This window comes from Xyrauchen texanus, chromosome 39 (assembly GCF_025860055.1).
Source record: "Xyrauchen texanus isolate HMW12.3.18 chromosome 39, RBS_HiC_50CHRs, whole genome shotgun sequence".
Lineage (NCBI taxonomy): Eukaryota > Metazoa > Chordata > Actinopteri > Cypriniformes > Catostomidae > Xyrauchen > Xyrauchen texanus.
The window spans coordinates 9,710,797-9,767,697 of NC_068314.1; the positions used below are offsets into that span (position 1 = coordinate 9,710,797).

Sequence of the window (56,901 nt, forward strand, 5' to 3'; positions counted from 1 at the left end):
GGAAACGAAATGATGGCGCGAAAAGAGAAACAGGAAGTGTGTTATAACTTCTGCATACATTAATTGATCTCCATGAAACCGCAGCAGCGTGATCGCTGGAAGAAGCCGATCGCATGGATGTGACTATTGTCAGTCAAAGTTATAGCGCCTCCAAGTGGCAGAAGGAAGTGTGTCACTTTTAAAATGCTTTGAAATCACCCACTTATTTTTACCCGATTTACTTAAAACTTTAGGTGTATAATGTAAACACACGGCAGATGTAGACATGTGAAAGGATTATTGATATCTTTGATACTGTCGCCGCGGCAACGCTTCAAACTCGAATATTCTTTTTTGATGCTTTTGAGACTCTTAGCATACTTGAAATTGCATGAAACTCGACAGACTCATCACATTTATTAGCCAGTACACATGTGCAAAGTTTCAGAAACGGTTGTGGTGCAGGGGCTCAGTAGCGCCACCTTTTGACAAAAGTGGGGGGGTTGCTTTACACTTTGACCCACAGTCACAAAACTCAGGAATTATATTGTTCTCATCGAGCCGGACAACTTTCTAATTTACAGTCATTAGCTCAGACCAACAGAAAGTCAGATATCGTGGTTTGAATGTGGATGTTTTGGAGAATTTTCTCTCCTCTCTCACTGACCCTACGTCTCTCTGTGTCTGGGGGAGGGTGCTGATTTTGCTGAGGAGTGAAAATGCTTTTATTTTTGTTTTTCAAGGTTTTGGGGCCCTTAACGTGCTCGAAAACTCTTGAAACTTTGCACACGGGTCGGAACCCGCGGCCATCAGGGTCGGACCGAAGATGGTACCCGGGCGTGGCAGGGGGCTCGACAGCGCCCCTGGAATGGGATTCGAACACTTGTCCATATATCAAACATGCTTGCATGTAATGATATGAAACTCGGTACACTTGTAGGTCTCGTCGGGCCGAACAACTTTCGTGCTCTAAGTTTTACGCCAGCCCAACAGGAAGTCGGCTATTATGGGTTGTTTGGAAACACGTGCTCTGGAATTATATATATTCCTCCTAGAGAATGAATCCAATCGCCACCAAACTCGGTCGGCATGAAGTCAAGACATTGAGGATGCTACATTCCGGATGGATTTTTGATATCTCGAACGGTTTGGCCGTGGCGAGGAAATTGATTTATGACTAAAAATGGACACATGAAGTGTGTTATAACTTAGTTAGTTCTATCTACAGTTACAAAACTCGGCGTGTATATTGTTCTCGTCGAGCCGAACAACTTTCTAATTTACAGTCATTAGCTCCGACCAACAGAAAGTCAGATATTGTGGTTTGAATGTGGATTTCTTAAAATTTTTCTCTTTCTGAGTGACCCCTCCTCCTCCCTTTCTGTGTTTTTTCTCTCAGTGTCTCTCTGTCTGACAGACAGAATGGGCCTGCCAAATTTTTTTTTGTGTGTGTGTGTGTGTGTGTGTGGGGAGGGGGGGGGGTTCTCTGTTGGGTTTACATTTGCTTTTTGATTGTTTGATTGTTTTTCAAGGTTTCTGGGACTTTTGGGGCCCTTAACATGCTCGAAAACTCTTGAAACTTTGCACACAGGTCAGAACCCGCGGCCATCAGGGCCGGGCTGAATCTGGTACCCGGGCGTGGCAGGGGGCTCGACAGCGACACCTGGAATGGGATTCAAACACTTGTCCATATATCAAACATGCTTGCATGTAATAATATGAAACTCGGAACACTTCTAGATCTCGTCGGGCCGAACAACTTTCTAATTTACAGTCATTAGCTCAGACCAACAGAAAGTCAGATATTTTGGTTTGAATGTGGAACACATTTCAAATTAACTTTGAAGCTCCAAAAAGCACATCAAAAGTAACATAAAAGAAGGGAGTGTGTTATAACTTCTGCATACATTAACTGATCTCGATGAAACTTCAGCAGTGTGTTTGCTGGAAGAGGCCGGTCGCATGGATGTGACTACTGTGAGTCAAAGTTATAGCGCCACCAACTGGCAGAAGGAAGTGTGTCACTTTCAAAATGCTTTGAAATCACCCTCTTATGTCTCAAGTGAACAAACAGACCAACAGAAAATCAGATATTTTGGTTTGAATGTGGAACACATTGCAAATGAACTTTGAAGCTCCAAAAAGCACATAAAGGCAGCATAAAAGCAAGGAAGTGTGTTATAACTTCTGCATACATTAACTGATCTCGATGAAACTTCAGCAGTGTGTCACATGGATGTGACTATTGTGAGACAAAGTTATAGCGCCACCAACTGGCAGAAGGGAGTGTGTCACTTTCAAAATGCTTTTAAATCACCCTCTTATGTCTCAAGTGAACAAACAGACCAACAGAAAGTCAGATATTTTGGTTTGAATGTGGAACACATTGCAAATGAACTTTGAAGCTCCAAAAAGCACATAAAGGCAGCTTAAAAGCAAGGAAGTGTGTTATAACTTCTGCATACATTAACTGATCTCGATGAAACTTCAGCAGTGCGTAAATTATAATTACATTAATAAACCTGAACAGAGACCTCCGGATAAATACTGGCCTTCTGGATTAACACGTTTAAGTGCTGCAAAAGATATTGACCTATGACATCAAAAATTAATCTACATTTGAATTACCTCATAGATGTGACTATTGTGGTTCACGGTCCTAGGCACTGTCCCTGTCTCAAATGGCACACTTCATATGAATTTTCAGTCTTGTGTACTTATTTCGTGTGTCCATTAACTCCATGAGACCGTAGGGTGTCTCATTTTTCATTTTAGGTATCGGAAGGGTGCTCACGCATACTTTGTGGTTGATATGTGCCCTCCATGCGAACTTTTGCAGAGCCCACGCTGATGCGAGCTCTACAGCACACGTCTTCTCGACGGTCAAAGCGAGGTTACGTTATTGCCCATCGTGCACAGCGACCCTAAAGGCACGGGGGTGGCGGTGCCACCGGCTTGGGCCCGCCATCGCTGCTCGCAGCTATATTTACATTTGAAACTAGTTTTAAATACAAAAAAGACAAAATATATGATTTTTAGTCGTGTTCACTCTAAAATAGAAGATCTGCCAATCTCAACTTTAGAAGGTTTAATATAGAAAGAGTTAGTTCTTATAAATATTTAGCTTTTGATGTACATATTGATTACTTTGAAAAAGCTTGGGATTCTTTTATCGATTAAAAAAATGCTTCACTTATGGGGCTAGAAAGAAAATATTAGATAGTTCTTTTCTATCTGTAATGGACGATGGTGATCTATTATACATGCATTCAGCTGCATCCTTCCTTAAGAACCTGTGCCCGGTTGCATAAAGCACCTTAAGTTTTTCCGTTAAGTGTGGAACTTAAGGCGTGATTTCCCCTTAACTAAGGGAATGTTTTAAAGGTGTTGCATATAATCCCTTAAACAGTTCTCTTAGGTAAGGGAAACCGTTAAGTGTTTCACGGCAGCGATCCAGGTTTGCCGTTATAAAAATCTATTGTTGCCATAGATACGCTACTATACACATTAACCTAGGAGCTTTAAAACAACGAATAATACAATAGATAAAGAAATGGATAAGGAAAACAAAAAAAGAAAGCCAAATTGGACAGAGGATGAGAAGTGTATTCTTCTTGATGAATATGGGAAAAGAAAACAATTTTAAGAAGCAATCCCGTTATAACTGCTGGCAAAAAAAGAAACAGTGGGAGGAAATAACCGAGTGCATTTTGTTACCATATCACAGAGAGCTAACGATAACAAAACTGCAGGTGGAGGACCACCGCCAACAGAATTGTCAGACACTACTAAACTGGTCCAAGACATCCTTGGGGCGGACTCACCTGTTCTGGCTGGCATCCCTGGCGGCTTAGAGAGTGAAGCGACTCAACCAGAGGAATATAACACGGAGTGAGAGAACATTATTGTCTTAAATCAAATAAAATGTATCACTATGAGGATAAACGATATGAAGATCACAACAGGCGTAATAAAATATTTTTTTATTTGTAAATAAATATCAATTTTGATTGGTATTTCTTTGTTTCACACGTTAGACCTTTCCAGCAATCAAAGCAGCTTCAACACCGACAGAGCGCCAGCAGTACGCCAATCCAGGCAGCAAAGTGAGTTATTGCTTATTTGTTAACAATTATTTTAGTTTTGTTAATTTGACAGAACAGCCCCAATATTATTTATTATATTATATTTCATAATTCCTCCAAAACACTTGTGAATTGCAGAAAGACGCAAATACCCTCTCCAGCCTCTACAAGAGAAGTAGTGCTGGAACTGCAGAGAGACGTCCTACAGCTACAAAAGACAAAACTGCAATTAGAGATCGAAAAAATTAAAAAGGAGAAGGAAAATCAAGACCTTTACAACATCATTCTTAATAACAAACTTTTGCAGCTACAAAGTGAAGGGAAAATAACAATCACATCAATTGACGAATAAATACATTTTATGACAGATCTGAAAAGTTTTGTATTTATTTATGTAATTACAAGGACAGATATATTAACAAAATACCAATAATAATAGCAAAATACAATATAGCTAATACATTCATATATAATATTAATATTAAATAGCACTAGCCTATAAATTACATTATATTGCAACTGCTAGCCTACTATACATATTGTATCATTTAGAACCAAAGTGCTATAAGCAACTGAAGCACAGAGGGTAGTGAGTGGTTGCGCTGGGTAACATGGTCAAGGTCGCCTTCTAGTTTGTCAGCAATTTCATAAATTCCGCGGTGATCAAATAGATATTCTCAAAGCAGTTTTTCATCGCTAAGATGGTCCAAAGGGTTCTCCCTATCCCTAAAAATTCTTCTTGGCACATAATGATCTTCAGCTGGTTCCATAAATTCAGCCATGTCGTCTTATTTTTGTCTGCGTTACTCTTAAGGTAAAGTTTTCCTAACCTTAAACTGTACTTAGGAAAATGACAGTTAAGGGGCTTTATGCAACACTTAACGGTTTTTAAGGGATTACTTAAGTAAAAGATAGACACCTAAGGGTAATTCTAAGGGTGTATGATGTTTCAGTAAAAAGAAACTTAAGTAACACTTAAGGGTTTTTCTGCAACACCCTTAGGTTTAAGGGAAACATAAGGGCGGACTTAAGGGAAAATTACACTTAAGGTGCTTTATGCAACCGGGCACTGGACTTGTTTATAATGCTGCACTACACTTTGTTTGTGGTGCAGAGTCACTTACTCATCATTGTATTTTGTATGAATCGTTAGCTTGTATTTAGTGTGATTCGTTAGCTTGGTCATCCCTATATCACAGGAGAAAATTGCATATGTTTTTATTTATTGCCAAGGCACTTTTAGGTAAATTACCACCTTATGTTTCTAATCTTTTAACCTATTGTACAAATAGCTACTGCACAATATCTTCAACTCAAATTCAGCTGAAAGTCCGAAAGGTACATTCTGAATTTGGTAAAAAAAAAATGTTATGCTCCTTGGGCATGGAATGAATTGCAAAATGTAATCAATTTTAATATACTTCCCCCTTTGAGCACTTTTAAAGATCTTTTAAAAACTGTTTTAAAGGAAACTTGCAATTGCTTTTATTGATCTGATTGTATATATTGACTATATGTTTTGTTTTTTGTGTATTTGCAGTATTTATCTTTTGAACTGTCTTGTGAAAATTATATGTGCTGCCATCTTGACCAGGACTTGACCAGAAGAGATTGTATTATCTCAATGGGACCTTCCTGGTTAAATAAAGGATATACATGAATAAATAAACAGGTTATGTAAGGGCGTGCAGCAGAAAAGTGTAGTTTATAACAACTTCCAACTCTAGTTAATCTGGCCAAAATGCCACTATAACCAATTTCAGGATTACAAATTAAAGTCAAGTCTAGTCAAGTGGTTTTTATTGTCGTTCAACCATATACAGTTAGTACAGTACACAGTGAAACGAGACAATGTTCCTCCAGGACCATGGTGCTACATAAAACAACACAGTGCAAACACAGAACCACATGAGACTACACAGACTAAATAACATACCTATATAAAGAAAAAATGCCAAATGTAAACATAACATACTATGAGATAGTGTTCTATGGACATAGCAGTTACTGAGGTAACAGCCAGATATAAAGTGACAATAATTAAAGTGCAACTCAGGACACGTGTGTGTGTGTGTCAGTCCAGTCTCTGAGTATTGAGGAGTCTGATGGCTTGGGGGAAGAAGCTGTTACACAGTCTGGCCGTGAGGGCCCGAATGTTTCAGTACCTCTTGCCAGATGGCAGGAGGGTGAAGAGATTGTGTGAGGGGTGTGTGGGGTCATCCACAATGCTGGTTGCTTTGCGGATGCAGTGTTTTGTGTAAATGTCTTTGATGGAGGGAAGAGAGATGATCCCCAATGATCTTCTCAGCTGTCCTCACTATCCTCTGCAGGGCTTTGCGGTCCGAAACGGTGCAAGTTGCACAGGATGCTCTCAATAGTCCCTCAATAGAATGTACCAAGGAATTTGGTGCTCTTGACGATCTCCACAGAGGAGCTGTCGATGTTCAGCAGAGCGGTCACTCTGTAATCTCCTAAAGTCAACAACCATCTCTTTTGTTTTGTCCACATTCAGAGACACGTTGTTTGCTCTACACCAGTCCGTTAGTTGATGCACCTCCTCTCTGTATGCCGACTCGGCATTCTTGCTAATGAGACCCACCACGGTCATGTCATCGGCGAACTTAATGATGTGGTTCGAGCTGTGCATTGCTGCACAGTCTTGATTCAGCAGAGTGAACAGCAGTGGACTGAGCACACAGCCCTGGGGGGCCCCAGTGCTCAATGTGGTGGTGGTGGAGATGCTATTCCCAATCCGGACTGACATAGGTCTCCCAGTCAGGAAGTCCAGGATCCAGTTGCAGAGGGAGGTGTCCAGGCCCAGTAGGTTCAGCTTTCCAATCAGGTGCTGAGGAATGATTGTGTTGAATGCTGAGCTGAAGTCTATGAACAGCATTCGAACGTATGAGTCCTTTTTATCTAGGGGAGTGAGGGCCCGATGAAAAGTGGTGGCAATGGCGTCGTCTGTTGAACAGTTGGGATGATACGCAAACTGCATTGGGTCTTGTGAGTGGGGCAGCTGGGTCATAATGTGCCTCATGACGAGCCTCTCAAAGCACTTCATGATGATTGGTGTGAGTGCGACGGGATGGTAGTCATTGAGGCAGGACACTGAAGACTTCTTTGGCATGGGGACAATGGTGGTGGCGGCCTTGAAGCACGTTGGAATGACAGCGCTGCTCAAAGAGATGTTGAAGATGTCAGTAAGAACATCTGCCAGCTGGTCTGCACATCCTCTGAGCACTCTGCCAGGAATGTTGTCTGGTCCAGCAGCCTTTGTCAGGTTGACTCTACGTAGAGTTTTCCTCACATCAGCCGTGGTAAGACAGAGCACCTGGTCGTTGGGAGGAGGGGTGGACTTCCTCGCCATCACGTCGATCTGTGCTTCAAACCTAGCGTAGGAGTCATTCAGCGCATCTGGAAGGGAGTCATCTTTGTCACAGGCAACTGATGTTGTTCTGTAGTTGGTGATGGCCTGGATGCCCTGCCACATGCACCACGTGTCGCCGCTGTCCTGGAAGTGACTGTGGATTCTCTGGGCGTTTGTGCGCTTTGCCTCTCTGATGGCCCAGGTCATTTTGGCCCCCGCTGTTATTAGGGCAGCCTTGTCACCTGCTCTGAAGGTGGAGTCTTGGGTCCTCAGCAGCTCACGCACCTCAGCAGCGCACGCACCTCCGCTGTCATCCACGGCTTCTGGTTGGAGCATGGAGTGCTGGTCTTGGAGAAGGTGACATCATCAATGCACTTGCTGATGTAGCTGGTCACCGATGCTGTGTATTCCTCCAAGCTGATATAGTTGCCATATGTTGCAGCCTCCCTGAACATGTGCAAGTCAGTACACTCAAAACAGTCCTGAAGAGCAGAGATGGCTCCTGCTGGCCAGGTTTTCACCTGCTTCTTTTGGTTTCGTGCATCTGACGAGCGGTCTGTATGCTGGAATTAGCATAACAGAGATGTGGTCTGAGTAGGTGAGGTGGGGATGGGGCTCCGGCCGGTACGTGCCTGAGATGTTTGTGTAAACAAGATCAAGCATGTTCTCCCCTCTCGCTGCAAAGTTCACAGACTGATGGAATTTATGGAGCACTGTCTTGAGATTAGCATGTTGAAATCTCCGGCGACAATAAACAGTCCGTCAGGGTGAGCATTCTGCAGTTCACTAATAGCCCCATATAGTTCACCGAGTGCATCCTTAGCGTTAGCGATGGGGGGAATGTAAACTCCGGTTATAATAACAGTGGTGAATTCCCGTGGTAAATAAAAAGGTCTGCATCTAACAGTCACAAGCTCCACCAGCGATGAGCAGTAACTAGAGACTAGCATAGAGTTATTGTACCATTCCGTGTTGATGTAAACACACAAGCCACCACTGCGAGTCTTACCGCACAGAGCTGCATTTCTGTCGGCACGAAACAAGGCCGTCTAGCTCGTTTATATGCATGTATGCCCCGGTTGAGTTGTAGGATGGGACCGTGGGCCCATCTCAGCTGCAAGTGTCAAGCTGGAGTGTAACCCTCGCGGCTCAACGATTGGTTCCTGGGGCCAGAGCTCTGTTCTATTCCTTTCTTCCCGGAGGTGCATGAGGAGATTACGCAATCGTGGGCTTTCACATCTCGATGACGCCGTTGATCCGGAAGAACAACACAGCGATGATTGCGTACATCAACCATCAAGGCGGCCTACACTCTCTTTGAATGTCGCAACTCGCCCGCCGTCTCCTCTGCTGGAGTCAGCAGAGACTCAAGTCGTTGCGAGCCACTCATATCCCAGGCCACCTCAACTGCACAGCGGACACGCTCTCATGGCAGGTCATGTTCAGAGGAGAGTGGAGACCCCACCCTCAGGTGGTAAAGCTGATTTGTAGATGATTCAGTAAACACAGGTAGACCTGTCCTCTTCCAGGGAATCCTCCCACTGCCCGATCTGGTATTTTCTGACCGAGGCTCCCCTCGGCACAGACGCTCCACGCGATAGCCCCCCGGTGAATTCCCCTGAGGAAGGACCTTCTTTGACAGGGACAGGGCACCATCTGGCACCCACAACCAGACCTCTGGAATCTCCACGTCTGGCCCTTGGATGGGACGTGGAAGACTTAAGTGGCCTACCACCTGCAGTGGTAGACACAAAGACTCAGGGAAGGACATCAGCATTTCCATTGCTCCAATTCCACTCCATCACGAGCATAGGCTAACATTTACAAGAAAGATGGATTTTGTCAAATGACCTATAATAAGATAGCTTGATCACAAATACAGAAAATTACAGATGTTGAGAATGAACGTGAGTGTGGGAGGTAGCCTACAGTAATAATGAACTACCACAAGCAAATATCCATTGTGGAAATTAAAAGCCCAAAATTACAAACTTCACCATTCACATTGGGGAAAACAAAAAAAGGTGGGTATGTCTTTCTCCACTTTTTGATTAGTATACTATCGGCCACGCAAAATTTTTAAAATTCATAAAGGCTGATAATATATCACACTTGCAAATTCCCTATAAATGATGCACAAACATGACATAGATTTCTATAATTGTACCAAACGGTATTTGCTGATTTGGATTAAAACGTCCCATAAATACTTACCAGTATAAATTGTTCAATCTTTCTATTTTATTTGCATTTATTTATTTATTTATAAATAAAATGTAAGTGGCATGAATCTTATCTAAAGAAGTTTACAGACATTTAAAGTAAATGTATTAAAAGTAAAATAGTAATTAAAACAACATTGTACAGAAAATGCATGATAAATGCAAAGAAAAAAAATGGGAAAATGCACTCATTTATTTATTTTCATTTTGTAAGCTCTGTATTTATTTAATTCAGAGAATAATGCTTTCATGTTGCTGAGGTTTTATACTTTTCTCCAAGTATTTTCTGTTTTTTTATTTAAACATTTTATATAAAATGAAAAGAAGAAAAAACATTGAAAGTGCTTGAGTAGAGTGATAACTGGGCTCAAATGTTGCTATGTGTCAGGAGTCAATCAGGCTCACTCACATCCACAAAACAGAGATCACACTCACCCGAATACTAATCACCTGCACCTGTCATAAATCCAGCAATCACCAGCACTACACCTCACCCCCAGTCTCTGTCGAACCTTAAACAAGGACAGACCCACTAACTTGCTCTCTGTGCATTTCAGACTATTGTTCCTGAACTGTTCCAGTCCGTTTCCTCAGTACACCCTTGTGTTACTTACCTGTTTCCCTCGTCCAGAGACTCCACCATCTCCCTGGTGTTCATCCTCAGCGTCCTTTGGATGGTGTTTCATACCACATTCAAGCCTGCCGTTATCTGCAAGAGTAAAGACGGTCATTCATCAGTATTATACTCACAGCGCCCGTTAATGCATCTGAACTTCCCTACTGTCCTACGAAAGCTGAATTAAAAGTTATTCTGAATCCTTCTAACCTTGATGTCCTAGTGTATATCCTGACACTATGGTGGTGCAAACACGGAGCAGGTTTCTTTCCAAGTGAATTAGGGTGCTAGAGGTGTGGAATATCTCATCTGGCCATCGTAATAGCAGTAATACTATACGGCTACGATTTCAGACACTGCCCAAATTTCGTCGGAGGCTGAAGATCATCGCAAAGTCTATTATTCGGCCATCTGTGAACACGTCACACAGAACGTTGTAAGATTGCCGATTTTGCCCTGCGATGAGTGAAATCATCAAAGATTCCAGAAATTGGTTTCAGATGGCAGAATTGTGGCCAAAATCATACAGTGTGCACCCACCTTTAGAGTGCCTCTCCTCCATTCATAACAAATGTGACCTGGCAAGCAAATTTCTCTCTCTCCAGAAACTAATGAACTGGTGGGTTTACAACATGCATTGTATGCCAATGCAGCTAAAAATAGCCATGGCTCATGAGGATGTCCGTGCACACAGGAGAACAGCCGAGAAAGTGAATACAAGGCAAAACAACTGCATAGTGGCATCTTGACAAATGAGATCTGTCAATGTTCTGTTCTTCAAAGCTACACACATGCTTTTGTTGTCATGGAGGTGTGACATGGGATACTGATGTTTGCATGTAATCACTGTAATCACTGAGGTATGCTGGTTGCAATGTGGCTGAGAAAAAAAGCTCTGCAGGGAGTCATCATTTCAGCACAGAAAATCACTGGCGCACAGTTGCCTTCACTTGAGGACATTTACAAAACCAGATGTTTAAAATCGGGCCAGAAACATAATAAAGGACTCTTCTCACCCCGGCAACCACCTCTTCACTTTGCTGCCATCTGGAAGGTGCTATCGATCTCTTAAGATGCACACCTCCAGACTCCTGAACAGTTTATATCCAAGCGCCATCAAAGAATTGAACTCTAATTAATAAGGAGACTACACATTATAAGTTACAGGGTTGTCCAATAATAATAATACTGCTTTTAACTGATCCCCATTTATATTTTAAAATGTTTGTATATTTTTAAGCCCTTTTGTCTTTATTTGTTGTATGTATGTTTTCATGTATGTGTGTGCCACTGAAGAGAAGCACTACATTTCGTTGTACAGTTGTGCTATTACAATAAAAGGTATTCTATTGCACCAGCAATGGTCTGTTATTTTTCTCACATTTCATGAAAACAATTTATTCCTGCAGCTCTGAAAACAGGTGATCTTTAGTATTTTTTGACATCTACTGTTCCATATGATGCCTTCTAAAACAGTTGTTCTTAACTAATGGACAGCAGTGGAAACAAATGCTAAAATCAATTAATAAAATGCAACAAACTATATAATCAAATATAATAAGGATAGCAAAATAAAAAGGCTTAATTTTAATCATAATCTAGGATGAAGATAACATTTTGTATGCCAACCAATTGGCTGAGAGCATGAAACCATATAAATTCAAGAGACATTTACAAATGTCTCGGTTACTAACGTAAGATTTGTTCCCCGTCTGCCACTCACTCGACGTTTTGTTGATGAGTTGACATTAGGGGTCCCAATGGAAAACGCCACAAGAGCTGAACCGAGTTACGCAGACTGGCGGTGAGAGACGGGTAGACCTCTGTGTGCCTCTTAGCCAGCACAGCAAGCCATCGCATAACTACCCCCAACACACTGGCAGGCACGAAGCGGTCCAGTTTGAGTTTATTTAATCAGAAAATACCAAATGAACAAAAGAACAACCCACGATGGGGAAAAGAAACATAAACTAGTTAAGGTAACCACGGTAGAGACAAACAGGGAACAAGGGAGAGAAGCACACATCAGGCTAAAATCAAACAACGATCGACGAAGACTGAACAAAGACACGGGGTATAAATACACAAACATGGGAAAAGGGGCCAATGAAAGAACAGAACTCAAACAAGATAACAAGGTGATTAACAGAAACCAAAGGCAAATTAACAAGGGCAGGTGCAAACAATGAACAGTGAACACAAGACGCTAACAGAGGGCTATGGAGTTAAATAAGGGACTAAAGTGAAAACTAAGGGATACCAAAAGTGACAGAATACAAACAAAGGGCAACAGAGGGACAAGACGGTAACCGTTACACACACACATCCAGCACTCAAATCCTGGAAACCCTTTTGCACCCTCTGCTCAGGTAGACCCCAGGAACACAGACTAATAGATTACGGAACAGCTTTTCCCTCAGAGCTGTGGACAGCTAGGCTGCAGAAGCCATAGCTACATCAATCCAGCTTCCCTCATACACATGTACACACATACATACACGTATGCCCAAACGGTCACTGTGATTTTGCCAAGTAAGACATGTTCCTGGATCAGCATCCCTGTCCCAAAATGTAGTCCTTACCCAATCCCTTCCCCTAAACCTAACCCCATAACTTTTCCCTAAAATCAGAGGGTAATGATATAAATAAAACTGATGTTTTAGTAGGCTACCTTACCCTGGTTCTAAGCGTAAAATTGACATAAACTGTAAACTTGTCCCTCAAATCTGATTGGTTGATTGGAAGTTGTTCCAGGATCAATGTTGATCCAGGAACATGTGGTATGGTGCAATCACATTCACCTTGCAGAAACACACACATAATATACATATATTACATGTATGATAATGCTGTAAACACAGGGTTTATGTAATAACAGAGTCTGTGCAATAATGATTTTTAATCTATGGTAATGTAATGCATTGTAACATATTTGTTATGTGCTTCACATTGGATTGCTTCCACAGAATTTCGTGGTGCAAACATATGCAATGAAAAAACACCTAACCTAACTTTACATAATTTTCTATCAAATTATTTATTGCATAACTTTGTAGGGTTCAAATATTTTTTTGTTTTAGTTTTGTTATTTTACATTACTGTGACCTAAACCAAGACTTACATAATGAACATAGTATTCTTAGCTAATTTTTGAAAAGTGAGATTTGACTAAAAAAAAAAACAGAATAGTAGAAATACTTTCAGTCTGCATTTCAGGCCATGCATTTAGCATGCGTTTCACCCATAGACAGTTCACCCCGTCATGGTTTCACCCCAATACGTTACGTCATTGCCTAATGCCTATCTTTATGCGCGCCAAAATTCAAACGCAGTCAAAAGACCGCCAAATTGCGCGCATTCATTCAGGATAGACCATAGACTGGGATAGACGGTAGACCAACGGATGAAGAATGTTCGCCCTTGTTGAGTGGAAAGATGAGACTGAAAAGGAAAGTTGGAGCATTGTTCCAACGTCACATATAAAAAATTTCAATTTTAATAATTTCTTAGACGGACTGGATGAAAGTTCTGTATATTTAATTGAGTGGAGAGGTGGACTGAAAAAAAACCTAAAAGCGGATGGCCTTTGTACGAGGCAACGGTGCATAAAGTTGCAGGTAAGTTAATTTCTGACCTTTTATTATAATTCACACATTGTTATTGCACAGATAATACATAATTTAAATAATCGCAGAACTGCATGAGCTATTTACAGATCGAACTTCGAAGCTAGATATAATTGAGCAGATATTCACCGTGTTTAACTGTAGGTTTTTTATTAGTAGTATTTAAGTATATATTTTTTACTATCATGTAACGTTACTATTAATACTGCTTTATTGCATTTTAATGTTTAAGAGCTAACTACGAGTTACGTTACGACCAGAATATTACAGTGCATAATTTCAATATCTTTAAATGTTTGTTATGTGAGAATAATATCTTAAAAAAGTAAGATTTCAGCTGTCAGACACATTTAGTGGATTTTTTTTTTGTGTGCAATATTTGTCTTTAGAGTCTAGAACTAACAAAATGATACTCTAGTAAAGTTACAAATATTTCACATGTATGCCAATATAAACTTGCAGGATATTAAATCCCTGTCAGAATGTGTTCTAATATTTTGAACACTGTCCCCCGATTATGACATCAATACTTATTGTGGGTGCATACATGTGGTCAGCCTATGTTGTTGTTATTGTCATAGCCCTAGTTGTATCTTTTGTTTTAGATTCTACAATTTGTATTCCCCTTTTTTCCCCACAGAGAGACAGTCCACTCTAGAAAAAATACAACACCAGTCCAGTTCAAAACCTTTGAGCAAACGAAAATGCAAGCCAAACCCTAAGTTTGTCGAAGAGACCAGTAATGATGGACCATCTAGCCCCAAAAAGGTAACAAGATATACTTTTTTACTGAGACCCACAACTAGCATCTGCATTGCAAATGTAAAAAAAAATGGCTGCCCACTATAAAGTTGCTTAAGGATAAAATAAAACAAAATCATTATTACTTATAACTTTGCAACTGAATTACTAAATTTAGAAATTAAATACTTAAAATGAATCATCCAAAGTTAGGAGTACCTAATAATCGAAACTTTTCCCTATATCTTGACAGGAGTAGTCCTTTTTCACAGCCAAGTCTGTCAGAGTTGTTTATGTTGCTTTGCCTATATATAGCTTATACTTATATCCCATAATTTAAAAAAAAGCCTTTCTGTCTTTTTACACCATTAATACAAAAAAGGTCCAGTGTATGTTCTGCCTCTCAAACGTTAGATTGTTGTCTATCATAATAGTAAAATTTCCCCTTAATTTTAAAATACTTACAGTAAATAATTAGTTCCTGGTTGTTACCCCTTTATTCTAGGGATGGGCATTTAAAAAAAATATTATATTCGAATATTCTGCTTCATAAAAATCTAATATTTGTTTATGTTAATGTCATTTAATGAGAAGTTTTTTTTTTTTTTCACCATTTCTGAACAAGCTTATATTAGGCAATACACAACAAGCTTACTATATATCTTAAGGTTTTCTTTTAGTTGAAAACATTTAACAATGTGTAAACAAAAAATATAAAGAACAAAAGCATTTAAGCTAAAGCAGCGCGAACGAAAAAAAACTCCCTAATAAAGTAGACTGCACAGTTATTGTACAGAATGTACATACAGTCGAGTCAGCATTATCGTCTTTATATTGTTTCACGTTCATGTTGAGAAAAATAATAATATCCACATGTTCGTGGTGATCGCTGCGCTGACAGACGTTGCAGAGACAGAATGTGCAAAGGGAAGTTACTAATAGCACTTTGCTTTTTCTGTTCTTAAACCTGTCTCCCTCAACCAAAATTAAAGGAAGCATATGTCTCAAAGTCATTTTGCTGTCTGATAAGTTATCATCTCGGATCACTCCGGGTTCATCTGCGCTTACCGTGCGCTTTGTGAATGCAGTGATGGACAGCTGCTTCCTCAGTCGACTGCTGTTTGGATTTTATGTGATTTCTCATTGTGGATGGTAATATATAGCTCAGTTTAATTAATAATTGATTAAAAGTAATTCCATTTTTTAATATCATTTTCATCTAAGTAAATCCAAACTTCGCAATGCAGACGACAACATTACGTGATCAAATACAATCCACTTGTTAAACACGCTCCACAGCACCACCCATTGCATTTAATTATAATTGTGGGTGAAAAAATTAAAGAGAAAAAAAAATAGTATTTTATATTTCGAATAATAATTACAGATCGAATATTCGTCCACATCCCTACTTTATTCGTAAAACTTTACATATTGTTTACCTATACTTACATGTGCATACTTTATAGAGGTACACTGTAATTACCGAAAGTTACACTGTAAATTCGTTTTAATTACTTTGTATTTTCCGGGCCGTAATCTAAAGTGTTACAGAAATCTCATCATTCAACAAATATGGCTGAAGCTGCTGGTCTTATTCCCTGTATGCTGTCTGGTTCAGTCTGTAATTGACCCTTCACTAAGCCCCGCCCTCCATAGTTACTTCAAGCTTTCGCGCCTGGCACGTCTATTACATTGGCCTGTGGTGGTTTTTGGGCGTTGCTTAGCAGGGTAAATTCCTCAAATAAAGGTGAATAATTATACAGCTTGAAATTCCCCGAACTGTAGTACGTACTCTGCCCCTGTTAATTTGGAAAAGAGGCCCGAGGAGTGATGTCACATGGTTCTTGTCTGTAGAGGCATCTTATCATGTAGAGGTTCTTATCCTTGTTCTTGGTTATGAAGAGCAGCTGATCTATCTTGGTAATGGAGGCAATTAAGAGAGAGTGTGATATCGTTATTTTATTTTTTCAGCTCTTTTTTAATGTTTTGTACTGATATTTTTGTCATGTTTTATAGAGGCAAACTAGTGATGGAAATTTGGACAGGGAGATTTTAGAGAAAATCACATTACACCATGGACCTCGATTCCCTTCTGCTACAACTTCAGTTGCTCCATCTTCACCAACCTCACCATCTTCTGCCTCTCCTTCATCTGCACCACCGGTTCCTACCTCTCCACCTGCACCACCCTCAGCTCCACCTTCACCTGCCTCATCATCGTCTGCTTCACCTTCACCTACCTCACCTTCTCTTGATCCTCCTTTGCCAGACATCATAAAACAATTAAAGGCAGAAAATGAAGCCCTCAAATTGGAATTAGAGGAACTAAAAACAAATGTTGTCAGTCGTAAGTGTTAATTAAGAAAAATCCAAATATTTTATAAACTAGTTGATGATAAATATTATCATTTAGAAGTACAAGTACATCTCTTTTTTCTTTACTGTTTTGCTTCCTAGAAATGCCAAAACTCCTTTGTACGATGGGCAAGCTGGGGAAATGGCTTGACGCAAAAGAGCAGAGCCCACAGGAACAACTGGTATCACCTTCCAGCATACAGGAAACTGTAAGTATGCTGTTTTTCAAACCACTACTGTAGTAACAGCTATAACAGCAAGGTACGGCACTAAAGACTTAAAAACCAATTCAAATACCAATAAAACACAAAAAAGAACCGCATACATGCACAAAATGGCGGCTAGCACAACACAAGATTCTGAAACCTTTGTTTTTATAATGGGTTGTCTAAAAATAATAATAGGAAAAAAAACAAGGGTGGCGTGTGTGGAGCACCTGGCTCTCCAACATGTTCCCTGTCTGGCTCTCCAACATGTTGTTCTGTTGTTGTCATCGTTGCTGTAATTGTGTCATCTAGTTCTGTGCTCCTATAAGCGTTAAGCTCCACACTGCAGGACAGTGGCTCAAAATTTCGGACACTGCCAGAATTTTATTGAAGGACAAATTTTATCGTAATGATCATTAATTGGCTGTTGGCGAATCTGTCAAACTAGTGTTAAAGGATTAGTTCACTTCAGAATTAAAATTTCCTGATAATTTATTCATCCCCATGTCTTTCAAGATGTTCATGTCTTTCTTTCTTCAATCGAAAATAAATCACGTTTATTTCTCTCTATATAATGGACTTCAATTGCAACCAATGGGTTGAAGGTCCAAATCAATGCAGTTTCATAGGGCTTCAAAGGGTCTACACGATCCCAACCGAGGAATAAGGGTCAAACCATCTAATTTTCTAAAATAAAGACATTTATATACTTTTTAACCACAAATGGTTTACTTTGGGGTTCTGTTTCTGCACAACGTATTACGTTATCACATTGGAAAAGTACCGACCCAGTGTTAAAACTAACGTGGAAAGACTAAATCAAACGCCGAGAATGCACGCTTTGACGATAATGCATAAACTGACGTTGCATGAAAATGTGAAAACAAAGATGTTAAGATGTATTATTAAATGTATAAATATATATTTTTTGCACGTTGCATCAATGCATTGTTACACCACCTATAGAATGTATGTGATGCAAAGCTACATTGTATCAGGCCCCCTAAAAACTTTTTGTTAAAGCAATGTATTATTTTGTAATATATCTCTAATATTAATGCATGTTTGTCCTCTCCCCACAGCTTGAAATTCACCCGGGCTCAGGAGTTTATGCTCCAAAAAATGTGTTGTGGTCAGCTAGCCATGCAAACAGCCCGACTACCATGGCACGGATGCTTCTCATTGGAGTTTTTGATATTGAGACACTACTAAAGAGCAATCTCAGAGGTACGTAATTGGTCATAGTGTGTGCAAGTGTCTGTATAATTATTATAATTTTTTGGTAATTATGTAGATTGAACATCATATCTGAAGTCTTTGGGTAAGGGGTCAAAGTCAAAAAATAAGACTGCTCTATTATAGTAATTCTTGCATATGTACAGATATATGTACACTCATTCACATTTACATTGAAATATGATGCTTTATAAATAATTTGAGTTGGACTATTTACATTATCCCCATTTTATTGAAGCAGAATGAAAAATGTAATGTATGGTTGAGTAGTTAGATAGGAGTGGAGTGAATTCTGATTTTGTTCTAATCTCTATTATGTTGCTCTTTCTTAGGGGGGAAGTCCAAAAATGCAAGCCCTGGGGAAACAAAAGAGCCATTGGACAGAATAAAAATTGATGCGATAATGAGTATGTATATTACTTGGTTAATTGGGCTTGAATTGTGTAAAACCAAATGTGACAGTAAAACCCATCAGAATTGATCAGTTTCAGCTTGTTGTTTCCATGTGATGACACTTACACTGGGTTCTGAATAATGCTTAAATTTTGAGATGGTCCTCACTGCAGAACCCTAAATCCTAACCCTTACATATACCTAATCCTACCCATCTCCACCCCTGATCCCTAAACCCACCCCTAATCCTACCCATCTCCACCCCTGATCCCTAAACCCACCCCTAATCCTACCCATCTCCACCCCTGATCCCTAAACCCACCCCTAATCCTACCAATCTCCACCCCTTAGATCTGGATCCAACTCCGCCCCCTGGATCTCGTGTACTGCAATGAGGTGCTACTGTAAATTTCAGTAACATTAAGTTTGTTATCTACCAAACAATGTATGTACTGTGTTAATTTAGTGTTTTGGGTGATTATAATTTGTCTGTCTTTAGATAAATGTTATAAAACTAAAATGCTTTTCTTTGTCTTTTATACAGATGCAGTGATCCAGAAATTTCCAGGAACTACCAGGGGCCAATTAGGGGTGGCAATTAATCAGAAGGTCACTGAGCTGCGGTCATCCAAAAAGACTCAAAATTAAAAAATGAACAGGCTGTATCGTACCTGTTGGTTGATTTTCCTGTTCTTGTCTTGTTTTATGTTTTGTTCTAATATTGTATTTGTATAATACAGTTGTGTGTTGAGTGTTCAGTAGTTTTCAAATTTTGAACAATGTTTCTTTTTAAATTAAAATTTTAATAAAATTTTTATGTTTTAAATGTTTTACTGTATTACTTATTTTTTGCTAACTGCACTGTTTAACATTTAAGGCTTAGGCATGCCATGTTCATTGCATTGCAAGTGTGTAAGTACACATCCATACCATATATTTAAAAATATGTACAAAATTAATGAAAGCATGTTTTTTACATTTGTTTAGTTTACATCATACATTAATTTAAAATATTTTGCAATTAATATATATAATATAAGAACATAACATATATGTTTTATATATGCCATTTATATATTCCATATACATTTATCAAACATATTTTATATATATATTTCATTTTAAATGTAAAATATATACTAAGACTATATAAAAACATATATAAGGGACATATATATGTCACATGTATGTAAGCAATATGCTATGCATATATGTGTAGTTGTATATTGAACATATATACAAAGAAATATATGTCATGTATATTTATAATTATATATGTGACATATATATAAAAAACCACTATAATACATACATAAAATATATGGGCTAGTTTTATATGTCAATATATGAAATTGTTCCATTTTCTAATAGGTTTTATATATGGGCAGATATATATGTATATATATGTTTTCACTTACTATGTGGATATATTTAATATATGTATATTTCATATGTTTACATATATTACATTTCCGTATGGGCCTCTCCTCCATTCATAACAAATGTGACCTGGCAAGCAAATTTCTCTCTCTCCAGGAACTAATGAACTGGTGGGTTTACAACATGCATTGTATGCCAATGCAGCTAAAAATAGCCATGGCTCATGAGGATGTCCGTGCACACAGGAGAACAGCCGAGAAAGTGAATACAAGGCAAAACAACTGCATAGTGGCATCTTGACAAATGAGATCTGTCAATGTTCTATTCTTCAAAGCTACACACATGCTTTTGTTGTCATGGAGGTGTGACATGGGATACTGATGTTTGCATGTAATCACTGTAATCACTGAGGTATGCTGGTTGCAATGTGGCTGAGAAAAAAGCTCTGCAGGGAGTCATCATTTCAGCACAGAAAATCACTGGCGCACAGTTGCCTTCACTTGAGGACATTTACAAAACCAGATGTTTAAAATCGGGCCAGAAACATAATAAAGGACTCTTCTCACCCCGGCAACCACCTCTTCACTTTGCTGCCATCTGGAAGGTGCTATCGGTCTCTTAAGATGCACACCTCCAGACTCCTGAACAGTTTATATCCAAGCGCCATCAAAGAATTGAACTCTAATTAATAAGGAGACTACACATTATAAGTTACAGGGTTGTCCAATAATAATAATACTGCTTTTAACTGATCCCCATTTATATTTTAAAATGTTTGTATATTTTTAAGCCCTTTTGTCTTTATTTGTTGTATGTATGTTTTCATGTATGTGTGTGCCACTGAAGAGAAGCACTACATTTCGTTGTACAGTTGTGCTATTACAATAAAAGGTATTCTATTGCACCAGCAATGGTCTGTTATTTTCTCACATTTCATGAAAACAATTTATTCCTGCAGCACTGAAAACAGGTGATCTTTAGTATTTTTTGACATCTACTGTTCCATATGATGCCTTCTAAAACAGTTGTTCTTAACTAATGGACAGCAGTGGAAACAAATGCTAAAATCAATTAATAAAATGCAACAAACTATATAATCAAATATAATAAGGATAGCAAAATAAAAAGGCTTAATTTTAATCATAATCTAGGATGAAGATAACATTTTGTATGCCAACCAATTGGCTGAGAGCATGAAACCATATAAATTCAAGAGACATTTACAAATGTCTCGGTTACTAACGTAAGATTTGTTCCCCGTCTGCCACTCACTCGACGTTTTGTTGATGAGTTGACATTAGGGGTCCCAATGGAAAACGCCACAAGAGCTGAACCGAGTTACGCAGACTGGCGGTGAGAGACGGGCAGACCTCTGTGTGCCTCTTAGCCAGCACAGCAAGCCATCGCATAACTACCCCCAACACACTGGCAGGCACGAAGCGGTCCCCTGCACCTAGGAGAATGGCTAACTGCTCAGAAGTATAAGGACTGGCTGGCCCAGCCGGGGCCTTCTCTCTATTTTTCTCCCCTGTAAAAGGAACGAAATCGTTCGGCTGGGGGCCAAATATATGGTCCAAGCTGGGGGGTGTCCCTCCAAAGAGGAGGACACCGCGGAGACCACACTTCCCCGAGAGGGGGAGGGGGGATTTTAGGTGGAATATACACACGGTCTTACCGGTTAGGAGCGGAAGCACATCGTGTGGAGTGGCATCGTGGTAGATCCTACCCAAGGAGGGAGGAGTTACTACAAAAATGGCCACCCAGGGCAGAGGGCCCTCTGTCCAAGGAAGACGCAGTTTACCGGCAGGGAAACCATTTTGCGGGATATAATTCACACAGGGTTGCTGAAGGGGACAACCAGCACATGTGGAGCACTTACCTCAGTACGGGGGCCTAGTGACGTCCGAAGACTTGACGGCCACTAGGCAAGGGAGGAAGAACATCCAGGGATCACACTTCCTGCGAACGCAACTGGGGAAAGAGCGCACGTCTTCGCCTCAAGGGAGGGGAAAGGCGATATGCACAAACTTACCTGTTTGTGTCACCTGATAACACACGGGACGAAACTGGCTCAACCCTGAGGTTATAGAACTTCGCAAAGGTGTTAGGTGTTGCCCAACCCGTGGCTCTACATATGTCTGCTAGAGAGGCGCCGTGGGACAATGCCCAAGAAGCCGCAAAGCCCCTGGTAGAATGGGCTCGTAGGCCAGCACGTGCTGGGCGTGGTATGCCATTGTGATGGCATCGACGACCCAGTGGGTGATCCTCTGTTTGGAGACAGCACTTCCCTTCCGCTGTCCGCTGAAGCAAACAAAGAGCTGCTCGGAGCTTCTAAAGCTCTGCGTGCGGTCCAAGTAGATGTGAGGAGCACGCACCGGACACAGCAACGTCAAGGCTGGGTCTGCCTCCTCCTGGGGCAGCGCTTGCAGGTTCACCACTTGATCTCTAAAAGGGGTCATGGTAACCTTGCACACGTAGCCCGGTCAGGGTTCAGGATGATGTGAGAGTAAGCCGGACTGAACTCTACGCACAGTTCGCTAACAGAGAACGCCTGCAGGTCCCCTACCCTCTTGATGGAGATAAGTGCTGTCAGCTTCAGAGAGAGCGCCTTTAACTCTGCTGACTCAAGGGGCTTGAAGGGAGCTCCCCGAAGGACCACGGAGATCCCACGAGGGAACGAGGCACGGCCTGGGGGGGTTTAACCTCCTCGCACCTCTCAGGAACCTGATGACCAAATCGTGCTTCCCTAAATACTTACCTTCCACTGCATCGTGATGTACCAAATATAGCGGCTACATACACCTTCAAGGTGGAGGGTCCTCCAACTTTTCCTGCAGAAAGGAAAGCATTGATCCAACTGCGCATCTCTGGGGGTCTTCACCACGGGAAGAACACCGCTGAGTGAACAGACGCCACTTCAGGCCGTAAAGGCGCCTCGTTGAGGGGGCTCTCGCCTGAGTGATCATGAAACAATTTTGGTACTGTGTTGGGTTAGTGTAAAAACTGGGTGTTGAAGCAAAACCAGATGAGAACTAATGACCTGTTTAACCTTTAACCGGCTAGCTTTATTTGGTGGTGGGGTATTGGTAGCTTTAGCTTACTGATGGAAGAACTGTGCTGGTAATCCTAAATTTTCCATTTAAACCCTAAAAGTGGTAAATCATGAACTTGAGTATTAATGGATTTGTTGTCACTGTTAGGCCCTTGAAAAATGCCCTTTTGCCCCAGTGGGTCTGTCCCATTCATTAATGCACTTTAAGAAATTTTTGACAAGAAAGTATCTGCTAAATCAGGGGTTTTAAATTCCCCAAATATGATGATCCCCTTGCAAAGGACGCCTTTTTTAAAATATAAAGACAGCTATATATTTTCATATATAAAGTCTAGGGCTGTATATTTAAAGGTGTCATGAATTGGAGTTTTATTTTATAATGTTCCTTGGGGTCCACTTATTATGTTAGTGTGATTTTTTTCATTAAATGTAGGAATAATTAGTCAATTTCTATCAAGTTTTTGTGCCTCTGATTGAAATGCTCCGTATTTTGGGGAGTGTGTTCTTGAAGACTTCAGTTTAAACGCCCACTGCTGTGATTGGGTAACATCTTTGCATGTGGATAAGTCTAAATGCCCCCACAATTGTTTGAGTTAGAGTCTGATCCTGAATTAACCCCCTCCACACACACCACTGATACTGCAGTCTGTGACAGCGTGGTAAGTGTTCATTGTAATTTACTTGTCTATTTGTGTAATAGGTATTACTTTTATTGTTGTTTAAACCAAGATGTGACACAACAGTGTGTATCTTGTTACATAGTTGGGGCATTTTCCAACGGTAAACATTTCCGTGTTTTACAAATGCTGAGTAATGCATGACAGTACCAAATAAACTGTAAATACTGTATATGGTGCTATCACATTTATAACTGTGGAAGGATACACTTACCATGCAAAATGTAAATGTATACAGGATACATTCCTGCATGTTTGTTGCACTTCATCATATAATTGTCTTTTAATATATATTAGTGTAGTGACAAATGCATACGTTATTCTTTACAATGAGTCATGTTTTCATTAAAAAGGAAAGAGATTGTCTAAATATATAGATATTAATGCTATATGACTAATATTTTATGATTTATCATGTATTGCATAACTAAGTGCACTTATGAAGTCGGATCCCAATTGAAAAAACATCAGAAATCAACACTGTAAATAATAAAACAGCATAAACAAACACTTGCTCTACACAAAAAATGTATTTTGCACTTCTCAATACCAAGTGTTGCACCCTCACTTTCCTCTTCCTCTTGTGTTCCTGTATTTGTATCATGATACTCTTATTAAAACACTGCTTTCCACACACTGGGTGACAACATGAGGGTGGTTCTCTTACCCTTAAAGTGCTGATAAATCCATTGGTGGACCACTCCGCATACAGGGAGCAGATGTCCCCTATATGGAGGAAACTAGACATTTTGCTCCACTTTATGGTGTGCCTGCAGACAAGATATGAGACAGATTAAGGTACAATAAAAAAAAACAGTGTAAATCTCACCCATATGCATGCACTTTTTCCATTTCAGTTCAGTTAGAGATTGTATGTGGGTTATCGTTAGGCATGAAGCAGCTGTAGACAATAATAGCATGAAATTTTGAATTTGCCATTTTGAGATGCCCTCATTTTTGAGAGTATGGACATGGAATTCAAGGTATTTTGTTATATTGGTGAATGATGTAGAACAATCAAAAAAATACAGCTGTATTACAAGATGAAACTACATTAATGATTGGGAAAACCCCCAAAATTCAGTCAGCATTTGCTCACCCTTATGATATACAAAACCCATTTGACATTCTTTCTACCGTGGAGCAAAAAAGGATGGTTAGGCAGAATGCTCAATCTCAGTCACCATTCACTTTCATTGTATGGACAAAAACAATTCAATGACAGTTAAAGGTTACTGAGACTATCAGCCCCTTGCATTCTTTCCAATTATTCCTTTTGTGTTCCATGGTAGAAGGAAAATCAAACTGGTTTTGGACCAATATGAGGGTAAGTATCTGATGACTTTTTTCTTTATCACTTAATCACTATCACTTAAATTTTGTCTATATTTTCACTCAATGTCAACATTCTCTTTCCAATGCCTTGTTTACACTTTTTCGAAAAGTCTAAACCTTTTGGGCCTAAAAGCTAACTAAGTGAAAGCAATAAGGAACAAATTATGTTCAGGCTAGCAGATCTCAGCACTCAGATCTTTTTCACATGTATTTAATTGGGTCAAAACCATTGAACACTTCTCTTCTGTGCTAGTACATGGAGTCCATGCTACAAATCAGTTTGAGGACAAGCCTTCAACTGAATCAATGCAGAAAGGACTAGGGAACATCAACAAGGAATATACAGCAATGAGTTCACAGATGCTCAATATATCAAAGGAACACAAATAAATATAGTTTTGGCAGTTTTCATTTCTCGCTTTATCTTATCTTACAGTTTATGCATCATTTGAAACAAATATACTTTTGTTTGCTTTCTCTGCCTGAACACAAATACACTACTTTGTACTGTATTTGAACAGTAAACGTGCTTTACCTGTGAAATCTTCTATGATACACTGTAAAAAATTTACCGTAAAATTTACAGTAACTTACTGGCAACAATTAGCCAGTAAGTTACTGTGAATATGTTTTACAGTAAGGGTACTGTACTTCCATTTACAGTATTTTATGTATACACTGTGAAATCAAAAACAATTAAATACTGTGATTTTAGTTGTATTTACAGTAACTTACTGGCTAATTGTTGCCAGTAAGTTACTGTGAATACGTTTTACAGTAAGGGTACTGTACTTCCATTTACAGTATTTTGTGTATTCACTGTAAAATAAAAAACAATTAAACACTGTGATTTTAGTCGTATTTACAGTATTGAATGTTTTACTGTAGAAGAAAAAAAATACTGTGATTTCAATTGCATTTACATACAAAAAAACAGTTAAGCACTGTTTTTTTTTAGTATTGTATGCAATACAGTACTATAAACAGTAGATAACAGTTAATCACTGTAAATTCAAATTCTCACTGTACAATTTAAATACTGTATCACTGTGATTTAATATTAGCCATCATTAAAAGAAATCACCCATTTTCTAAAACATTGCAATCAACTGCAGACAATAAGAAAATTGTTAAGTTATTTATTTAAAAACATTTGGTGAACAGGAATGACAAAACAGGTACAACATAAAGGGATAATGGACATAGGACAACATGCCATTATACCATCAAAGGTTAACGCCCGTTCTATGTTTGTAATGTGGCCACAACGCCTCAGCGGAGATCAAACAATAGTTCATTCAATAGTTCCACATGACTGGTTGCTATGATGGAACAATAATACAAATTGATAGAAACGAGGACAAGTTTTGTTAAGTTACAGAGCAAACTGTTACTAGTTCGTTCAGTAGTTTGAAGCTGTGCAAATAACTGATTATTACCACATTCTAAAGAGCAATAAATAACACTATGGCAATATTGAAATAAAATAAAATATTTAACATTTGCACGAACATTTAAAACAAAGGAAAATAAACTTCCCCTGCCACTTGACAAAGGTCTATGGCCTCTTGCATGCCCTGACCTTGGAGACCTAGAATCCTAGTTGGAGCCCTGAAATTAAAGAAGAAAACACATTAGATCGGCTGAATAGTTTCGAAACGGTAAAACTCAACTGTTTAACTCTGGGGAGTTGTAAAATGAGCCTATTTCCAAAAAAGTGGAGTGTTCCTTTAACAAATACAACTTTTTATTTAAATAATGTAGGCTACTAGTAAATGGTGAAATTAACATTTAGAAAGATTAATAAATGCTGTAGAAGTGCAGTTTACTAATAGTTAATGTTAACTAATGTAGTTAACTAGAGTTTAATAAATGGAACCATATTGTAAAGTGTTACCAATTTGTTATACACCGATTCAGATGTCTCGTGAGTTCAGTGTTGGACAGATCAGTTGTTTTAACCATTCATTAAATGTAATCGGTTCAAAGGAGTAAGTAGTTCGAGAATCGGACGTGTCATTAGCGGACTACGGCACGCGTTTTATTATCCCGGCAGCTATAGTTTTTAATGGTTTTACCTCAAATATATTATTATTATTATTATTATTATTATTATTATCTTTGGAAGCCAAAATCTAAAATAAAATCAGACTAAATCACAGATCTGAAGTGTAACCAGGCTATATTTGAATGTTTAGTTCTGTCCTCCGTCGTCACTCATTAGGGCTGTCATGTTGTGCGCGCTGTGGAGATCTCTCTCTCTCTCTCTCTTGGACTGCGAATAGCAAAAATGCATCACAGACAAATGGTTTAATATTATGGTATATAGAAATGGCTGGCGAGATAAAACGTCTTTATAGCAATAATAACAGTACGTGTATTTTTCCAAGTACCGACAGCAGAACCGATAACGTCCGAGCTTATCGATACAGCGGTCTTTAAAAATTCAGCCCCGGGGCCCATTTAATACCGGCTTTCGGTACCCATCCCTACCCATGTTAATGGAATATTTTTATGAATGAAGGCGTGTATCACTGATATTAGTAATATAGCTACTGATGTCTCGATGAAAATGTTTTTTCCCCCAAATTTTAAACATTTGTTAGGCTTAAAAAAAACAACTTTAATTTAAGAAAACTTAAAAAAAAAAAATCCTCATTTAAACCCAAAATTAATGTCATATTTACCTGTACCTTTACTGTCTATCAGGTATGAAATTGAAATACGGAAATGTATTATATAATTATAATTGATTGGTTATAAAACACTGGACTGCATAAATTATAAATGAAATATAGATTCATCCTTATTGTCATTAAACCTAAAGCTACAAGCGTTCCTTAGTCAAGACCAGTGAGTGATTTTCTGTTCCCTTTGTTCTTTGATTAACTTTACTGACAGAGACAATTAGAGGCTGCTGTCACTTTAAGACCTGCATCTGCTGACAGGATCTCACGCATCTCACTCTCTCACTACTCTTAGATTTTATATAACTAATTTATGTCTGTTCTTGAGGATACTCGAAAAAAATGACATTTTAGCATAAATGTGTGCGTTATTGTTTGTTCAAGTGCGAAAGAGAACGCGATACTGGTGCACTTGTCTTTGTGCGTCGTGTGTGTGTGTCAGGAAAACATTCACTGAGTGCGTTCTCTTATGTCTTGTCGCACATGAATGGTTTAAAAGCATTTTCGTGAATAAGAGCGTGATCATATAGAAAGAACAGATGCTGCGTTAATTGCGTTAAATATTTTAACACATTAAAGCTGGACAAAAATTAAAAATCGCATGCGTTAACGTTAACAGCACTACTTGTCATACATTGATGACAGAAAATGCTGCGGTTAAAAGTGGACTCGTTTTCATTGTAGGTTTCATGGAACCAGAATGAGTCGTTATAATTATTAGGGATGCACCGATACCAATCAAATTGCCAGGGCGGGCTTTATACGATGATGGACAGATGATCTACAGTTACGTATTCATCACGTCATCAAAGAGCGCTTGGTTTGAACTGGTTTACAACAAAGATGACTGCAGCTGGAGAATTGAGATGTATAGATTCCACTATCGTGTCTGTTGTAAAATAAATCGACAGCGCATTAATTTTAAAAGACGAACAGAGAACTGCAATCAAGATATTTGTTGATCGTAAAGATGTGTTTGCCGTCCTTCCTTGCCGTTTGCTTGCTCTGATTGGTTGTAGGTTTATCCAATTGAGTGCAGAGTTTTTTTTTCCTGGTTCGGTTAAGACACGCCTCAATCAAAGCCCTATGGAGCAGTATCAGACTCACATTCTGACTAGAATATGAGTATGACGAAGTCAGGCTAATAAATATTGAATAACATTAACAATTATAATGAATATGTAATATGGTTCATATATCTAGCAAAATGCTCCTCTCTAGAGTTAATTTTTCTAGCTGACTAATGAGTTTATGGTCACTGGATATGTTTTTTCTGAGGTAAATGTGACATTACATGACATCGTTTACAAGCTGATTTACTTACGTCTTTCCATGGTTGAAACACTGATTGAGCGATTCCATGTGACATGATACGGATTTCGATAAGTTGTAGGCCTACTCTTATCTTTTAACACACTTTCAGATGCTTATTCATATTTATTTCGCGCTGTAACTGGTATTATTAAGGCGGAAGAGAAGATCATGTGAGCTCCGCGCTGCTGCTTATCTATTCTTGAGCTGCGCCAGAGCAATCTCACGCCACAGCGCCAAAACTGTATTTATGTTTTTGAATATCGTAAGAAAATGGACGTAAATTGAAATCTGAGACAGTTTCATATCAATAGTAACAAAACACAAAGATTATTGCGAGTTATTGGATGGGAGGCGTGCTACAATGCTCCATTCATTCATCAACTGAAAACAGGATGACTAATCGATTCTTGAAATTTAAGAATCGATATCGGTTTTGTAAAAATGAGAATCGATTAAAATCGAAAAATCTATATTTTTTTACCCAGCCCTAATAAATAAGGTAACAGTTTATGTTTTACTTACATATATGATTTAGTCAAGAGCAATCAACAAGTCTCTCTCTCGTCAGTTAACGTTGATAAGCTACATAATGTCTTATTTGACTTTCTTTGCCATTTGCATCTGACTGAACTACAAAATTTCCAATGACGTCTGGTTAAAGGGATGTACTCGACCAGCTCACGCGTCTGTCCCGCTGCACGCTCAATCCACGGCACCAAAGCAATGTTGTTACTATATTTCAGGGTTCATACACATTTTAACCAATACTTTTCCATGACTTTTCCATGACATTTCAATGACTTTTCGGCACATTTCCATGACTATGTATTCCTCAAAATGTCAGTCAACATTATAAGAATAAAAATATGTGTTTAAGTTTACCCTCAGAGGTTTAACAATAAAATGGATGACAATGTATGTGGTTCAATACAAAATACACATTTACTTAAACGCAAACATAGTGCAAGATCTTTGAAGGACACAGGATAAAATACATAAGTAAAATGTACATAAGTGTCCTGATAAAACACAGCAACTGCAAATTAACAACTAATTGGGCAGTAGTGGAGATTGAACAGTGAATGCACAACTAGAGTTTAATCTTTTTTTCACCCTACTTAAGTTTACAACACATATGGAGGACATAACCTTCCATTTTTAAACACACACACACACACACACACACACACACACACACACACACACACACACACACACACACACACACACACACACACACACACACACACACACACACTTCACTTTTTCATTTCTGCAAGCTTTTCATCAATTTGCTTCTCAATGTTGAACAGAGCAGCTCTTTTTTCCTTTGCTGTCCGACGGAAACTGTTTGATTTGGAAATTAACGTTAGACAACTTGTTTTTTCAGCTTTCTCTGACAATTCATCAGCAGATTTTTCGAGGGCAAACACATCTGTCTCAATGGTGGCCCTCTTCTTTTTCAGACCTTGGAGTTCGTCACTAAGCTTCTTCCGCTTTAAGTCTACTGCATCCTGTTTTGACACTCTTTTTTGTTCATCAAGGTAGCCATGATATCTTTGCCTGGCTCCTCCTGCTGACAGAAGCAAATCTTTTGTGATGGCTACATTTGATACACCTCCAACAGACCTGACATGGTCAACAATGAGCCTTTGAGCTACCAAAGACAATTCCTTCTGATTTTCCACAATTAGCTCTTTATTTATTGAGAATCCTCTCTCTACACTTGCCTGTCCATGAGACAGCACAAGTACAACCTTCACTACATCCCACAGTCTGGAAAAAGAGGGGTTGGTCCCCATTGTCTCATACAGCAGTGTGTCCACACGCTCTGCTTTGGGGTCAAAATCCCTGAATTTAGTCTGTAATTTAGCCAAATCGCAAAACTCCCGGAACTCTCTCATCACATCATCACATACAGTGCTGTTTACATGTTTAGCCTCCACAATACTGCGTAGTACTATCATCATTTGTCTAACACACTGTTCCTTAGATTTGGCCATGTGTCTCGGGTCTAAGCATTGTAGGCATCTTACTAAGGTGTGTTTCACAGGAGCCTTTGCCAGCAGCTTGTCAAGAAGATTCATCAGAAGTTTCTTACTGTCCAATCTTATCTCTAGGGACTGCTTATCTGAAACCTGTTTAGTGAACTTAAGTTGCTTTAGTGTAGATTCTGCAGTGAACCCAAGGTCAATTTGAGAAGCATCTTTGTGCAGGTTACGGTCCTGGTAAGGCACATTCAGGAGCTTGAGTGTGGATGATTCCTTCAGGTGCATGTCCACCACAAATCGGCCCATGAGTCCTGCAAACAATAAAAATAAGGGGTATATATGCTACTTCAGTGTCATTACTCAATAAAATGTTTTAATCTTTTAACTATCAAAAAAAAAAATATAACAAAAACATGTATGATTATAATTTTACTGTCTTCACATAGGGATGGGAATTGATAAGATTGTATCAATAATGCTACTGATGATTCTGATTCTCTAATCGATTCTTAATTGCACTGTGTGGAAAAATAAAGTCATATACTTTGAAAAAAAAGAACTTTTTTTTTTAATTATTTTAAAGCTTAAGCAAACTGTTTTTTTGTAATTTATGTAATACATTTTTTTTAGTAATTTATGTAATAAATAAAACCTTATTGTAAAGTGTTACAGATTCAGATGTCTCCTGAGTTCACTGTTGGAAAGATCAGTTGTTTCAACCATTAATTAAAATTAATCGGTTGAAAGGAGTCATTAGTTTGCGAATTGGACGTGTCCTGTGCGTTGTGTGAGACTCCCAGCAGTTAGGACATGGACATCCAAGATTTGTGTCAACACAAAACATTTCATCACTGGCTATTATTTTTTTTTTTTAATTGTTTCATTGTTTCAGATTTCTCATGTCTGTGAGGTATATTTCGGTTAATTTATGTTGAGATGCGCTCAAGTTCAAGTGACCGTGCCGGCGCCTCCATGTCATGATTATGACTGCTATATTTTCTTCTTATTTATTAAATCCAGGCAATTGGTTGATGATTTAAAAAATAATAATTAAGATACATTTTATACAAAACGAAATTCACTTTAAAGAAAAGGCTTTCTACAAAACACTACGTAGGCTAATGAGTCAAAATCATATCTGACCCACTTCATGTCTCCCGATAAAAAACATAATATTTTAACAAATATGATACAAAAATCATAATACAGTCGGTTATATTTAAAAAAAAAAAATCAGTAGAGCCTATAAACGCAAACGTTTAATTGGCCTACACATTAAGCATTTTCCTCCCATAGAAAACAATTAAGAACACTTGGCTTAATGCAGATTAGAATGTCACAGCATATGTAGAAATAATGTGATAAGATGTCGAAAAAACGAGATATGTTGCTTCCAGTCCGCGAGTGACATCAATTACATTTTGGAAGTAATTTGTCCAACAATGTCAATAAATTCAACTTAGAAGACAAGTAACATATGGCAATTGGATTTAATGTTTAAGCTTACCTTTGATCAGTCTAGTCATGTCCTCAGCAAGGAATGGCAGCATTGGTTGGTCCGTCTGATACATGTTGAGAAAGGGCTCAATTTCTCGCGCAATGCTGATGAATATGCCAACCTTTACAGTGAAGAGAGGATCAGCACACCGGTTCTTCACCTCCTCAAACGATTTCACCTTTGGATTGGGGAGTTCGCCTCTCCCTACCATCTCCACGTATCGTTTCACATGCGGCCAGAGTTGTAATCCTCTGTCCGCTACGTTAACATTCTCGACCCACCGGTGCTTGCAAAACTTTAGCATGCTCGTGCTGCATCCAGTCGCTGTCACAAAGTCCTCGTGCCGGGCTGGGGAGTCGTGAAACAGCCAGTAGAGACAAGAAAGTCCATGTTCAATGTCCCATCCAATCGCTTTACATCCGCCTCTAAATGCATTGTGCAGTATATGCAAACCGCACGACCCGATGTTGATAAGTGACTTTCCCACATCAATCTGCAGCTGCTTTTGAAGGATTTCAAACACTTTCCAATTCACGTTCGGTCCATCCATCGAGATTTGGATGAGGTTGGTCATTCCGAGCTGTGAAAGCAAGTTGTTGAGTTTCTCAACAACATCTTTGGCGATTGAATGCCCCAGGAACTCTGAACCGATGTATTTGGTCTTCACATTGGGCCCGTCCCATAGCCTGACATGGACATCTAACTGTTTAGTCTGTAGGTAATTATTCAGGCTCTCATCAAATAAAAGTACATAAGACATCTGTGTAGTGACTGTCTTCAAAGTGAGCTGTTTAAAATAAGGAGCCAATCCAAAATTACACAAGTAAGCACACTTACGTTCCCCACACGCAAATTTGGCTGCCAACTGACTGTCAGGAAACATAGCTCTGAACAGTGCGCTGACATCCTCGCACGATTTAAAAGAATAGTGGGAGTTTGCGACTTTTAACGCCCACAATACCTCGGCCCTTAACGCGTCTTGTCTATCATTTGAGATAGTCCCTTGTCTTGTGCCTTCAACCTGACTCGTGATGGAAGAACCTGCAATTAGCCTAACATTGGTCGATGTCGCCGGAGGAGAAAAGAAGCTAGTGATAGTCATGCTTGAGCCTTCACGCGCAGCCTTTACTGCCTGGTGCTTGGCGCCTTTAGCATGGCTAGTGAGCGCTGATTCTCCCATATTAGAGATGTCAATTATCTTAGAACATAGTCCACATCTCGCTTTCCTCGGGTCCTGGACCTTTTCGAGCCATGTATTGTATGTTTCCAAGTGAAGCCAGACATTGTTAAATCTACACTTTCCTGGCATTTCAATTAAATTTAATTTATGTCAGCACCGACTTCGCCTCAGGCAACGAGTGAATCGGAAGTGAACAGAACGTTTTGCCGCCCGAATATAAGGACATTTAAGACAACGAGAAATATTTTTTTATTAAACAGTTTTTGTATTAATCACATATTACTGTGTTAAAAATGAATTAAAAAAAAAAAAAAAAAATCAATGACTTTTCCAAAACTTTCTGTGCCTTTTTATTTTTTCAAAACCTTTCCAGGCCTGGAATTTGCATTTTTCAAATTCCATAACTTTTCCAGGTTTTTTCAAAACGTACGAACCCTGATATTTCGTTTAATATTCCACTAGTAAGATAGATTTACTTCATAGACTGCCTTTTTTTATCCCCATTATACCCTCTGTTGTCAGAGTTTCTCTTTCTATACACAAACACTGTTTACACGCCTGGTATCAGTTGTTGGTATCGGAGTAAAAAAAATCATTTTTACGAGTACATTGAGCTCAGTATCGCCCCGATATCGATATCGGTGCATCCCTAATAATTATTATTATCAAATTATGATTAATTATATTATACCCACATATACCTATATTATAATTATTATTAAAGCTATTTTCAGAACCTCACCTGTATCTAGTCAGTTAGCAAATAGAACTCTGTGAATTCCCTGATGAAGGAGATTACATGGGGGTTCATGTATGAAGTCTTCCGTTTCACCACTCTCCCAGTCGTCTTGCTCATCTGCTCCTTGGCAGTGCACTTGTTGGAGTCAGGATTAATCCTGACTAAAAACCTATGAACATGAGTATAGGAGTTAGGGGATGGGACAATATGTACATATTAATGAATAACTGTAAGAGCAGTGAGCAATGTAGAATCATACATAAAGGCCAGCTGACAGAGGCATTTCACATCTCAACAGGAGTTAGTCAAGGCTGTCTACTTTGCCGATTATCATTCCTCTTCGAAGGTCGACTAGATCATGCGGCCGACTAGATCATGCGGCAAGCCACTAACAACAGGCGCAATGGGATCCAATGGACCCCATTTACACAACTGGACGACCTAGACTTTGTAGATTATATCACATTACTGCCCCAAAAACACCAACAAATGCAAGAGAAATTGAGAGAGGTAGAACAGAAGTCAGCTGAGACAGGTCTCCACATTAGCACAACGACCAAAGTGCAAACAGAAAGACACTGGCCAGCTTCATGGTTAACCACCAACCACTAGAGGAAGTCAACTCCATGTAGGTAGCAAGTGATGGCGGATCAAAAAGGGATGTAAAGAGGAGAATAGGCAAGAGCTGCATTTGGCATGATGGGGCCCAAATGAAGAGCACATAACATCACACTCAAGACCAAACTACGGCTATTCGACTCAAGCATTAATACATACTACTTTAAAGATCTGAGACGTGGAAAACAACAAAGAACCTCCTGAACAAGCTACAATTCTTCAACCACTGCCTAAGACGTATTCTTAACATCAGATGGCCTGAAAAAAATGAAGAATTAAGAGCTGTGGAGAAGAGCAAAGCAGCCTGAGATAGAAGTGGAAATAAAGAAACGAAAAAGGGGATGGATTGGGCACACATTGTGTAAAACGAATAATTCCATGACACAAAGCCCTGCAGTGGAACCCACAGGGTAAACGTGGTAGAGGGAGACCAAGAAACACCTGGAGGAGGAGTGTCACAGCTGAGATGGAAAGAGCTGGCAAGATCTGGAGAAGCTGGCACAGAACAGAATGAAGTGGAGAAATATTGTGAGTGGGCTATGCTCCTTGGAGTAACAGGCCTAAGTAAGTAATGAGTAACTGGTTAGCAAATCACAACTGTTTACAGGACATAAACCACTCTCCTAGTTTGTTTTTTCAGGGCAAATCATATTCCCCAGACATCTCCGCATTGGGTCCTCTCAATTTCTCCCAAAAGGTTTTATGTAAAAGGAATATAGTGTGTACATGCCCAACAGTCCTCCTAAAGCATTCAAGTTGTAAGGAGGCTTCAACCTACACTATTTAGATACTCAGATACTTTACATAATAGGGCTGGGCGATAAAACATTAACAATATGTATCGCGATAGACATGTAATCAATATCAATAAAAAATCTGTTCGATTAAACGGTCTATTTTTTTTTTCTTCGTCGGAAGAAACCAGAGGTTGCTGAAGCAAGTTTGGTTGCATGAACAAAGGCACTCACTTTCTGGTAACATAGCAACGTAGGGAGTAACACGCTACCAGCCAATCATGTAACAGTTTAGTTGCGCCATATCATGGTCTCGTGTTGGATTCTTGAGTAACAGAACCGCCGTGGAGTGATAAGTGAAAAGCCTTATGTGATCGGCGGGTGATGTAAAGTAGATGACTGACTGCTGCGCCAATTCTGACAGGCGCCCGCGCATGTTACTGAGAGAACGAGCAGAAAGAGAGAAGAGAGAGCGCCTCCACCGGCCGTGCACTCTCACAGTCTTCAAACTGTCTTGCTCTCCCTCCCTTCTTCGCGCATATTAATTAAAATTGATATTACCATCAAAATCAATTGAGAATTGAGATAGTTGCTATTGTTTCCTCAAAAAAAAAATATATATTTTCCACTGAAGACAGACATGGATATCTTGGATGGCATTGGCGTGAGTAAATTATTAGGAAATTTTCATTTTGAGGTGAATTAATCCTTTAGGTTTAAAATAAAAAAGTTTAAATGTAATATATTTTTCTCCTGGTCCTTATTTTAAATGGGTCATAAAAAATATCAATAATTATCGATATCGACCAATATGAAACACTTATATCGTGATACAGTTTTCAGACATATCGCCCAGCCCTGTTACATAACATTTTAAAGGGAGAAGATGATTTTGAACAGCTTTTCAATTGTCAATTTGCTTTTACATTGCAATCAAACTATTTAAGATAAAAAATACCTCTGAACAAACTCCAGTGTTGTGCTGGCTTCCACCTGATACTCTAGGTTAATTTCATAGTAACAGGCGAAGAGAGCGGCCAAGGCAGTGGTGAAGTCCGCCATGTGAGCACCAGGTGGGATTACGACCCTCCCCTCGATCGACAGCATCCATTTTTTTGCAGTCAGGATTGTCTCTCCTTAGTAAAGACAAGATTCATCACAAAAATTATATTTCATAGCAATACATTCTATAAAAGATTTTCTCCACATAAATTTTTGTAAAAACAGGGCAGGGAGCATACATATCTTCGAAGCAGTGCATTAAAGGATTAGTTCACCTCAAAATGAAAATTTCCTAATAATTTACTCACCCCAATGCCATCCAAGATATCCATGTCTTTCTTTCCTCAGTGGAAGAGAAATTAAGTTTGAGGAAAACATTTCTGGATTTTTCTTCGAATAATGGACTTCAAGTGTAACCAACGTTTTGAAGTCCAAATCAATGCAGTTTCAAAGATCTTTGAAGTGCTTCAACGGGCTGTGCAGGATCCCAGCTGAGGATTAGGGTCTTATCTAGCGAAACGATCAGTCATTTTCTAAAAAAATATATAATTTATATACTTTTTAACTACAATTGTTCGGATTGAGCTGGGAACTACGTCATCACGTCGAAAGGTCGCCCTCAATATCGCCGGTGGAAATACCTAAAGATGGCCGGCGACATCATGCGCGACCTTTCGACTTGATGACGTAATTCCCAGCTCAATCTGAACATTATTCCAGGATCCCAGCTGAGGACCCTAATCCTCAGCTGGGATCCTGCACAGCCCGTTGAAGCACTTCAAAGACCGTTGAATCTGCATTGATTTGGACTTCAAAACGTTGGTTACAATTGAAGTCCATTATTCAAAGAAAAATCCAGAAATATTTTCCTACAAAAAACTTAATTTCTCGTCCACTGAGGAAAGAAAGACATGGATATCTTGGATGGCATTGGGGTGAGTAAATTATTCGGAAATTTTCATTTTGAGGTGAACTAATCCTTTAAGCAGCAGTAACTGGTTTGGTGATAGAAAAACAATGAGTGATACAGGCATAGCAAGCAACCTGAAATAGCAATCACGACATTATAGGTGGCTACTAAAGATGAGAGAGTACTCCACATAACTTAAGTTTTTGAAGTGACTGTGCTGTTCCTGACTGGTGCAGAGGCAGAGAATGACGACACAATCTGCATTCACTAGTGTTTTCCAGAAACTTTGCTTGTGCCCTATACATTCAAAGGATTCGTTAACATTGAATGTGAAACTTACCGAGCATGATGATCCTTGGAGTGATTGGGAGAGACAGCTGGGCCTCTGCGTCTGCGGGAGTGGTAGTCTCCTATGCCAGCAAAGATAAGAGTTACTTGAAACAAGGTAAACGGTATATTATCTCTAGCTTTTTTAAATTTGTTGATAAGGAAGCAATGAGCCTTTTTTTTTGCTCCGAAGGTTTGTGCATGTTTACACATAAAAAAATTAACCAAGTACCACAATAACTTTATCAATTACAACACTACATCAATTTTCTCTTAATTAAAATATTGTGCACACAGTGGACAACAGTGGCTCACTTTACCCAGCATTTACCCAAGAATTGAGATAGAAGCATGCACCATGTGGGTTATATTGTGAGGTGAGGTCTATCAAGGAAAAAGTGCTCAACCACCAAAAACATAAACCTGACACAAACCTGTATTGAACAATTGGAGGCTCGTCAACCTGCATTGACAATTTGGGGGGTGTAAAATGTTTCACTCTAATCAGGGAAAATGATTCTTCCACAATAAATGTGACAATTAATTGTTGAAAACTCTAAATAAAAGATTTAAATAATTAAGGAACTTACATCAGCAATGAGAAAAAGTGACTCCTCTTGCTCTTTGAAGTGTGCCAACATCACAAGCATCGCTGCAAGGCCATCAGATCCTTCTCGGTCCTTCTTTATGGCTTCCTTCAGAACAGCTCTTACTTCTTTCCTCCACTTTGTAATCTGACTACTGAAGAAATCCAGGAGTCTTTTACCCTTTTTGTCCAAATCTTCATTCAGTCTTGTGTATAGTTCAACATTGGTGAGAGTGGTGAAGTGTGACAATAAAAACTTCTGTGAAAAGAGAAATGGCCACTCTTTACACACATCCAGAATGCTTGGGGAAGGCTTTGCGTTGATGTATTCCCGCTGTTTGGCATAAGTGATTGCCATTAGGTCTTCTACCCTTCCTCTCTCAGCGCCCTTGAGTCCCTCTCGGCTGAATATATCCATCATCTCAAGCTTCTTTTCCTTTAATGATGCTGATGTTTCCCCATCTGGATAGTCCTCTGGCTGCCAACGAACACACCCATAACTGTCGATTCTTGCACATGTAGCTACTGCTGGCTGGTCATCATCACCATCCTCATCTCTCTGGGTGCGTTTGTGCTTCCTCAGACGGGAAAGAGTGTTGCCTCGATTCACATATTCTACTCTAGTTTTGAGCTGATTTATAACGCTGAAATACCCACATCCAATTAGCTCCCCCCTCTTCATTTTTGTCTAAAAAGCTATTTGGATATTTTTGAGTTATAGCTTTAGCCACTACCACACACTCTCTGCGAGTAGGGTTCAAGGAATGCTCTCTCATCGCATCAACAGTGACTTTTATCAAGTGTCTGCGGTCATCCGGAGCTGGCCTCTCACCAGCATCTACTGCTCTTCTAAGAGTCAGCCTGACTTTGTTCCATGGCACCTCAAAACTGTTCACCCATGCAGAGATAGGACTGATAGATGATATGGGGCATGTGCTGGAAGAGGCAACTGACAGTGGCTCAGACGATGAAGGGCTCAGCTGGGGATTGGAAGGACCTGCATTACACACGTATGAGTGAAAGCACAGAATAGTCAGGTGAAAATAAGGTTTGACCCTAAAAAAAAAAAAATCTAACAAAAGGTTTATTAGTGGTTTACAATAGTATCAGATGTACTTAAACTAAAACTTAAAAAAAAAAAATCAAAATGGTGGCTGTCAGGTCCTTATAGGTGGGTCAATATAGGGTTAAACCAACAAAATTTATACAAAATGTTTTTTTTTTATGGATTCTGGTACAGTTCAAATATACCAACTATTAAAAATACAAAATAACAGACTAAAAATCTATTTAAATCTGACCTTGGGAAAAGGGTCATTTCCAAAATGGTTGCCATGGCTTTATCTCAATTACTAATCAGCATAGATGGGTGATTTGAGGTCAACTGATGGTCAGAACAAACAAGAAAATTATTTTACATGTTAACATTGAAATATTTTTGATGTGCTTTTTTCAGCCGCATTGCAGGTGTATATTAAAATCAATGCGTTTAAAAAAAAAAAAAAGAGCAAATGCAATGCATGACTATGTGATCTGCATGGATGGGGAATATTATTATATGGGAAATATCTTAAATGCTGTTTTCAATTGCAATGCGACCAATGTCCTTCTATACTGTATTGCACTGTTCTTACATACTTGGGCCTATAATCAAGTGATTGGGCTCTTTGGAAAGCTGTGGGTCTGTAGTTTTGCGTGGAATAACTGTGGGTCTGTAGTTTTGCGTGGAATAACTGTATCTAGTACAGAGACAGCATAGCAGAGGCATGAATATAGTTTTTATTTTTCCCAGATATACCATCTTTTTTTTTTTTTTTAAGCAAATTTGGCTTTATATGCTGCCATTAGCAAACAGCAAACTGCACACCCAGAAGGGCATTTATAACCGTGGGGGATTTCAATAATTCCAACCTCAATCTGTACTCCTCAAGTTCTATCAACATGTCACCTGCCTGACCAAAGGGGACAGAATCTTGGACAAGGTATACACTAACATCCACATATAATAAGCTGAAATCAAATAATTTTTTTTTTTTTTTTTTTTTACAAAATTATGATTGAATGATTGCTGATTTATTTAGTTATTAGTTGTAGCAGATCAACTAATATATGTTAATTAAAACAACTAATCTCACCTCCTTTCAAGGAATGAATAATTTTTCTGCACTGAATGGGTGTGAGCAGATGTTTGACGTCATCTTCTTGAATAAACTGCAGATCATCTGGTCCTTCAACACCTACTTTCACCAACTCATTGACTAAAGATTCAAGCTTTGCTTCATCTAGCTGTGGTAGCACGGCCTGTATTGCCTTCTCAATGGAGTCCATTACTCATTCTTCTGAAACACAGAATGATGCAGAGCAACAAGATTAAGACCAAATTGATTATATACAGAAAGAGGGTAATAATCTGCAAGCTTCTCTACAGTCAAACACTGATACTGTGCTTCTGAGTTGCTTTGTAAGCAATAAACACCAAGATCCACAACAGGCACAGACTGATACTGCTGGAAAACAAAATGCACATTTGCCTCATTTACCAGTATCAACAGTATTTTCCCAAGTAGATACCCTGTGTCATTTTGGTCCACTACAACAGTCATGCCTCTTTTGTACAGAGTGCCTTTGAAAGTGACAGAGGGTGTTTCAATAGTGTGTTCTGGGCGGAGACCCTTGAGACTGACAGCTCTCTGAATGCCAATCTGGTACAGTTGGTCATCAAATTTACTAGGTTGGCCCATTTGCAGAGTTGGAGGAAATAAGTTACCAGCATGTAAATATGCTTGTAGCAACTGGTGTCTTTCTGCTAAGGTACTGCAAAGGTTTTTAAAGTTATGCAGTTTCCTTGCACACTGCTTAAAATATGAGTGTTTGCTTTCAAAGCGCAATGTCCACAACCTAATGAGGGACCAAACTGAAGAATGAGTTCTGGGTAATGGACAAGATAGTGGTGTTTGGGTTTAAGTGTCTTTTCTGGGAATGTGGCAGTTCTTAGCTGGATGTATTCCTCAATGAGAATCTTAAGGTATGCTACTTGGTTGGTATGGATCTTGGGTGCACATATCAAATCCACAATTTCTCTGAGCTTTAAACACAACTGCCACACCTCATCATCAAGTGGATTTTTGATTCTGTCTCCAACCAGAATAGGAAAGAGACGTAAGAGGCACCAGTTTTGAGCAGCATGCCCTCCCAGCTTCTCCGCATTAGTTTTAACCTCACATGGCTTGTTATTTGCATCACTGCCTAGGTATGTGAACTGTGATATAGTCCGATTCAGTTGACCATAGGTGAAGTGTTTGCCCACTGTCACTAAGTGCTTAATGTACATAGCAAGATCAAATGAAACAACCCCTTCAAACAGGTCATGACCCAGGCATGGAGGGAGCCCTGGCTGGCAAACATGAAAATATTTCAACTGATTGAAAATTGAGTCAAACTTTACTCCACTGTTCATTTCCTGATCTACCTGTGCTGCCACACTGTTTTTGTAACTCTCTATGGTTCTTTTAGGACCAGATTTGCAGGGATCTGTTTGAAAAGACACTCTGTCGATGACACAGTACCGGCAAAAATGTGTGCTTTTACTGAAGTTTTCAGTAAACCCGCCAATACTGTGTGACCCCAGATTATCTCCAGTAATGGCAATCACAGAGCCTTTTATTTTCTCCTCAGCACCATATTCAACTCCATTTTCCTCCATTTCTTTTAAGTCACTGACTAAAGTGGAGAACACTTTTTCTTGTCCAAAAAATTGGAAATCCTCCTCTCTGCACAACATAACAAGTTGCATTGGATCAATGGAAGACCTGTTGTGTGGTGCAATCTCTGCAAGTGTCATGTACATGGCCAGAATTTTGTGTTTTTTTCTGCCTGAGCCCAGTGGGTTCGCAACTTCGAAAGAATCCTGATACAAGATGAGAGACAACGAAGATGGTGAATCTCGTAAAAGTATATTCTCTTTAAAGTTTCTACTATCTCTCACATCTTCCAGAACATCAGGATTTGTTTCTGTGTCAGCTTTAGCTTGGGCATACTGCTCTTTAACAGAGTTCTGAGAGAGAGGTGATTTTATTGTATCCTTGATGGGCACGTACTGGTAGAACCTCTCTTTGCCTTTAGCATCAATGCCCAAATAAGTCTTGACTGGCTCAACATAGCTAAATCTGCTCTTAAAGAAGGTTTTACGGGTTTGATCTGTTCTAAACACTCCTTCGTTGCACATTTTCAGAAGGTTATCTTTTGAGAGATTATCAAGGAGCCTCTTAATATCACTTTCAGGCACATTCAGATTTGTTAACTCTTCATGCATCCTAGACAATAGATGAGTCAAACCAGTGTTGTGCACCTCTTGTATTTCCTCTATTAAGGTCTGAATTGTACTGGCTGGTAACAGCATTTTAGCCTGCATTCGGAGATAAAACATGGCCAGATTGTTCATAAAATCATCTGTGTCCACTTCATCATTTGTGTTGTCATTATCATCGTCAAATGTTGTCTCAAAAGTGTGATCTAGTTCACTGTCTGATGACATGGAGGCACAGGTGATGTTAGTACTAGCACTGGTGGTAGAACTTTGGCTAATTCGTGTAGAACTAGATATACTCTTGTGTTTCCGATTCAAGTGTGAGGCAAAGGTTGAACAGACACGGAAATGTTTTAAACAATTAATATAAGGGCATGACACTTTTGTGCCATCTTTAATACGCCAATGAAGATGTTCACGTACATTTTTGCTGGAAAAATTTGGAAAATTTGCTGACACATAGTTACAACCTTCAACAGTGCAAGCCAAATCAACTCCATCAATTTTCCTTTTAAGTCCTGGTTTAGCTGTATTCTTGTGAAAGCGGTACATGTGGCTTTGAATGGCACCACGCGTCACAAAAGTGGCAAAGCATTTTGCTACGCCACATGGAAACTTAAAGTTAGCTAGATTTCTGTGTATGCTCAAATGACGAACAAATGCAGTTTTTGAAGCTGTGGTGAAATTACAGTGCTTGCACGAGTAATTCATTTTGATGGCAAGCTAACTGGTTATACTCCTAGCGCTAGATGTATGTGGCTTTCCACAGCCTGAAGGGTGGCACAGAACTTTTTTTTTTTTTTGCTCCTACTACTAGTGATGGTAAAGTTACTTACTGATTTTCTGGAAGTCCCGATAAGCAGTTGGTGAAGGATCCGCGATTCCAAGATGGAAACTCCGGCAGAGGTCACGGTTGGGAAAAATCTTCTCCTGGCTATCTAGCTAACGTTACCGATAAAAAGGCAAGTTAGTTAATAGTAACGTTACCTGTAGCATTAACGTTAAAGGCTGTGAAAACGTCTCCGTCGGAGCTCTCACGGAAACGTTTTCGCTGAATTCCTCTCAGGCAAAAAGTGAAAGATATCAACACAAAGACGAACACAAAATAAATACAACCACAAGACAAAGCCTTATAAAAAGAAACGTAAATTTGAGTAAAAGTCTGTTATTAACGGAGCTTAACGTTAAAGGCTGTTAAAACGTCTCCGTCGGAGCTCTCACGGAAACGTTTTCGCTGAATTCCTCTCAGGCAAAAGTGAAAGAAATCAACACAAAGACATAAATATAAAGACAAAGCCGTGTGTAAAAAAGCGTAAATTTGAGTATTACCTGAGCTTTTCTGTCACTGACGACGAGTCAGAAATTCAAGTGCCGCTTCTTTCGCGCTTTTTTCCCACAGATTCTAGAGCTTTCTAGACTGGGTAAACCCCGCCCACTCTGCCGGCGCTTTGATTTCGCCCTGCAGCTCAGAAACAGCTCTGGAAACTTGCACGTTTCTCTCCTGCTTCCGAAGAAAAAAATATATAACTCTGATTTTTGTAAAATAAAGATCCCATGGTACGTATTTATGAGTAAACCAGACAGCCCCAATTTGGCAAGTAATGCACATGACATAGTAGCCTACCCAAAATAAAAAGGTTTCTGCTCATAAGTCATTCTGAATAGACACATAACCAACATATATTTAGAAAGCTTGAGAGTTTTGGCTCAAGTTCAAAACTCAAAATTAATCAGATGTTATTAATATTGAGATATATATGCTCAAAAATAAAAACAACAAATATTAAGAATATATTTATTAAATGTATAAAAATATTAATATTTTAATATTAATATACATAATTGTGTGAATATACTATTGCAACTTATAACCAATGCTTCATTTCAAATCTGAGGATGATATCTCAAATAATGATGCGTTTATGAAGCCTATATTGTTAAGCCTATATTGAGAAGTTTAAGATAAGCCTTATCAAATATTTTATTGCCCTGTTAACACCCATTTACACCCAAACACCCATTTATAGTCACAAAACAAACAAACAAAAAATATTCTTGGAATCTTATGCGAATTCTTTAAAAAAAATATATCGGAATATTTAATTTATATATGGAATAGAAAGCTCCTGCAGCAGGTGCATCAGAGTACAAGTTACATAACACATTTAAATTTATTAATATTACACTTTTACTTAAAGCTCACCATCGAGTATTTATATCATATTCCGGTAATGAATTCTGAACAACAATAATCTGGGGCCGTCCATATGAAACGGGTACAAAGAAAGATATGATATAAAAAAAAGGAAAATTACAGTAGTTTACTTTACTGTTTACAGTACTATAGTGGCTAAATTGTGATTTTTTTTACAGTAATGCTTTGACTACTGTGATTTCAACTGTAATGCTTGGACTACTGTGATTTTTAAGGTCTTACTGTAAACTTTACAATATTCTACTGTAAAAATATTATACAGTAATGTTACTGTGAAATCTACAGTAAATAACTGTAGATTTCACAGCAATTTTTTACAGTGTAAACCATAGCATGCCCTCATGTTCTCAAAATTCAAATATTGCATATAAGCGACTAATACTTATTTTTACTTAGATATAGGCTAAGTGACTGAAATAAAGTTGAATGGTATTCTGCTATAAATTCAGTGCAGCTCAGAAACAATAAAAATGGTAACAATTATAAACACAGACTAACTGCACTGAGGTAAAACAAGTTAAAAGCCCACAGCCAAACCTATGAAATAATTTTTAATTGTCTCCACATTAATCTTATAACCATCTGTAGAGTTTTCTTGAGAATATAACCACTAATATAACGAGAAAATACCACTAAATCTTAAATACTACTTGCGTTGATGTGACAGCAAATAAAAAATTACACATTCTGCAGTTTATAAAATTTAATTTATATTTAAAATAAATCCAAATCCATCCTCATTTGTACAATTCATTGTTCCCGCTCTTTCTGGCACATGACACTCGTGAGAATATATCATTTTCGTGTGAAGAGAACAGCATGGCTTGAGATTTTTAAAAATAGTTCAAACTTCACACTTAAGAAACTTTCAACTGAATTAACGTCCACATTTTTAACCATATTTAACATAACTATTATGTGGTATGTTTAACAAAACAGTACATGATGCGTCGCTGAAATTAAATGTACGTGGAATGTCTCTGAAACACTCGGATGCATTATTATTCTTGTGTAAGGTGCTGAATATGGAGGCCACGTTTAACTCTTACAGTGTCATATATATACATTTACGTGAACAAAATAAATCAAGTATTACACAGATGTAAAAAGTATGTAGCTGAGACAACAACATTGGTGTTATAAGTACAGCGAGATGAAAACGTCTCGGTTACTAACCTCCCTTCCCTGATGGAGGGAACGAGACGTTGTGTCACTGAGTTGACACTAGGGGTCGCTCCTGCTGAGCCCGGCCATCTCTGATTTTGAGAAAAGGCCAAGCCGTCGCATAACTACCCCCAACACACTGGCAGGCATGAAGCGGTCCCCTGCACCTAGGGGAACGGCTAACTGCTCAGAAGTATAAGGACTGGCTGGCCCAGCCGGGGCCTTCTCTCTATTTTTCTCCCCTTTTGAAGGAACGAAATCATTCGGCTGGGGGCCAAATATATATGGTCCAAGCTGGGGGGGGTGTCCCTCCAAAGAGGAGGACACCGCAGAGACCACACCCGGCCCCGAGGGGGGGTTAGGTGGAATACACACACGGTATTACCGGCTAGCAGCGGAAGCACATCGTGTGGAACGGCGTCGTGGTAGACCCTCCCCAAATGTGGGGTGGGGCTACTACAAACACGGCGACCCAGGGCAGAGGGCCCTCTGTCCAAGGAAGACGCGGTTTGCCGGTAGGGAAACCATTTTGCGGGATATACATCACACAGGGTTACCTCTAAGAAGACTCGACGGCCGCTAGGCTAGGGAGGAAGAACGTCCAGGGTTCACACTTCCTGCAAACGCAACTGGGGAAAAGTTTGCACGTCTTCACCTCAAGGGAGGGGAAAGGCGCTATGCACAAGCGATACACCCGGCCAGCTGACCCGAACTTACCTGTTTGTGTCACCTGATAACACATGGGACGAAACTGGCTCAACCCTGAGGTTATAGAACCTCGCAAAGGTGTTAGGTGTTGCCCAACCCGTGGCTCTACATATGTTTGCTAGAGAGGTGCCATGGGACAACGCCCATGAAGCCGCAACGCCCCTGGTAGAATGGGCTCATAGGCCAGCAGGGGGCAGCACGTGCTGGCCGTGGTATGCCATCGTGATGGCATCGACGACCCAGTGGGCGATCCTCTGTTTGGAGACAGCACTTCCCTTCCGCTGTCCGCCAAAGCAAACAAAGAGCTGCTCTGAGCTTCTAAAACTCTGCGTGTGGTCCAAGTAGATGCGAAGAGCACGCACCGGACACAGCAAAGTAAAGGATGGGTCTGCCTCCTCCAGGGGCAGCGCTTGCAGGTTCACCACTTGATCCCTAAAGGGGGTCGTGGTATCCTTGGGCATGTAGCCCAGTCAGGGTCTCAGGATGACGTGAGAGTAAGCCGGATCGAACTCTAGGCACAGTTCCCTAACAGAGAACGCCTGCAGGTCCCCTACCCTCTTGATGGAGGTGAGCGCCGTCAGGAGGGCGGTCTTCAGAGAGAGCGCCTTTAGCTCTGCTGACTCAAGGGGCTCGAAGGGAGCTCCCTGAAGGCCCCGAAGGACCACGGAGAGGTCCCACGAGGGAACGAGGCGCGGCCTGGGGGGGTTTAACCTCCTCGCGCCTCTCAGGAATCTGATGATCAAATCGTGCTTCCCTAAATACTTACCTTCCACCGCATCGTGATGTGCCGATATAGCAGCTACATACACCTTCAAGGTGGAGGAGGACAGCCGTCCCTCCAACTTTTCCTGCAGAAAGGAAAGCACTGATCCAACTGCGCATCTCTGGGGGTCTTCACCATGGGAAGAACACCACTGAGCAAACAGACGGCACTTCAGGCCGTAAAGACGCCTCGTTGAGGGGGCTCTTGCCTGAGTAATTGTGTCTACCACCGCGGGTTGTAGGCCACCTAAGTCTACCGCGTCCCATCCAAGAGCCAGACATGGAGGTTCCAGAGGTCTGGTCGAGGGTGCCAGATGGTGCCCTGACCTTGAGAAAGAAGGTCCTTCCTCAGGGGAATTCGCCGGGGGGGGCTGTCGCGAGGAGCGTGAGTTGATATACGCCACCGCGGCTGTGTTGTCCGTCCGGAGCAACACATGCTTGCCCCGGATCAATGGCAAAAGATCCATCAGACGGGGAGAGAGAACGACCGCAACCAGGAAACACACACAAACGGAAAAACATCTTGAAAAAGAGGCTTCACCGTTTGTGCCACTCTTTTAGAGAAATATACTCTTTTAATGGTGTTTTTATATATATATATATATATATATATATGAGAATATAAATATATATATAAACGAAGTTATTCACTCCGTAAGCTCTTTTATCAGCTGCTGAAGTGCCCAGGGGTGTATGCTCAGCACAACGTAGTATGCGAGGGGGAGGACCGCTGGAAAGCACCGTAAAACCAACAGCTTGCAGAGATGAATGAAACAGCAGAGGAATTCAGCTCTGTGACTGCTCTCTCGGCTCCGAAGAAGATATCTGATGTGTATTTGCAGCGTCACTCCTTTTATACCCGTATGTCCGGGGGAGTGGCATGCAAATTCCACACGCCAATTCTCATTGGCCTTTTCTCAAAATCAGAGATGGCCGGGCTCCGCAGGAGCGACCCCTAGTGTCAACTCAGCGACACAACGTCGACTGAGTGACAGATGGGGAACTAAACGCTTAATTCGAAAGGTGATAAAGAACAGCCTCGAACAGAGTACTTGATGTCTTTTATACAAAACATACCACTTTATTCCAAAACTTCCATCTAAAAGGAGATTATATGGGCACTTATATGCTTTAGAGCGAGGGTATAATATTTATTGCAAATGGCATTAATTTTTTTATCCAATGTATCAAGAATGTCAGCGTTCCCACCTGCCTTGAGCAGCAGCAGGACTTTCCTCAGACTATATACTGTATAATTTAAATATTGATAAATTTCTACCGCGGCAACATTAATCAGCACATTGATACATTGTAACACACTGTCAAAACATCCGTTCTGATCATACAGATGGATGCATCAGTGACACATCTACTGTAGAGACGCTGATATCTCTTTTCACAGTACAGTAACAGCAAGAGTTTCCTTTAAATTTACCTTCTTCAGAAGGAGACAGAGTAGGGAATAAAACACTGGAGATGTGATCAGTGACAAAATTTGTCCAGCCGGGTTTCCTCGTATAGTTCCATGATATGCGAAAGTCCCCCAATTGAAAATCCCGGCGTCTAGATGCCAGTTGGACTTGTCCGCTTTCTCACCACCTCCACATGAGCCCTGCAGCTCCGCCCCCTTTACAAAACACGCATCTGATTGTACAGCAGGGGAGAGACATGGGTAATGAAATTCTGAAGCTGTGTACATGCACAACCACACAAAAACTAGATCAGACAGACACTGTAGATTAGATAGATAGATAGATAGATAGATAGATAGATAGATAGATAGATAGATAGATAGATAGATAGATAGATAGATAGATAGATAGATAGATAGATAGATTGATTGATTGATTCATGTCACTCATATCATTATTTTCACATTATAAAATCATATGAAATCAACTCAGTAGTTAATTTCCATGTACTTTTTTTTAATTGGTAAGTTGTCATGTAATTAGCGGGACAGAAAAAGAGACCTGATTACCCTATTGAATCTATTTTCCAGTAATGGCCGGCTACTTTGTCTGATTTTCTTGAGGAAATATTGACTTAAGTAGATTTGCATTTGAGACTTTTAAGGGTTTGGTTTATTTTCACTTCACAAGCACAATTTGAGTGTGTTTATCACACCTACAATGAGAAACCATTGCTATTTATGTCAAAAACAGAGGTATGTGTTTGTTGTTCTTCTCTAGACCTACAGTGTTTGACTTTAAATTGAATGAGGGAGGAGCTTATGGGGTCATGAGGTCACTGAATGTCAAAAACAGAAGGAGCTGTTACCTTCTCGTTCAAGTGAAATCAGTGCATTTCAAGGAGATGTGGTGTATTTTGTTTTGCAATCCATATATATTTATACGTATTTCATATACTCATTGCATTTGCATTGTCCTCATAGTTATATTGTACAATCACATTGCATGGCGTTAATGCATTTGTAGACTCTTAAACTGATTAAAATATACATAAAATATGAGTTCCGACTCTAGAAATGTGCACAAACGTTTTACATACATTTTCAGATACTTGATCCTTTCATGTCAAATACCATCAGATGCATAATTTCCCTTCAGAATCCAGCAAAACAGGTTTGCAAGTACTGTAAATACAAGCTCAAATCATGCAACACAGAGGCTGTCAGGTTAAGCATTGTAATAATCCTGTCCTTAAGTGCTGTTTTTCAAATTCACATTTTAAAAGTCTGACCCACAAATCAAGTAGGTAATGTAAAAAAAAATTGTTTAGTTTTTTTGCAATTGGCCTACTAAGAACATTCTTCATTTTCATTAGGCGTTTGAACTAGAACACATTTTTAATATGGTTTGGCACTGGCTTTCAGCAGTGCCCTCTTAGTTGATTTTAATATACTGTGGGTTGTTAATGACATACACCAAATACTTTAAACCAGGCTTTTGAGTGTGAAAATCACTGTAGTTTTAATTATGCCAAAATTATTATTTTATGGGTCATGAAAATACGGATGGGTCAAGTGTCCATTGGAGGAATATGAATCTAACAGGTTCCAAAATTGGTTTAGTGAACATGATCCGTGGACTATAAGGCTGGACAATTCTGCCTATTCAGGCAGAATACCAAAGTAGGAAGTCATCGAAGCATGTCCGAATCCAATGTTTGCATTACATACTAAGATGCCTACATCTGTCCAATGTTTGAAGACAGCATACACTCTCAGAAAAAAGGTACATCTAGTTAAATTTGTAACTCATTATGGGTACATAATTGTACTCTAAGGAACTGCTGTGTACCTTTAAAGGTATATTTGCGGTATATGTTTAGTTCTTCTGAGAGTGTATACATGAAGAAAAATGTATTATACTCAGTCAATATTTGCTTGGTTAATTTGTTAATTTGATTTTATTTTTTTTTTTATTGCGCATGACAGGGCCATTTCTGAGCATATGGGGGCCCTAAGTGAAATCCCACATTGCATTCTCCCTTACTTCTCAGGTGACAGGGGGGTGCCCTATAGTTGTCTAATTAACCAGAACAGACTCCTGAGGCTTACTTGCAGCTTTTAGTATTTTTTAAAACCTTGCTTTGTGGGGGCCCCTGGCACATGATGCTATGATCCCTTAGAGAAACTAGTCTATTACAGGGACAGTTCACTGAAAAACCATCATCTACTCACCCACATGTTGTTCCATGACTTTCTTTTTTCTGTGAAACACAAAATGAGATGTTAGGCAGAATGTTAGGGACTAAGAGCCTCACAAGCTTTCACTTTTCTTGTAAGGAAAAATTATGCATTAAAACTGAATGGTGACTGAGGCTAATGTTCTGAGGAAAAAGGAAAATCATGCAGGTTTTGCGTGAACTATCCTTTAAGTCATCGGCTGGGGCAGCCAGGCAACTGCCTTCTGTTTTTGACCCATTGTGGTTGAGCAACAAAGGGTTGCAAATTTTGTATAGCCGCCAGGACGGCTCTGCCGATGTTCTCGGCTAACGCCGATTCGTTTGACATCTTCACAGAGCGGCCATGACCGACAGTACCTTTCCTGGTCAGGGGCGGGTAGGGATTGGCTCTTGCTGACCTTTATGCAAGCAAACATGACAGATCAGTCGAAGTGAGCCCCCTCGTGGCTGGCTATAATGGCCACAGGTCATAAGTCCCTCATCTTTCATAAAAGTGACACTAAAACCTCAAAGTAGTCTACTGTTTACAGTTACAGTTTATCCAAACGTGCTTATTCTTTTAGTTAGTTTTTATCATGATAATCCATGTCCAAGAGTCCATTTCCCCTGATGAGATGTTTTTTATTCGTTATTTGACACTACCCACTGACCTCCTCGAGCTTTTATTTTGGCACTTCCGGTTACCGGCATTTAAATTTGCATATTAGCTAAATATTTAGTTTCACACGAAACATTTAGATTTAACATTTAGATTTAACATTTAGATTTAACATTTAGATTTATATTTAACATTTATATTTAACATTTAGATTTAACATTTAGATTTAACATTTAGATTTATATTTAATATTTAGATATAACATTTATATTTATATTTATATTTAACATTTAGATTTATATTTAAAATTTAGATATAACATTTATATTTATATTTATCATTTATATTTATATAGCATTTATATTTATATTTAACATTTATATTTAACATTTAACATTTAAGTGTAGCATTTAATATTTAGATTGAACTATTTAAAATATCTCTATGTTAACAAATATTGTTGTAAATGTGCTAAAAAGTGACCGTCAAAAATTCATACCAGATTTTTAAACATTGTTTGAAGCTAAATGTGACAAAATGTTGCTGTTATTTTCAGCGTGAGCCACTTTACAAACGGCACCCCATACATATAGGCCTAACCAGTGCACAGCACTTCTCCGGAAGCCCACCTTCCCTTTCCAACGACGTCGTCACTTCATCTCAACTTCTGCCAACATCAAATTCCATGGGGAGTAAACAACCAGCAAACATATCTCATTCACTCAGGAGATCTCTCTCAATCCGATCGCACGACACGTCGCGGAAGGAGCGCGCACCCCGCGAATCCTGCAAAATCATCGGCTCAGGCAGCAGCCGGCTTCCATCAGAAATAAGCTAAGTCATTTTCATATCCATCAAATGCATTCAGATCTAGTCATGGGTCTAAACCTTCCGTTGCCATTCAACCTGTTTATCACAAAGTTGCAACGCTGCCCGTTCATCATAACGCATTCACATCAATATCAAAAGCTAGTATTTCATGTCAACAGCGCATTCACTCTCATAGTATGGCAGGCAATCGCGTAATCTCATGAGGGCAACCCGGTCAAAGTTCATTCACTTGTCATTCACAGTCTGCATGCCCGAGCGTTCCCCATCGGGGAATTGAGATAATTATTCATGCATATCATCACGTACAGTCAACGCTTATCATACGGTCTCTCATTACTTCATTCAGTAAGATTACCCACATTTTGCGGCCGCATTCGCCCAAATCACGCAGCGTGTTACAATCCAATTCATCTTCACTATGCCCTACTCACTATGAAGACCGAGCCCACGATGTGAGCATTCCGAGGGATTCCTGATGACATCAGTTTCACCTGTCGATGTGCGCGCCCCCCTTCCCGAGCACAAACCATGCAAAATACATACCCAACTTAATGGCTGTATAGAGGCTCCCCTGGAGTATGGACACAGTTGTAGTAGCTATCTTTTGAAAGACACTTTGGGCTTCACTTCTCAAGTTTCAGAATTAATACATGTTGTTATTTTAAAGCATAAACCACACACACACACACACACACACACACACACACACACACACACACACACACACACACACACACACACAAAAAGTTTTGGACATCGAGATGGGCTCATTCTGGTTAGAAGACTTCATATACAAGATAATATACAGTTTTACAAAAGGAATGCTGCTCAGATTGCATAGTCTGTCGAAGAACGACGATGAAGTGTAATTCTTCCAGGCGAGATCTCATGTAAACATGGAGAACATATCAAGATTTATAATTATGTACAAAAGTGCTACTGGACGTTATAGAATGAACTCCGTCACGGACAATTGAACCAAGCAGGCTGAACTGGATTCATATGGCGATCGCTATTTCATAATAAGGTATGAAGTCCCGTTTTTGATATTGGGTGATATCAGGTAAAATGGGCCATCAGGTAAAATGGGCAACTTAAGGTTTGGGGGTCCCAGCCCCTATGGAATTTAGAGCCAATGACTGCAAAGGATTTCAAACTGTTGTCATAACTGTGCTTGACAAATAACAGGTGATTTGATTGGTTTATGGTTGCTATGGTGGGCGGGGGAATAGTTCAAATCAAGACTACACCAGAAAGCTGTATGGTAAGTAGCCTGGCATACCAACTCTGACTAAACTATTATAAGGATGATAAATCTATAAAAAACAAACATGCACAAAAATAAATTATGCATAATATCTGTCTTGATGGCATCAATCAGAAATAATGTTGTTAGTTTGGTAAATAAACATATTTTTTGAAAAAGTGATGATTTTTTGGTGGCCCAATTTACCTTAACACACTGTGGTAAAATGGGCCACATGGTTTCAGCTAAAATGGGCCATCTGTGTCACTCACAAACACACATACACATGTATTTGAGTGTGTTTGTGTGTGTGTGATGTGTGTGTGTGTGTGTTTGTGTGTGTGAGTGTTAGTGTGTGTGTGTGTGTGAGTGTGTGTGTGTGTGTGTGTGTGTGTGTGAGTGTTTGTGAGTGTGTGTGTGTGTGTGACTGTTTGTGTGTGTGTGTGTGACTGTTTGTGTGTGTGTGTGTGTGTGTGTGTGTGTGTGTGTGTGTGTGTGTGTGTGTGTGTGTGTGTGAGTGTTTGGACCCCCCAACAGTAATAATGGAAGTAGAAATTTTATTTATAGTGAGTATGGCAAACGAGAAGGAAGCGAGAGGAGAGAAGAGAGGAAGGAAAGAGAGAGGAAGTGAGAGGAGGAGGAAGGATGAGAGAGGAGACAAACAGAGACAGGAAGTGAGAAAACAGGTGAGGAGAAAGGAATGCAGAGAAAGTGAGAGGAGACAGAAAGAGAGAAAAGAGAGGTGGAGCAAGGACCAGAGAGGAAAGGAAACAAAGATAAAACAGGGAGGGAAAGGAAGGCCAAACAACTACAATCTGTGGAAAGTTGAGATGATGAAGGGGGCCTTAGATGAATATAGAGAGGGAGTGAAGAAAGGAATCACAGTTAGTATGCACCTCTTATCACGAGCATGGGGTGTGCCGCGATCCACACTGCAAAGACGCATCAGTGGAAAGGTGACTACCAGTGAACATGCGTCAGGGCGAAGCCCTACCTTCCAGAGGCGGCGGAAGGGAGCTTGCTGCCACCCTCAAGACCTTGGCGCAGAGGGGTTTCCCTACACAAAACGTGATGTCCAGCAAGTGGCCTTTGATTTTGCAGCCAAGAACAACATATCTGGTTTCTCCAAGACAGCAGGGAGGGCCGGATATTACTGGTTTCACAACTTTCTAAAGCAACCCAGAGCTGGATCAAACCAGAGGTCCTGTCTGCAGCACGGGCTGCTGGACTCAACAAAGAGGTGGTTACCCAGTGGTTTAACAAGTATGAGAGCCTTTTGGTCGAGCTGGGTATTAAGGGCGTACCATCACATATATGGAACTGTGACGAGTCTGGGCTTCAGGACCAGTTCAGTTCGACAAAGGTCGTTGGACAGGTTGGTCAGCCATGTGTGGAGGTGTGTGCCGGAGAAAAGGGGGAGACAACGACTTGTCTGGCAGCGTTCAATGCCGAAGGCACATATAGTCAAACAATGATTATTTTTAAGGGGAAGCGTGTTCGTTCTGAGTGGCTACAGGGATGCCCGGAGAACACCAGCGTAAGGTGTTCAGACAATGGCTGGATTACCTCTGACCTCTTTCTGGAATAGGGTCAAATGTTCATTCAGTCCCTCCCCAGGGATGACCCCAGGCCCCACCTTCTCCTCCTAGATGGCCACAGTAGCCACGTCTATAACCTGGAGTTTATTAAGCTACTGAAGAGCAAGAATGTGCACATCATGTGCTACCCTGCCCACACAACCCATGCTGCAACCGGCGGACAAAGCCCTCTTCAAGAGTCTAAAACACCACTGGGACCAGGAAGGGAGGAAGTGGACGAGGATGATGGCTGGGCAGAAGCTGTCAAGGATGGAGTTCTTTGCAGTGTTCAGCAGGGCTTGGGCAAAGGCTGCCACTATTGAAAATGCCCAGGCAGGGTTCGGGGGACAGGGATGTTCCCTCTCAACAAAGATATTCTCCCTGAAACTGCTTTTGCCCCCAGCAAGACCACCGAAAGAGTGCTACCATCCACTCTACCATCAGTCAGCCCACAAGGCCGCAGTCTCTCCCAACCCCGCCCACAAGGCCGCGAGTGTCTCTTACCCCGGCCCACAAGACCACAGTTTCTCCCATCCCCACCCACTGGACCATGGTCACCCCTGCTGACCTTGAACAACTCTGCCCGCCAGCCATCAGCCCTGCTCTCTGGACATCAGCCCTCCCACCCACCAGCCAGACCTCAGTCAGCCTGCTTCCCTGACACCCCTCCTACCTGTGGAACCACTGTACTTTTTCCCAGAAGATGAGAAGGTGGTGTTTCAAGAGGTTGTGTTGGAGGATGTACCGGAAGAAGATAATGACCTCTTCAATCAGTTCTCACCACAGGAAGAAACCCACTCCCAGGATGAGGGACCTTCCACCTCCACAGTAGGTGATATTAGATCTGTCACATTCACTGATTTGATCTCAGTGCCGCAAAGGGAGAGGGCCATCAGAAAGAGAGTTAAGCCACCATCATATAACCTCACAAGTGAGCAACATATTGAATACATTAAAACAAAAAAGTCATCCAACAAGCTACCA

General features: G+C 39.9%; 2 protein-coding genes and 2 long non-coding RNA genes across 4 annotated transcripts; 1 reads left to right on the forward strand and 3 right to left on the reverse strand.

Moving 5' to 3' along the window:
• The first annotated feature begins 3,740 nt into the window (after positions 1-3,740).
• On the forward strand, positions 3,741-4,301 carry LOC127632755 (uncharacterized). The gene is made up of 3 exons (XR_007969133.1): positions 3,741-3,870; positions 4,017-4,085; positions 4,203-4,301. It is a non-coding gene; the product is annotated as an uncharacterized LOC127632755 (long non-coding RNA).
• Positions 4,302-30,207: 25,906 nt separating this feature from the next.
• On the reverse strand, positions 30,208-34,195 carry LOC127632965 (uncharacterized). The gene is made up of 2 exons (XM_052111815.1): positions 32,773-34,195; positions 30,208-31,576 (listed from the first exon to the last, which is right to left on the reverse strand). Exons 1-2 carry the CDS (start codon positions 34,070-34,072, stop codon positions 30,534-30,536), a joined length of 2,343 nt encoding a protein of 780 aa, XP_051967775.1. The 5' UTR covers positions 34,073-34,195; the 3' UTR covers positions 30,208-30,533.
• On the reverse strand, positions 33,483-39,541 carry LOC127632461 (uncharacterized). Its single transcript, XM_052111039.1, has 5 exons — positions 38,864-39,541; positions 38,287-38,356; positions 36,993-37,170; positions 34,686-34,851; positions 33,483-33,550 (listed from the first exon to the last, which is right to left on the reverse strand). The coding sequence occupies exons 1-4, from the start codon at positions 39,539-39,541 to the stop codon at positions 34,692-34,694; spliced, it is 1,086 nt and encodes a 361-aa protein (XP_051966999.1). The 3' UTR covers positions 33,483-33,550; positions 34,686-34,691.
• Positions 39,542-39,626: 85 nt separating this feature from the next.
• Positions 39,627-49,652, reverse strand: LOC127633076 (uncharacterized). Its single transcript, XR_007969170.1, has 5 exons — positions 49,450-49,652; positions 44,495-44,666; positions 44,002-44,107; positions 40,995-41,198; positions 39,627-39,856 (listed from the first exon to the last, which is right to left on the reverse strand). It is a non-coding gene; the product is annotated as an uncharacterized LOC127633076 (long non-coding RNA).
• Between the last annotated feature and the right edge of the window lie 7,249 nt (positions 49,653-56,901).

Excerpts from the sequence above, each read along its gene's own strand:
- LOC127632965 (XM_052111815.1), bottom strand. The coding sequence starts at position 34,072 with ATGCCAGGAAAGTGTAGATTTAACAATGTCTGGCTTCACTTGGAAACA. Across the intron at positions 31,577-32,772 it reads CATGACTAGACTGATCAAAG|GACTCATGGGCCGATTTGTG; the intron begins GTAAGCTTAAAC and ends TATTGTTTGCAG.
- LOC127632461 (XM_052111039.1), bottom strand. The coding sequence starts at position 39,541 with ATGAAGAGGGGGGAGCTAATTGGATGTGGGTATTTCAGCGTTATAAAT. Across the intron at positions 38,357-38,863 it reads CACTTTTTCTCATTGCTGAT|GAGACTACCACTCCCGCAGA; the intron begins GTAAGTTCCTTA and ends TTGCTGGCATAG. Across the intron at positions 34,852-36,992 it reads ACACTGGAGTTTGTTCAGAG|GTTTTTAGTCAGGATTAATC; the intron begins GTATTTTTTATC and ends TCATGTTCATAG.